Source organism: Cnephaeus nilssonii (genome assembly GCF_951640355.1).
Source record: "Cnephaeus nilssonii genome assembly, chromosome: X".
NCBI lineage: Eukaryota > Metazoa > Chordata > Mammalia > Chiroptera > Vespertilionidae > Cnephaeus > Cnephaeus nilssonii.
The window spans coordinates 25,870,911-25,942,999 of NC_137071.1; positions in this window are offsets into that span (position 1 = coordinate 25,870,911).

Consider the following 72,089-nt stretch of genomic DNA (forward strand, 5'->3'; position numbering starts at 1 on the left):
CTGGAGAGAAATAGAGGCATGGCTGCTGGCCAGGCCCGGAAAGAAAGAGAGGCAAGTGCTGATCAACAACTGCCACAGAGGCTACAGGTCAGACCCTGCTTCTCTCTTCAGGCCTCTCTCCAGGCCTGATTTGCAACCCCCTCAGCAGTCAATGCTGGGTGACCATACTTAAAGCCACAGCAATCAGTGCTGGGTCACCATGGCAAGCCAGCGCTGACTGCAGAACTGACTTCTGGTTGGTCGAGCCTCTGGTCATTGTGGATGTGACAGACCCAGGGTTTTTTTTATTAGGATAGTTACACAGGGATAGTGGATAATAACTAAGTTCAATATCTGATTGTGGTCAGTAAATTCAGTTAAAAAGGTAAATCCAATAATATTGTATAGATATAGAAGGTCTTAAGAAAATGTGGAATATAGATTATATGCCCAAATTAAGTAATTTATTTTTCCTGATCATAGGATATTGTCCAACCCCTACCTATTCCCATAAGTTTATTATAGTATATCCTGTACCCAGTATTAGGAAAGAGTATTTAAAAAAATGAACATAAAATAGGCAGTGATGGAAAGACATTAAAAGTATATGCTTTGGTATAAGATTGCCAGTATTTAAATTAAAGCTCCACTGCTTACTGACTTCTTAACTTTGAGTAAATAATAATTTCTGGACCTCATTTTCCTCATTTATAAAATGAGGTAGGAATGATCCTTATCTTGTAGCATAGTTCAGAGTACTCAATGAAATAATGAGCATAAGGCCAAGGTCAGGCAAATGTAATAACCATTACACAACATAAACCATATCCAGAGTAATCACTCAATATGTATAAACTATTATTAGTAAGTTTGTGATGGTGTGTTATATTCATTTATTTTTTTATTGAAATGGATTGCCTTTTGTTTAGTTGTCTGAGGTTTTTTTAAATGCAGATTTCTAGGTTTTACCACAATCAAACTGAATCACTGAATCAGAAACTCTTGGTGGGAGACCTGGAAATACATATTTGTTAGCAATACAATATGCCCAGGTAGTTCTGATATACAATCAAGTATGAAAGCCATTGCTTCCACCTCTTTTATTAAGATGATGCTTTTGCCAGTGAGTTCAATATACTCCAACTAATTTTACCCTATTATTTTATACAAGGGGCCCATTGCGCAAATTCGTGCACCTTGAAAGGAACTGTGGGTCATGAGGCTACAGTGGGCACAGGGGCGGATCTTGGACCATCCTCTGTGGTCCTTCCTGGCCCCTCCCACCGTGGCCCCTTGTCCCCTGTCTGCTGGCAGCTCTGATCCCTCCACCACTGTTCCCATGCACTGATGGCACAGGCCCTGCTTGCACCTGCTGACAGTGCAGAGCAATTGGGGTTGGCACCAGAAGCGGGAGCAAGCGGGGTCGGTGCCATCAATGGGTGTGAGCTATGGCTGCCACTCCAATCACCCCTCAGGAGCAGGGAGAGGTGGAAAAGCCCTGAGGGGCAATTGGGGCTAGCAGCCACTGCTTGTAGCCGCTTCTTGCACTCCCTGACAGTGCCAAGAGAGTGGGGCTGGCGCCAGGCACAGGCTGCAGGTGCAAGTGCTGGGTGGGACCATGGTGCACAGAAGCAAAGAATTTTCAGTAACCACCAGAGGCTCTCCCCGATGACAGCAACCAGCACCCCACCTTGGTCTGGCGCATCTGCTCACCTGCTCCACCATCCTGTTGCTGTCGATGCCCTCCATATTCTGTGCTCTGCTGCCTGCTGCTGATACTTGCCATCTTCTTTGTGTGCCCCATGGTGGTCAGCACACATCATAGGGACCAGTTGTTCAGTTGTTCCACCATTCAGTCTATTTGCATATTAGGGTTTTATATAGAGACATTAGATTTATACCTCTGCTTATAGGTAATCCACCTGGGGCACATGCCACTTTCCCCCTTATACTGTAGATATTTATTTCCATGCTTTATATATCCAACTTTATTTTAGTTATTTGATATTATGATTAATATCTAATCTCTCTGAATCTGTCTCACACTGCTTTACCTATATTACATTAGTTTAATATATCAGTATTATCAGTGATAACATATTATTAATCAATTTATGTACTAATGTAGGTATTTACTTTCCTATTACTCCTATAGAAATTTTCAAGAGTGCTTATAGGTATTACCAATCAACAACAAAATGATCAAAAGAACGTCATTTCAATGTAGTTAGAAAGATGAGCCTAAGTACTCAAGAACTAAATAATTATATATTATCCATAATGGTTGAGAAGAAAAAAAAATATTTAAAAACATGGGCTAAATGAAAGAATATGCCTTTACTGGGTTTCTAAGGTGCAAATCTCTAGTGTAAACTGTTTTTGACAATGATATTAATTTGTTATTCACACACACACAAAACGGGCAAGTGGCGAAAATTAGAGATCATAGAACATATTTTTCTGATTTTTGGTTCCAGGATTGTGCCCTTCAAAAAATATTTTAAAAACAAGAAAAATATGTGCTGGATTTATTTACCTGTGTTACACAGTTCTTTTTATGGACATGGAATATGGCTGGAATGTGATATAAGCTAAACACCTACCTTCAGTGAGAATTTAAAGACCCGAACAGAAATAAATGACATAGAGACAAAAAAAAAATACAAAAGATCAATAAAACCAAAGCTGGTTCTTTGAAAATATAAACAAGATTGATGAACCTCTAGCCAGACTCATCAAGAAACAAAGATAGGGGACCCAAATAAACAAAATCAGAAACAAAAGGGGTGAAGTAAAAACAAACACCACAGAAATTCAAAGGATTGTAAGCAAGTACTATGAACAACTATATGCCAACAAGCTGGACAACCTGGATGAAATGGACATATTCTTAGAAAAATACAATCTTCTAAAACTCTATCAGGAAGAATCAGAAAACTTGAATACGATGATAACAACGGATGAAATTGAAGCAGTAATAAAAAAAAACTCCTAGCAAACGAATGTCCTGGTCCGGACGGCTTCACAGGGGAGTTTTATCAAACATTCAAAGAGGAACTAACACCTATCCTCCTCTAACAATTCAAAAAATTTCAAGAGGAACACTTTAAAGCTGTTTTTATGAGGCTAGCATTACCCTAATTTCAAACAAGATAAAGAAACTACAAAGGAAGAGAATTATAGCTCAATATCCTTAATGACCATAGATGTTAAAATCCTTAACAAAATATTAGCAAATCACATCCAGCAATACATTAAAAAGATCATACACCATGATCTAGTGGGATTTATTCCAGGGATGCAAGACTTTTACAATATTCAAAAATCCATAAACTTGAAACATCACATTAACAAATTGAAAGACAAAATCACTTGATATACCAACAGACACAGGAAAAGTATTTGACAAAATCCAACACCCATTTTTGATAAAATTTCTAAGCAAAGTGGGAATAGAAGGGCCATACCTCAACATAATAAAGGCCATTTATGACAAACCTACAGCCAACATCATACTCAATAGGCAATAACTAAAACTATTTCCCCTAAGAACAGAAACAAGATAGGATTGTCCACTTTCACCATTTTTATTCAACATAGTACTGGAAAACCTAGCCACTTCAATCAGACAAAAGAAAAAAATAAAAGGCATCCAAATTGGAAAGAAGAAAGTAAAATAGTTATTATTCACAGATGACATGATATTATACATACAAATCTCTAATTAGTCTACCAAAAAATACTAGATTTAATAAATAAATTTGACAATGTAGCAGGATACAAAATTAATACCCAGAAATTCTTAGCATTTTTATATAACAACTAGAGGCACGGTGCACGAAATTCGTGCACGGGAGGGGGTGTGTGTCCCTCAGCCCAGCCTGCACCCTTTCTAATCTGGGACACTTCGATGGATGTCTGACTGCCCATTTAGACCCGATCACTCTCACAATCCAGAGCTGCTGGCTCCCAAACTCTTGCTTGCCTGCCTGATTGTCCCTAACTGCTTCTGCCTGCCAACCTGATCATGCCCTAACCACTCCCCTGCCATCCTGATCGATGCCTAACTGCTTCCCTGCTAGCCTGATTGACCCTAACTGCCCTCCCCTGGTCGCCCCTAACTGCTCTCACTGCCGGCCTGGTCACCCCCAACTTTCCTCCCCTGCAGGCCTGGTTGCCCCAACTGCCCTCCCCTGCAAGCCTGGTTTCCCCTAAATGCACTCCCCTGAAGACCTGGTTGCCCCTAACTGCCCTCCCCTGCTGGCCTGGTCACCCCCAAACTGCCCTCCATGCATGCCTGGTCCCCCAACTGCCCTCCCCTGCAGGCATGGTCCCCCCTAACTGCCCTCCCCTGCAGGCCTGGTCGCCCCTAAACTGCCCTCCCCTGCAGGCCTGGTCCCCCCAACTGTCCCCCCTGCTGGCCTGATCACCCTTAACTGCCCTCCCTTGCAGGCCTGGCTGCCCCTAATTGCCCTCCCCTGCCGGCCTGGTCACCCCTAACTGGTCTCCCCTGCTGACCTGGTTGCCCCCACTTGCCCTCACCTGCAGGCCTGGTGCCCCCTAACTGCCCTCCCCTACAGGCCTGGTTCCCCCCCAACTGCCCTCATCTGCAGGCCTGGGTTCTCTCCAACTGCCCTCGTCTGCCGGCCTGGTCACCCCAACTGTCCTCCCCTTCTGGCCATATTGTGGCGTCCATCTTGTGTCCACATGGGGGCGGCCATCTTTGACCACATGGGGCAGCCATCTTGTGTTGGAGTGATGGTCAATTTGCATATTACCTCTTTATTATATAGGATAATGAACTCTCAGAAAGAGAAATTAAAAATGCAATCCCATTTACAAAAGCAACAAAATAATTAAGATACTTAGGAATAAACTTAACCAAGGAGGTAAAATGCTACACTCATAAAACTATAGTTTGTTTAAAAAAAAAGACATGGAAGAAGACATTAACAAGTGGAGGTATGTACATGTTCATGGATTGGTAGAATCAACATCATTAAAATTTCCCTACTATCCTAAGCAATCTATAGATTCAATGTGATCCCTATTAAAATATCAATGGCATATTTCACTGTTATAAAACAAATATTCCAAAAACTTATATGGAACCATAAAAAACCTTGAATAGCTGCAGCCCACTTGAGAAAGAAGGACGAAGTTGGAGGTATTACAATACCAGATATCAAGCTATACTTCAAAGCCACTGTAATCAAAACAATCTGATACTAGCACAAAAACAGGAATATCAATCAAAGGAACAGGACAGAAAACCCAGAAATTGACCCAAGCCATTATGGTGAATTAGCACTAGGTGCACCGGTTAATAATGCATATTTTTTTCAATAGATGGAGTTACACATATGTTGATATATATGCAATTTAATATGCATGTTATTTTGTTGTATTGACAGCAAGCTTCAAAACTTCATATGTCAAATTTTCTGAAGGTGTTAACATCATAGATATTTTACACTAAAAAAATGTTGAATTTCAAGCCAAAAAAAAGAGCATTTGTGGGACGTTTTAATTCATTACTTTATTTTGAAGAAAAAGTTATTGTATACTTTGGGAAGCTTATTTTGTTTTTATTTATTTTATTTTTTTAATTTAATTTAATTTTTTAATTTAATAAATCTTTATTGTTCAGATTATTACAATTGTTTCTCCTTTTTCCCCCCCATATCTCCCCTCCACCCGGTTCCCACCCCCCCTTCTGCCCTTACCTCCCCCCCGCTGTCCTTATCCATAGGTGTATGATTTTTGTCGAGTCTCTTCCCATACCCCCCACACAGACACCCCTTTTCCCCTGAGAATTATCAATCCACTCCAATTCTATGCCCCTGATTCTAATATGTTCACCAGTTTATTCTATTCCTCAGATTTTTAATTCACTTGACTTTTAGATTCACTTGTTGATAGATATGTATTTGTTGTTCATAATTTTTATCCTTACTTTTTTCTTCTTTTTCCTCTTTTTAAAGAATACCTTTCAGCATTTCATATAATACTGGTTTGGTGGTGATGAACTCCTTTAGGTTTTTCTTATCTGTTAAGCTCTTTATCTGACCTTCAATTCTGAATGATAGCTTTGCTGGGTAGAGTAGTCTTGGTTGTAGTTTCTTGCTATTCATCACTTTGAATATTTCTTGCCACTCCTGTCTGGCCTGCATAGTTTCTGTTGAGAAATCAGCTGATAATCATATGGGTGCTCCCTTGTAGGTAACTAACTGTTTTTCTTTTGCTGCTTGTAAGATTCTCTCTTTGTCTTTTGCTCTTGGCATTTTAATTATGATGTGTCTTGGTGTGGTCCTCTTTGGATTCCTTTTGTTTGGGGTTCTGTGCGCTTCTTGGACTTGTAAGTTTATTTCTTTCACCAGGTGGGGGAAGTTTTCTGTCATTATTTCTTCAAATAGGTTTTCAATATCTTGCTCTCTCTCTTCTTCTGGCACCCCCATAATTCTGATGTTGGTATGCTTGAAGTTCTCCCAGAGGCTTCTTACACTATCTTCAACTTTCTGAATTCTCTTCTCTTCTTGCTTCTCTGGAGGAGTGTCCTTTGCTCTTTGTATTCCAAATCTTTGACTTGATTCTTGCATTCCTCTAGTCTGCTGTTGGCTCTCTGTATAATATTTTTTATTTCAGTCAGTGTATGTTTAATTTTTAGTTGGTCCTTTTTCATATTCCAGAGGGTCTCATTAAATTTATCAGCATTTTCCATGAAATTCTTGAAAAACCTTATAACCGTGGTTTTGCACTCTATGTCCATTCATTTGTTCTCCTCCATTTCTTTCATTTGTGATCTGTTTCTTTGTCTCCACATTTTGGCTGCTTCCCTGAGTTGATAGAGCGGCTTTGTGTGCTAGGTGTCTTATAGGGCCCAGTGGCTCAGCCTCCCCAGTTACCTGAGGTGGACACTCTTGGTGCACCCCTTTGTGGACTGTGTGTACAGCCTTGTTGTAGTTAAGTCTTGATTGTTTTTAGTGTCACTGGGAGGAATTGACCTCTAGGCCAATTGGCAGTGAGGACCCACTGTGTCTATAGTGGAAGAATTGCTGTGCTGGGGACACGTTTATGGGGCAGGACTTGTTCCAGTAGGGCTTTGGTGCTCACTGAGTCTGCCTCTTGAATGTGTCCCTCATGAGAGTGGTTGAAATATGGTGTTGTCTCACACAGACCACTAGATAAACTAGTGTCTGGATATCCAATGGGGTGCAGGTCAGCTACTGTCTGAAGCCACCCAGCAGGAGCTACAGCAAGAACTACAGTTTTCTCCTCTTTGCTTGGACTTTTGTGGTTTTGGAGCAGTCTGACTGGAGTTGCAGTTTATTTGGTTAAGCTTCCACATAACAGGCCATTTATATGCAAAAGCTGCTGTGTGGAGCCTGGGTGGGTTTGTAGAATGTGTGGGGCCGGGACTCAGGGTGGGGCGGGGTCTCAGGCCATCACTAGGCTAGGGCGTGGCAAACGGCGATTGCTGCCATCAGCCATCTCTGCCTTTACACATTTCCAAGTCCCTGCATCCTGCACTCCAGCGCAGTAAACAATGATTGCTGGGCGCACCTCTGCAAAAAAGTCACTCTCACTTTCCGACCCAATGGTCGAGAGTCCAGCTTCTCCCTGTAGGCGTCTGGGTCCCCTGCATGTCCCAGAAACTGGCTTTCAGAGTGATTGGGAGCTTGTCTCCCTTCGGGTTGAAAAAAAACCGCGTGCCCAGTCGCCCGCCACCAGCCCGATTCGTGTGCCTCTGTACCTCAGCTTTTCAGCATTTGTGCTCCTTTCTCTTTCCTTCTTAGTTGTAAATCATTCACTCAGCCATCTTTCCCATGGATCTGGGTGGTAGACATTTTGTCTTTTAGTTGTAGTTTTGAAATTGTGCGAGGCGGCAGTTTAGTTGTTTACCTTTGCTGCCATCTTGGTTTCTTCTGGAAGCTTATTTTGAACATGCTCCATCTCAAGATACTTGTGAACGCTGGTTCAAATGCTTTTAAAGGTGATGATTTCAATGTGAAAGACAAAGAATGTCCAGGCCAACCAAAAAAGTTTGAAGACTAACAATTACAAGCATTATTGGATGCAGATGTGTGTCAAACTCAAAAACAACTTGCAGAAAGATTAAACGTTGCTCAGCAAACATTTTCTTATCATTTACAAGCAATGGGAAAGATTTTAAAGGAAGGAAAATGGGTGCCACATTAACTGAATGAAAGACAAATGGAAAACCGAAAAGTCATAAGTAAAATGTTGCTTCATTGGCACGAAAGAAAGTCTGTTTTTGCATTGAATTGTGACTGGCGATGAAAAGTGGCTTTATTTTGAGAATCCCAAATGCACAAAATCATGGGTTGACCCAGGTCACCATATATATATATATATATATATATATATATATATATATATATTTTAAAGAAAGATATCTTACACCTTGAGACAGCATGGAGAGACCTGGAGAGTATTATGCTAAGTGAAATGAGCTAGTCAAAGAAAGACAAGTATCACATGACCTCATTTATATGTGGAATCTAATGAACACAATGAAGTGATGAACAAAATAGATCCAAATATATAGATGCATGCAACAGACTGAGTATTCTCCCAGGGAAGTTGAAGGGAGGGAAGAATTCAACCAAAGAATTCTATGCATATATACATAACACATGGACACAGACAATAGTGCTGTGAAGGCCAGGGGAGGGAGTGGGAGTGGGGAAGAGAGAAGCCCAGGGGGAAAACGGGGACATCTGTAATACTTTCAATAATAAAGTTAAAATAAAATACACACAAAAATATGCATTAAAAAATAATACAACAGGATCAAGTTGGGTTCATTCTAGGGCACAAGAATGGTTCAACATATACAAATTGATCAATGTAATACGCCACATTAACAAAAGGAAGAATAAAACAGTAAGGAAAAAATTACATTTATAATTATAATAGAAATAATGAAATACTTATGAATAAATTTAACCAAGAAAGTTAAATACCTGTACTCTGAAAATTCTAAGACATTGAAGACAAAAATTAAAGATGACACAAATAAATAGAAGGATATACTGTGCTCATTGTTTGGAAGGATTAATATTTCTAAAATGTCCACAGTACCCAAACCAATATACAGATTCAATGCAATCTATGCAAAAATTGCAATGATATTTTTCACAAAACTAGAACAAATAATCCTGAAATTTGTATGGAATCACAATAGACCCAGGATAGCCAAAGCAAACTTGAGAAAGAACAAATTTGGAAGTATAATGCTCCCTGACTTCAAAGGATACTATAATGCTATATTATTCAAAACAGTATAGTACTGTCACAAACACAGACACATAGATCAGTGTAACAGAATAGTGAAATCAGAAATAAACCCACATTTATATGGTCAATTAACCTATGATAAAGGAATAAAATGTTTACAATGTGGAAAAGACTGTGTCTTCAATAAATTTTGTTGAGAAAAGTGGATGGCTAAATAAAAAATGAAACTGGACCCCTTTTTACATCATATACAAAAATAAAACAAGTTATATTTATCCAAAGTTGTATAGAGTGGATCTGGAAAATTCCCTGAGGCATAACTGCAAAATTTTGAGACAGAGTATGGAAGACAACTCCAGAAATTAGTGATTGTGTATGTGTGTATGTCTAATGATATTCAGCCTGGAGCTCTATGATTTAAAAATATAATAATAAATAATATTTTTGTGTGGAAGGACATTGATGAAAAAAATGAAATAAACTCAAAATAAATTAAATACTTAAATGTAAGACCTTAGACTATAAACCTCCTAGAAGAAAACATAAGCAGTAAATCCTTGGCATGGGTCTTAGCAATTTATATTTGAATATTTCTTTTCCTGCAAGGGAAACAAAAGCAAAAATGAACAAATAGGGATATAACAAACTGAAAAGCTTTTGCATGATCTCATTCATATGTGGAATTTAATGAACAAAATAAACTGATGAACAAGATAGATCCAGAGACATAGAAGCATGGAAGAGACTGTGGAATCTCAGAGGGAAGGCAGGGGAGGGTGGGCAGATGGGAGGAGATCAACCAATGAACTTGTATGCATATATGCAAAATCCATGGACACAGACAATAGAGTGGTGAAGACCTGGGGAGGGGCGTGGGGGCAGGCTGGGAGAATTCAATGGGAGAAAAAGGGGACATATGTAATACTTTCAATAATAAATATTTTTTTAAAAAAAGAGACTAATCTTTCCCCCATTAAAATAATATTTCTTGCTGTATACTTGCTATTCAGTAATTCTCAATCAATTTTCTTTGTTAAATTCTCATTTTTAATGGGATAATTTCAAACTTTTTAAAATCAGGCAAATTAAAAATTTACCATAAAACAATTATCTAAAAAAATAATGTTACTCTGTAAAGCAAGACACAAATTTTATTAAAAATTTAGGTAAGTATTTAATTAAGGAGCATAAGGCTTTAGATTTAAGCTTCATTTTTACTTACAAAATAGGATCTTATAATGCAAAATAGGAAAATCCTACATGTTTATCTTGGACAAAAATTTAAGGGTGAGTATTCATCTGTAAAATCCAAATGGACCAAGGGGGACAATTTAACTGACCTTAGAAAACCATCCCTTATGTACATTTCGTGCAGTCTGCCCACTAACAGATGTATCCTATTAAGATATAAAGTAAGGAGGAGAAAAAAACTGCAGAACAGTGAGTCTATTAAACTGAAAAGGCAAAAACTTCTAGTGTTCAGGCTTAAGGAAAAACAAACATCGTGATATTTAAAGTATTTGAAAGCTCTATTGCAAAGCTATACTGCAGCAAAAGGTTTTGCACCCAAATTAGCAAAACGGATCTTAACACAATGAAGCATCTATTTCATATGGTAAATGAAATAAAAACTAACTATATCCACCTCTACTGGTGATGGTTCTGAAAAGCAGATACATGAGTGAAAGATGGGAAAGCTTTAACACATTTTTTTAAAAGAAAGGACAATTGATTTCAGAGTTAGACAAATGATTTTAGCCAATGATTTATTTTCATTTTGTGTCTTCATATACCTATACTAGAGGCCCGGATTCATGCACCAGTGGGGTTTCTATGCCTGGCCTGCAGGGTTCAAGCTGAAACTGGCTCTCTGACATGCTCTGAGGGGTCCCGGATTGTGAGAGGGTGCAGGCCAGGCCAAGGAACCCTACTAGTGCATGAATCTGTGCACTGGGCCTCTAGTATGCATATAAGATCTTTGGTTAATCTCTTCCTGCCCTCTCCCCTCCTCCATCCCCCCTTTCCTCTGAGATTCATCAGTTTGTTCCATGTTTCCATGTCTGTGGTTTCCACTACTGTGTTGAGCATCTGTCCCCCAGTGGTCAGTGTGCATGATAGCTACCTGTCAGACGGTCAAACAGTTGGCCAGTTGCTTAGGCTTTTATATATATAGATAACTTACTAATTATTTTTAAAAGTATATCTAAAATGAAAAGTCTTTGTTAAAATAAACATATTTTTTGAATCTACAGTACTAGAATAAACTAATAGAAGAGTTTGTAAAGAGCATAATTGAATTAGTGAGGAATATAGTGTGATGTTAAATATTTGTCTAGAAGCTTCTTTTGAGAAGAAAATCAATATACCACAGAACTTTTTCTTATGTAATGGAAATAAAACAGTCTCAATTTTTATAATAAGCCCACAATAATTTTACTTTTTGGTGCACTGTTATAATTGAAGAGATTTTTTTTAACATTGGAATTGCTAGGACATAATAACCCATTTTAAAATTATTTGGCAAGTTGCTCTGTATTCAACAACAACTTCTTTCTTTTAAAGCTTTTTTTGTGAAAAAACTTTAAAAAAATAATGTATTTGGGGTGACAGTGGTTTGTAAAAACTTGTAGGTTTCAAGTGTACAATTCTTTTCAAAGCTCTGTTGCACTTATTCAAATACAATATCTTATTCCAAAAAACTAGTTCAGAATACAATTAATACTACAGTGGATGAAACTGATGCAATTAAAACATAAAAGTCAACAGCATAAAATTTAAAACTGTCTATATGTTCTTAGTTTTCATATAAAACATGGAAACTATAAAAGTATAAAATATACAATGAAGTTTTATTGATGTAGCTAATGCTTCCCTTTATCCAATATTATAACTTGCTATTGAAATCACATTACATTTTGACAAAATTACATATCTTAAATTCACAAAGATATTTTTAATTATTATTACTAAATTTTTCATCTTTTAAATTATCTTGAGGCAGACATGTAATTGACCTATATACATACACATCCTTAGAAGGAAAGCAATGTGCTACAATTAAAAGAACACTTGAGCCTGGCTGGCATGGCTCAGTGTTGAGCTTCGACCTACTAGTTTGAACCATGAGGTTAAGGTTTGATTCCTGGTGGGGCACATGCCCAGGTTGTAGGCTCAATCCCCAGTGGGGGGTTTGCAGGAGGCAGCGGATCAATGATTCTCTCCCATCATTGATGTTTCTATTTCTTTCTCCCTCTCCCTTCCTCTCTGAAATCAATAAAATAAGTTAAAAAATAGAACACTTGACTAGGAAAGAGATAAAGTGCATTCTACTGCCAGAATCATCAGTTCACAGCTGTGTTAACAGACCAACTATCTTATCTTTCTGGGTATAACTTTTGTATTTTACAGAAAGAGAGTGAATTTAATAATTCATTATCATTTTCAAGAAAAAAACTATTTATGGAGTATAAAGTACATGCCAGATACTGTGCAATGTATTTCAAGTAGCCATTACATTTTCTCATTGTGACTTGTGCTTAGAAAGAAATAGATTTCACATTGAGAAACAGTACATACACATATACATAAAAATAAAACCAAAGCAAACTTCTCTATTGATGTTTTCACTTCTCTTCATTTTTATCCATTCCATTGTATTTCATTTAATTTAAGATGAGTCAAACGTAAGTTTACAGTTGTGCATACTTGAAACACAGTTTAATTTTATTATTATTTATTAATAATTATATTCTTTTCAATCAAAATAACTATGTACCTACTTTTATTCCACCCTGTATAATATTGGTTTCAACATACTAAACAGATTTCATGATAAGTGAATGGCAGAAAACTACATGTAGAAAAATCTTTAAATAAATAACTTTGACTAATATATATAGGATTAACATTTTTTTTTTAATTTATGTGCTATATACTACACAAAACTGAGCTTTAGAAAAAGAGGCTTATAAAACTGTGTGTATGGTATGTATAATTATATTTTATTAAATAGTACATAAAAAAGAACATTTGGGAATTATGCATGTCAAATTGTTAAACTTTATAGGTATTTTAAAATTTCTTCATTTTGATATTTTTGTAGTAAGTAGATATTGTTTTAATAATAAGGGAAAAAGAAAACTATGAAAAACTAATGGTTAACTATACTGGATTGTTTCTCAATGAACCACGATTTCATTTGAGAAGATATCATCACTAAATATGATTTTATTATTATTGTTGTTGACACTATTGCAGATGTCCTCATTTTCCCTCTTTGTGCACCTACACGAAACTTCCGTCCCTCTTTCCCCTGGCCTTCACCACATTGTTGTCTGTGTCCATGGGTTATGTATATATGTTCTTTGGCTAATCTCTTCACCTTATTTTATTTAGTCCCTCCCACCCTCTTACCCTCTAACATCCACCAGTTTGTTCTAAGTAACCATGCCTCTGGTTCTATTTTGTTCATCAGTTTATTTTGCTCATTAGATTCCAGATATAAATGAGATCATATGATATCTGTCTTTCTCTTCCTGGCTTATTTCACTTAGCAGAGCCATCTCCATATCCAGCCATTCTGTCAGAAAAGGAAAGATTTGTTTCTGTTTTTACGCCCACATAGTATTCAACTGAGTAAATGTACCACGGAATTTTTATCCACTCATCTACAAATGGGCACTTGGGATGTTTCCAGATCTTAGCTATTGTAATTAATGTTGCTATTAACATGGGGATGCATATATTCCTTCATATTGGTGTTTCTGATGTACCCAGAAGTGGAATTGCTGGGTCAAAAACCAGTTTCATTTTTAATTTTTTGAGGGACCTACGTACTGTTTGTCACAGTGGATGCAGCAGTCTGCATTCCCACCAACTGCGCCAAAGGGTTCTATTTTCTCCACATCCTTAGTAGCACTTGTTGTTTGTCAATTTATTGATAATAGCCATTCTGACAGGTGTAAGGTGATATCTCATTGCGGTTTAAATTTGCATCTCTCTGATGAATAATGACAAACTTTTTTTTTTCCATATGTCTATTGGCCATTTGTATGCTCTATTTGGAGTAGTGTCTATTCAGGTTTTTTGTCCAATTTTTAATTGGATTGATTTTCTTCCTGGTGTTGAGTTGTATGAGTTCTTTATACTAGTATATTTTGAATTATTAACCCTTTATCAGATGTATCATTCGTGAATATGTCCGCCCATTCAGTGGGTTCCCTTTACATTTTGTTGATTGCTTATTTTGCTGTGTGGAAGCTTTATAGTTTGACGTAGTCCCATTTGTTTTTCTTTTCCTTTGTTTCTTTTTTTTCCCCCCCTAGGAGATATATAGACAAAAACATTAGAACAAGAAATATCTGAGATTTCACTGCCTATCTTTTCTTCTAAGATTTTTATGGTTTCACAACTTACACTTAGGTCTTTTATCCATTTTCAGTTTATTTGTGTGTATGGTGTAAGTTGGTGGTGAAGTTTTATTTTTTTTTTGTATGTACCTGTCCAATTTTCCCGACACTATTTATTAAAGAGACTGTCTTTACCATCATTGTGTGCTCTTGCCTCTTTTGTCAAATATTAATTGACCATAAAGGAGTTAGTTTATTTCTGGGTCCTCTGTTCTCTTCCATTGATCTATATGCCTGTTCTTCTTCCAGTACCTGGTTGTTTTGAATATAATGGCCTTGTCGTATTGTTTGATATGAGGTATTATGATACCTCCATATTTGTTATCCTTTCTCAAGATTGTTGAGGCTATTTGGGGTCTTTTTTTTGGTTGCATATATATTGTTTTGCATATGTATTCTATATCTGTGAAATATGCCATTGGTATTTTTATAGGAATTGCATTGGATCTATAGATTGCTTTGGGTAGTATGGGCATTATAATAATGTTAATTCAGTTTGAGGAACACATGCAGGGCAATCTAAGATATCCTTGGTGACAATCTCTGGTCTGGTTGTCTAGATATCAGGGAAACCTGGGTCACTGCCAAACTCCATTCCATTGGTGCACCAATGGCTTATTAACTTTCAGAGATACATATAGGGAATAGAAAAAAAAAACCAACAACAGTAAATTAGGAATTCCAGATAAATCTAGTCTCCCCATCTTCAGAGGAAGGACATTTTTCTTTGATCAAAACAAAATATTTTTGGTGGGTTGGAGATGATGGGATAATGGTGTCCCTCACTCTTTAGTTTCTGTTCTGTAGGAGTTGGATTTTGTTTTTTAGTGTGTTTGTTTGCATTTGTCTTGTATGTCTTATATGTAATAGTTCCTTCTATGAGAAACTTAAATTCAATCTCTGAATATGGCCCATTGGGGTACATTGTCTAGAACTGAACTAAGGACTCCAAAGATAAATATTTTTTAGAGTCCTTGTAGCGCTTACATGTTTTGGACATGTTCCCTTCTGGTTGTCTTAAAGAAAAAGTCTTTGAGAGGTTCTCTTGGTAATTTTGGTGACACTTGAAGCTTCTTTTGCCTTAATTTGGAGCTGACTGCCAGATATGATTGACAAATAGACTTAATTTATTCCAACTGTTTTAAATGAATGTTGTTATTCTGTACCAGTCTCATGATTAAAGGAATTTCAAAGTGATACTTTCAGGTCTCTTGTTTTGTTTTTCTTTATATGTGTATATTTGTCTAACTTCAGAAGAAATTATTAAAATTTATTTTTATAAAAAGAGTTCTGTTTATTTAAAGAAATTAAGTGATTAAATAAATTATGAAATGTAACAAATGCTTTCAAGATCACATGGCCTAGGAATTTATTTAATATAAATACTGATTGAAGTTTTTAAAAAAATTATTTGGTTTTACATAAAATGAATTCATAATTATCTCTGTCACAAGAAGATGAAATACTAAAACATTAATTGCTAAATGAATTTGTTGGCCTATTTTGGATTTTTACTATAAAAGAACTAAAGATGTGTAGATCTCTTATTAAAAATATCTTATGATATATTACTTTTGGTTGTCACTAAAATTAAAGTTTAAAAGTAAATAGAGACTTTGAAATTAACTGAGCCTTGGGAAAAGAGGAAAAAATAGTGGCGGAATAGACAGATGTGTCCCGAACCTTGTGCCAGAGTAGATAGAAAGAACAGCTGAGGGTCGCACAGGGAGTGTTTGTTGGTGAGTTGAGGGACAGCTATACTCCATGAGATGGTGGGGGACTGCTGGACGGGGGTCCCCTGACTGGAGAGCCTGCACAGCTTCTAGGTTCACTCCCTCCTGGAGCGACCGGCTCAGATGCAGGGACTGCGACATCTTGAAGGGGAAAGTAGATGTTATTGGAAGCCTAAAAATCAACAACTATGGCACCCACCAAACAGCTGCGAACGCCAGAACACTGCTCCCCAATTGGCACAAACACGCGGATAAAGAGGAGCTCTACACTACACCATGGAAAGGAGAGAGAGAACTACATAACCAGACACAAAGTCATGGAAAGGAAGGGTCTGAATCCAAGAATACTATACCCAGCTAGGCGACCAATCAAAATTTAAGGTGAAATCAGGAGATTCACAGACAAAAAAAGGACTAAGGGAATTTATTACCACAAAACCAGCAATGCAAGAAATGCTAAAGAGTCTGCTGTAAAAAAAAGAAAAGAAATAGAAAGTGAAGAAGGAACACAGGGGTAAAGAATAAAAATGGTGACAAATAAGGACCTATCAATAATAACTTTAAATGTAAATGGATTAAATGCCCCACTCAAAAGACAAAGGGTAACGGATTGGATATGAAAACAGGACACATATATCTGCTTTCTACAAGAAACCCACCTCAGAAAAAAAGACGCACACAGACTGAGGGTGAAGGGATGGAGAAAAGTTTTTCAGGCGAAGGGAAATGAAAAAAAAGCTGGGGTAGCAATACTTATATCTGACAAATTAAATCTCAAAGTGAAGGACATATCAAGAGACAAGGAAGGCCACTTCATAATACTAAAGGGAACAATCCAACAAGAAGAAATAATTCTGGTAAACATATATACACCCAATACAGGAGCACCCAAACACCTAAAAAAAACTCCTGGAGGATAGCAAGGGAGAGATTGACAGCAATACAATCATAGTAGGAGATTTAATACCCCACTATCACCATTGGACAAATCCTCTAAACAAATAATCAGCAAAGAAACATCAATCCTAAATGACTCACTAGATCACATGGAATTAATTGACATCTTCAGAACATTACACCCCAAAGCCAAAGAATATACATTCTTCCCAAGTGCACATGGGTCATTTTCAAAGATAGACCATATGTTGGGTCATAGGCAAAGTCTCTTCAAATTCAAGAAGACAGAAATCATATCAAACATCTTCTCAGATCACAGTGGCATAAAACTGGAAATCAACTACAATAAAAACAATCAAAAAAAATCAAACACATGGAGACTAAACAGCATGCTATTAAACAATGACTGGGTTACCAGAGAGATCAAAGAAGTAATAAAAAACATCATGGCAACAAATGACAATGAAAACACAACAATCCAAAATATATGGGACACAGCGAAAGCAGTCTTGAGAGGGAAGTTCATAGCTCTACAAGGCTACTGCAAAAAAACAAGAAACAATGATAATAAATTACCTAACCGTACAACTCAAAGAGTTAGAAAGAGAGCAACAAGAAAAGCCCAGTATAAGCATAAGGAAGGAAATAATAAAGATCAGAGCGGAGATAAACGACATTGAGTCCAAAAAACCAATACAAAAGATCAACAAAACCTAGAGCTGGTTCTTTGAAAGGATAAACATGATCGATGAATCTTTAGCCAGGATCACCAAGAAGCAAAGAGAGAGGACCCAAATAAACAAAATCAGAAATGAAAGAGGAGAAATAACAACAGACCCCACCAAAATACAAACAATTGTTAAAAAATACTATGAACAACTCTATTCCAAGAAACTGGACAACCTGCGGGAAATGGACATATTCCTAGAAAAAGACAACCTTCTAAAACTCAATCAGGAAGAATATAAACATCTCAATAGGCCAATAACTATGGAACAAATTGAAGCAGTCATCAAAAAGCTTCCAGCAAACAAAAACCTGGGGCCAGATGGCTTCACAGGAGAGTTTTACCAAACATTCAAGGAAGAACTAAAACCTATCCCCCTCAGACTATTCCAAAAAATACAAGAGGAAGGAACACTTCCAAGCTCATTCAATGAAGCCAGAAACACCCTAATACCAAAATCAGATAAAGACAACACAGTGAAAGAGAATTACAGGCCAATATCCCTCATGAACATAGATGCCCAAATCCTCAACAAAATTCTAGCAAATTGGATCCAGCAGTATATCAGAAAGATCATACACCATGACCAAGTAGCATTTATCCCAGGAATGCAAGGATGGTACAATATCCGCAAATCAATAAATGTGATACATCACATAAACAAATTGAGAGATAATAATCAAAAAATTTTCAGCAAACAAAAACCCTGGTCTGGACGGCTTCACAGGGGAGTTTTACCAAACATTCAAAAAAGAACTAACACTGATCATCCTCCAATTCATCCAAAAATTCAAGAGTCAGGAACACTTCCAAGTTCATTCTATGAAGCCAGCATTAACCCTAATCCCACTACAAAGAAAGACACTATAAAGAAAGAGAATTACAGGTTAATATCCCTGATGAACATTGATGTTAAAATCCTCAATGAAATATTAGCAAATTACATACAGCAATACAATAAAAATATCATAGGCCATGACCAATTGTAATTTATTCCGGAGATGCAAGGCTGGTACAATATCCGCATATCAATAAACATACATCACATAAACAAATTGAAAGACAAAAACCACATGATTATATCAATTGATGCAGAAAAATCATGTAACAAAGTCTAATACCCCTTTTTGATAAAAGCTCTCGGCAACTTGGGAATAGAGGTATCATACCTCAACATAATAAAAGCTTTATTGGACAAACATATAGCCAATATCATACTCCATGGGCAAATACTAAAACCATTTCCCCTAAGAACAGGAATAAAACAGGAATGCCCACTTTCAACACTCCTGTTCCACATAGTATTGCAAGTGTAAGACATAATGATCAGATAAGAAGAAGAAATAAAAGGTATCCAAATTGAAAAAGAAGAAGCAAAACTCTCATTATTCGCAGATGACATGATATTGTACATTGAAAACCCTAAAGACTCCATCAAAAAAACAGTAGATTTCATAAATGAATTCAGCTATGTAGCAGGATGCAAAATTAACACCCAGAAATCTGTGGCTGTTTTATACAACAATAGTGAAATTACAGAAAGAAAAATGAAACAAAAATCCCATTTACCATTACAACAAAAAAATTTAAAATATCTAGGAATAAATGTAACTAAGGCAGTAAAGGACCTATACTCGGAAAACTACAAGACACTGAAAAGAGAGACAGAGGAAGATAACAAGTAGTAGAATACATTGTGTTCATGGATTTGTATAATCAACATCATTAAAATGTCCATACTACCCCAAAAAATCTATTAATTCAATGCAATCCCAATTAAAATACCAATAGAATACTTCAAAGACCTAGAACAAACTCTCCAAAAATTAATCTGGAATAAAAAAAAGACCCCAAATAGCTGTAGCAATCTTGAGAAAGAAGAACAAAGTTGGAGGGATCACAGTACCAGATATCAAGCTATACTACAAAGCCACTGTTCTCAAAACTTCCAGGTACTGACACAAGAACAGACATGTAGACCAATGGAACAGAACAGAGAGTCCAGAAATTGACCCAAGTCATTATACTCAATTAATATTTGACAAAGGAGGCAAGAGCATACAATGGAGTCAAGACAATCACTTCAATATATGGTGTTTGGAAAATTGGACAGATACATGCAAAAAAAATGAAAAGAGAACACCAACCTATACCATACATAACAATAAACTCAAAATGGACAAAAGACTTAAACATAAGTTTGGAAACTATAAAAATCTTTAAAGAATCTATAGGCAGCAAAATATCAGACATACCTTATAGCAATATCTTTACCAACACATCTCCTAGGACAATGGAAACTAAGCAGAAAATAAAGAAATTGAACTACATCAAAATAAAAAGCTTCTGCACAGCAAAAGAAACCATCAACAAAACAGCAAGATAGATCACTGCATGGGAGAACATATTTTCCAATGTGACATTCAATAAGGGATTAATCTCCAAAATTTATAGGGAAGTCATACAACTTAACAAAAGGAAGATAAGCAATCCAGTCAACAAATGGGCAAAGTACCTAAATAGACACTTTCTAAAGAGGACATACAGATGACCAAGAGACATATGAACAATTTCTCAAAGTCACTAATCACCTGAGAGATGCAAATAAAAACAACAATAAGCAAATGGGACTACATCAAAATAAAAAGATTTTTTACAGCAAAGGAAACTATCAACAAAACAACAAGAAATCCCACTGTATGGGAGAACATATTTGCAAATGTTATCACTGATAAAGGTGTAATCTCCAACTTCTACAGGCAGCTTATACAACTTAATAAAAAGGAAGATAAATGATCCTATAAGAAAATGGGCAATGGACCTAAATAGAATCTTTTCAAAAGAAGACAGAAGGAATGCCAAGAGACACATGAAAACATGCTCAAAGTCACAAATTATCAGAGAGATGCAAATCAAAACGACAATGCAGTATCATCTCACACCTGCCAGAATGGCTATCATCAACAAATCAACAAACGACAAGTGTTGGCGAGGATGCGGAGAAAAAGGAACACTTGTGCACTGCTGGTGGGATTGCAGACTGGTGCAGCCACTGTGGAGAACAGTATGGAGTTTCATCAAAAAACTGAAAATGGAACTCCCATTTGACCCAGTAATCCCACTCCTAGGAATATATAATAAGAAACTGGAAACACCAATCAGAAAGGACATATGCACCCCTATGTTCACAGCAGCACAATTTACAATAGCTAAGAAGTGGAAACAGCCTAGGTGCCCGTCAGCAGATGACTGGATCAGAAAACTGTGGTACATCTACACAATGGAATACTATGCTGCCATAAAAAAGAAGGAATTCTTACCATTTGCAACAACCTGGATGGAATTGGAGAACATTATCCTAAGTGAAATAAGCCAGTCAATGAAAGAAAAATACCACATGATCTCACTCATTTATGGATAATAAAGAAAATTATAAACTGTTGAACAAAAAGATAGATGCAGAGACAGTAAAGCATCAAACAGACTGTCAAATTACAGCGGGAAGATTAGGGAGAGGTGGGGGAGATAAGAGGTCAACCGAAGGACTTATATGCATGCATATAAGCATAACCAATGGACACAAAACTCTGGGGGGTGAGGGAATGTATGGGAGTGGGGTGGGGGGGCAATGGTAAGATATGTACACATATAATACCTTAATAAAAAATGGAAAGGAAAAAACAACAACAATGAGGTACACCTGTCAGAATGGCTATCGTCAACAAATCACTAAAGACAAGTGCTTGAGAGGATGTGGAGTAAAAGGAACCCAAGTGCAATTGTCCCCCATGTCCCACATGGTTCAGGGTTCAGGTTCAGGGTTCGGGCTCTGGAGGAGGCCACATGCAAATGAAAGAGACTAGACAAGAAAATATTAATTTGGGAATTGGGGGCCAGGCAGAAGCCCAAGAGAGGACTCTGCTTTGCTCTGGCCTTGCCATCCTTTTTATTCAGGTCTGGGGTACACCCATAGCCCTTAGGCAGGCAATTCCAATAATAGCTAGATGATAGCCCATCAGCAAGGATTTACATAAGACTAAAAGGTGGAAGTTGCTTCAGCTTCCATTGTCTTAACTAGACAGTGGGTGTATGGCTCTGACCCTTGCTAGAACCTCAAGATTGACCAGCCTTCCGGACTCCTTGTCCACACCTCTCTGCTAGTGAAGGCAATAGGCAGCTTCCAACATCTCCCCTGTTTCTTTTCCTTAAAAAATCTTGCATTTGCAGACTAGAAATAAACATATGAGAACAAAAATGAGACAAGCAATAGTAGTTATGCTGAGAGGCAAATGAATCAGTCTGCCGTAAGTTTCTTTCTGGGCCAACAGTTCTTTGAGTCCCAATTTCAATGTCCAATAGTTTTGAGTCCCAATTTCAATGTCCAACAGTTCCTTATGTGTACATGCCAGCAATGATATTTCAGTTCTGGATGGTGGGCAAATGGTGGCAATGCAGGTCCAATCTTCTCTGGCTTGGTCCTGGGCAACCTGCAGTGACGCACAGCTACTGACTGCTAGTATGGCAAGGCGTCTTCACCATCTTCATTTCTGGACTGTTTCTCCTCTGTTCTTGGGGGCCACTGCTTATTCTATGGCTGGAGCATTCCTGTCAATTCCTCTCTGTGATCCATTGTTGCAGGAATCCACAGGGGCTTGAAGTTTTCTGGAAATATATAAACATATTCTCGACCAAAGTTTAATAAAGAAATATTTTCTATAAATTTGACTTGGGATCCTTTTTCATTTTTGCCCAAACAATTTTCCTTTGGCTTATTTTGACACCATGTGATTTTTCATGGGTGTCTTGCTATTAGTATTAGAAATGAAATTTATTTTTCAAAGTAAAAAATTTCTTGATCTAATTTTCTTACAGGATATTATTCCACTATCTCCCCTTTTTTATTTAAATATTAAGAGGCTTTTGGAAATTTTACAGTGCAGTCTTTATAACTTTTTATTTTTAATTTTTTGCACAAAAATATGACTGCTCTGAATTCATTGCATGTTAAGCAATTTTACTATGAGATGAAACATCAATAAAAATTTTAGTTAATTCTTCAACAACAGGATTTTTTGTCCAGTACAATTAAGTTTTCATGAATATTCATTTATTTCAATTAGCCAATTTAAGTTAGTCTTAAATAAGGTTAATTTATTTATTAATTTACTTTAACTTTATTTGTCCTAAGTTATGCACAGTAAATGACATTAACCAAATTTCTGCAATTAATCTTTGAGTAACTTTTACATAAGGTTTGTCAGAGAAGCAAAAACACAAATTATTTACTACAGTTTATGAGGCCAAATATATTGACTTTTAATTACAGTTCTTCAGATGTTTGAAAAAAACCTCTCTTTATTTCCTTCCAAAATAACTTTCAGGCTTACAGAAAGTTTCACTTAAAAATATTTGTCTTTCTTTACACCAAGCAACCTACAGGGCTGCTGCTTAATACTGGCTAGTAGAGCTGAATATCTAGCTATATTACAAGTAACTTTACAATAAGGTTGACTACTATTTTAAGTGATTTAAGTAGGTATCTTTAATGAAAAAGCAAAGCAAGTAAATTTAGTAAATGTTTACATCTGATTCACAAGGCACAAATGTTGCCCCACCTCTAGCCTATTTAAAAATGCAAATGGCTATGGGCTTTATGTCATTTTAAATTTCGTCTGTTGGATTTAAAGAAATATTTAGTTCATTTTGCCCTTTTTAGAGGCCAAAACCTTTATAACACTTAAAATATGTGTATATAAGTAAAATATGTTGATTAATTTTTATTTGATACATCTTTCCATGCAATTTCAAGTATATTAGATTGATTTAATTTCAAAAATATTTCCTTTAAGAAGAGAGTACAAATTCCTTGAATTACTTGGGGCCCTTGGAGCTTTCCAAGAATCATCTCTCGGTTAAAGCCTTGAAAATTTAACTTGGAAAAAAGCCATCAAATATATATATATGATTTAAAGATTATAATACTTTTTATAATTATCTTAAGATATCAATTAAATTTGAACTGGTTTTAGCATTAAAAATTTTGGTTGGGATCACAGAATTAATCCTTCTTATTTAATTAGACCCATAAGTAACATATTTGAATTCTGAAAGATGAAACAGAGTGCCGGAGACCGTGGGATACCAGGACACAGGCTTTATTGGCAATCACCCTGCCGGCCGCCTTCCAGAGGGGAAAGAGGAGAGAGAGAGAGAGAGAGAGAGAGAGAGAGAGAGAGAGAGAGAGAGAGCGCCTTTTAAGGAGAGGAAAAGAGGGGACGGGGCTTAGAGCACTCTGCCCATGCTGATTGGTGGTTTCATGTAAGGTACATTGTTAGGGGCCTAGGGATTTAGGAATTGGGGGTTTAGGGTATATGGCAGGTGCTGATTGGTGGTTTAATGTACAGTCCATATAAGGTGTTCAGGAATGTCCGGCTACAGGTGGAGTTTACGTCATAATCCGTCCATCAGTTGGGGGAAGGGAGGATCTATCATTCCAGGCTTTTGCTAATATTAAAAAAATTGAGAGTCCGGGCAAGGTCAAGGGATGAAGGTCCGTCTTCCATAGCTACTTCCTGCTGAGAGGGGGCGTCGTTAGGGGCGTCTACCCGGGGTCTCAAGGATTCTGGTGTTAGGTTCTGAATTCAGTGCCACATAGATCTCTCCCACCTTCTGGTTGGCGAATGCCTGCATTCTGTTCTGCAAGAGACTAGAAAACAGCACATGAGAAAGGGGGCTAAAGAGCAAAATGATGGGTGGCTGGACAAGGAGTGCAGCAGCATGATTTCCCCAAGAGACTGGTTGGTGAAGTCTTGAGAGCGATCCTGTTGAGTCACTTGGGAGGTAAAAGCTGGTCCTGAGGCTGCCACAGCATCACTTGTCTGGTTTTGCTGCTTTTCTGGGCCTGGAGCTGAAAGACAACTGAGACCTAGATGTTATTTTTAGGGGGGAAAAGAGTAGGGGTTTCAGTTGCCTCACTAGTGATATGAAAGGGGAGAATAAGTTACCCTGGGGGTGAGGTTTTTGCTTTCCCAGTTTTGCCCCTTGCTGGGCATCCACTCTCAATCTGTTTCTTGTAGGTCCTGAGACAGGGTTTCAAAGTATGGGTAGAGCAGTGGTTAAGCTCCCTATGGCAGTTCCAAGCCCTGCTGTGATGCTGAGGGTTAGGGAGGAGAGGGATGATCTGGACTCCTCTTTTGTGTCAGATATGATGGGTTATGGGGACAGGTAAAGACTGATTATTGGGGGCTTCATCTACATTGGGTGAGAGATAGATGAGAGTACAGGTTCCTGTCCAGCTGATGGGGAGACAGATGTATGTGTTTTCCCAACAGAGGAAGAAAAATCCCTGATCATGGAGACAAGCTGAAAGGTGTAAGGAGAAGTTTCTAGTTCCGCACTCCAAGCTGAGAGGGTAGTCACCATGGCGCTACCAATAAGGGGTGACAAATGAGTGATTGAGATTGTATTTCAGTGAAAGTGGGAGGGAAAGGGAAGGAAAGGAGTAGTGAAAGCCAGGGACCTGGATGGTTGGATAAGAGGTTAGACATTGAATATTCTGGTTTAGCTTAAGAAGTATCCAGCAACCTTGTCCTGCCAGGCTTGGAGACTGAAGCCTCACTTTCTTGCTGAGAGTTCCTTCTTCCTTTCTTTTTTCTTTCTTTATTTCTAAAAGGCAGGGGGCGGGGGAGGGAGCAGGCTCCGCAGCCCGTTCCCAGGCTAGCCAGGCCTCTAGCTGCTTGAGTCCCAAACCGGCACATTCTTCCTACAGATAATGATCATAGAGGAGATAAGGAGGTAAGTTGTTTACAGTCCAAGGAATGGCTTGGCCTTTTGGGGTAAGAGAGTGAAACTGAGGTAGGTGACTGTGGTTTGGGACAACTGGGTTTTAAGAGGGGATGCATGGTAGCCCTGGCCGGGCACCAAGGTAGAATGAGAAAAGAGTGAAAGGGGGAATTTAGTAAGATGCAGTGTAGACATGAGGTGGCTAATGGCTGTGAGACTAATCTGTCAACCCCCATAATAAAGACTGAGGAGGGGACAAGGGTCTCAGCAAATTAGGAGGGCAGAATAAGTGGCCCCAGTGTCAATTAAGAAGGAGATCGGCTTACCTGCCACCACAGTCGTTACCCGAGGCTCTGTCCTGGTGATGTAAGTCTGTGGGTCCCTGTCAGGGCCTGGGCAGCTTCTTTGGTGGCCAGTCCCAGGAGGTCTGGAAGCTCCAAACCGGATCCAGAGGGCGGCCATACTGGACTGGCTGAGGCCAGACCCGGAGGAGCCAGACTACAGTCTGATTTCCAGTGGCCTTCCTTCCACACCTTGGGCAGGGCCCAGGCGGGGGTCTCGGGTTTGAGCAGGACTTGGCTCAGTGTCCTTCCTTGCTGCATGTGAAGCATGGGCCCGGAGGAGGCTTAGCCCCTGACTTACCCGCGGTTGGAGGACCGGCACTCCGTTTGGGGTTCATGAGAGTGGTGGCTAGGAGCTGGAAGGCCTCCTAATGGGCCTCCGCCTTGGCCTGATCTTGTCTTTGATTTTGAATTTGGGTCTCCTTGTCTCTATTATTAAAGACCTTAAAGGTTAGGTTAACGAGGTCTTTTTGAGGGGTTTGTGGACCTGCAGTTGCGGCGTATGTCGGGGAGTAAAGGTGGTCAGGTCAGTGGAAAAAGAAACCTGAGATGCCTCTCAATCTGTGAGGCTGGACATAGAGAATGGGACATGGACTCAAAGAGTGTGCCCTCAGTTCCTGCTGCCTTCCTCAGGGGTAGAGTGGACGCGAGAGTAGAAGAAGCTGTTGAGGAAGGCAGTCTTTAGGCCTGAGAATGAATGTTAGATGGAAAGGCTGTTTTAGAGCTCAGGTTCTCAGGATTTGGGCTCTCAGGGACTGGGGAGAAGGCGGCTGCTGGTTAAGAGGGTCTGAAGAGAAAGAGTCTAGACGTTTTTCAATTTGAGAAAGGTCAGAGAGTAAGAAGGGAAATGGCCAGCCACCTGTAAATTTGTTTGCTGGAGGCCACAGGATCGGAGATTAGGCGGAGAGCACAGGGGAAGGCGGGGTGGGGTGGGGGGATGGGGGGTGTTAGAATTCTCAGAGGTAGAAATGCCCCATCCTACCTCACATAATGAGGGCGGGACCAGGACGGGCTTTTCATGGAAACTCAGGAAGCGAACACCCTGAGGGAGAGGAAGGGCGGGACCAGTGAGTGTAAAGAAAAAAAAAAGTTAAACATACTCCCGGAGTCCTTCAAGGACTCCTGCACTCCGGCGTAGACCTGGGAAAAAGAGTGCTTAGTCAGAGAGGGACAGGTTTAGGATTGTAAGGAGGTGGCGAGATTGAGACACGTGGAGAGAAACCATCCACTGGGTTGAAAGAGTCAGAAGACAGAGAAAGGGGTTTGAGAGGACAAAGAGGACTTCCAGAGGAGGGTCTGATGGGTGGAACCTGAGTAAAGCAAGCGGGGAGAGCGGGAGGGTGGGTGGGGAGGAGAAAGCCTGTTCATAGGAATCTCGAATGCTTCCCAATCCGGTGGCAAAAATCATCTAGATCTTTGAGGATATTGGAATTTTCAGGCCACAGAGAGACATTGTCGAGTTTATATTGTGGCCAGGTAGAGCTTCTTTGAAGTTACGAGAGGGTTTGGATTGAGGGGTTCCCTTGACCGGAGGGAAAGGGCCACCGAGAAGTTGGGGAAGGAATAAGAAGCGTCCTTCTTTTCCCACTGCCAACCTGTAGAAAAAAGGACAGGAGAAGGTTGCAAGGTCGTCACCCTGAACCTTTCCCGTGGAGTAGAACAGAGTTTTCCCGGCCAGGTACCTGGGCTTTCGTAGAAAGTAGAACGTAGAACGTAGAACGTAGAACATGTAGCCGCGTACGGGAAACTCTGAGGCCCTTCCAGGTCAAGGGAACCAGGGGGGAGGGGGGGGAATCCCTGAAGCCTACCGGTTAGAAGGAAGCGACGAGATTCCCACGTGTCCTGGTACGGCAGGGTTTGAGAAGTGTTCTGAGCAGGCCAATCGACTCAGAACCATGCCGCTGCCAAGCAGAGCCAGATCAGGAGTCAGAAGCTCGGGGCTAGGTTCGAGGATAGTCCATGCTCACCCAGGTTCAGCACCATGGTGAAAGATGAAACAGAGTGCCGGAGACCGTGGGATACCAGGACACAGGCTTTATTGGCAATCACCCTGCAGGCCGCCTTCCAGAGGGGAAAGAGAGAGAGAGAGAGAGAGAGAGAGAGAGAGAGCGAGCCTTTTAAGGGGAGGAAAAGAGGGGACGGGGCTTAGGGCACTCTGCCCATGATGATTGGTGGTTTCATGTAAGGTACATTGTTTTTTCCTCGATTCCTTTATTCTACTCGGGATTTAATTTTTTAAATACCCCAGATTTTACAAAGCACGGCAGTAGAATAAAAAACTGGAGTTTCTTTTCATACAAACTTATTTATTTGGATTTTTTATATTTCAAATTATTGATACATTCAAAGAGTATAAAAAGAGATGCTACTGTTGCTAACCGTGTGGAGTCACACTCGACATCCGAGTGCAAAAGGTTAATACATTATTTATCTATATTTTAACAATTTCTGAGATTCAAATCCAATTCTAATTGTTTTAAAGCATTTTCTTTGGCAAATTTTTGTAACACAGACAATTTACTGATTTTCTCAGAGGCTTTAATTTTAACTTTTTAACATGGTTCATTAGCATTTCAAAAACTACTCTTTATTATGGAAATGCCAGTCTAGCTGCTGGAACCTAGCCTGAATTCTTTCCTTTTGCTCAAATCTGCCATTTTTCTTAGGAAAAAAACAATCTTGGGTTTTTCATTTCTGTAGCCCTTGTAAAGAGTCAAGTCCAGCTTAAGACTTTATTAAAATCCAAAATCGGATTGTGCGTACATTTTGTCCCAAGCTAGCTTCTCTCCTTACACGTGCATAGAAATCCCAGACACATTTCTAATTTTTTTATGGCGAGAAAGGAGACTTTAATTTAGCATACTGGGAGAGTGGGCTTCCATCTTGGGTTGCCACATGTCTCCCTTCCCCCACATCCTACTTGCTTTGGGGGAAGATTTCAGTAACAGATGTGGCCAAGTATCTTTTCATGCTTAATAGATAAAGACAGATCTTAATTTTTTTTTCCTTTTTCACTTTCCAAAGTAATTACTAGCACCTAAGCTTATGTTCTTAAGGGAAACACTTTTAGTTTTTGTCCATTGAGTATGATGTTGGTTGTTGGTTGGTTATAAGTGGCCTTTATTATGTTGAGGTATGATCACTCTATTCTGACTTTGCTCAGAGCTTTTATCAAAAAAAAGGGTGCTGGATTTTGTTGATTGTTTTCTATGTGTCTATTGATATGATCACGTGGTTTTTCTTTTATTTTGTTTATGTTATTTATCACATTTATTGATTTGAGAATGTTGTACCAGCCTTGCAACCTGAGAATAAATCCCACTTAATCATGATGTATGATCTTTTGAATATATTGCTGGATCTGATTGGCTAATATTTTGTTGAGGATTTTAGCATCTGTGTTCCTCAGGAATATTGGCCTGTAATTTTCTTTCTTTGTACTGTCTTTAAATGGTTTTGTAATTAAAATAATGCTGGTTTGATACAAAAATCTTGGAAGTTTCCTTCCTCTTAAAATTTTTGGAATACTTTGAAGAGGATATGTGTTAATTTTTCTTTGAATGTTTGGTAAAATTTTCCAGTAAATCCATCCAGGCCAGGACTTTTGTTTGCTGGGAATTTTTTAAATTATCACTTCAATTTCATCAGTTTTTATTGGCCTATTCAGGTTTTCTGATTCTGCCTGATTGAGTTTTGGAATATTGTATGTTTCTATTAATTTGTCCTTTTTTCCCACATTATCCAGTTTGTTGGCATATAATTGTTCATAGTATTTGGTTACAATACTTTCTATTTCTATGGTGACTTTTGTATTTGGTTACAATACTTTCTATTTCTATGGTGACTTCTGTTCTATCTCCTCTTTCACTTCTGATTTTATTTATTTGGGTCCTCTGTGTTTCTTGATGAGTCTGGCCAGGGATTAATCAATCTTATTTATCTTTTCAAAGAACCACCTCTTGGATTCATTGATATTTTTTATTTTTGTTTCTATGTCATTTATTTCTGCTCTGATCTTTAATATTCCCCTCCTTCTACTTCCTCTGTACTTTTCTTGCTGTTATCTTTCTAATTCATTTAGTTGTAGGGTTAGATAGTTTATTAGTGCTTTTTCTTGTTTCTTGAGGTAGGCCTGTAATGTTATGAACTTCCCTCTCAGGACTGCTTTCACCATGCCCCATAGGTTTCAGGTGGTTTTGTGTCCGTTTTCATTTGCTTTCAAGAATTTTTGATTTATTGCTTGATCTGATTGGTAAGCAATTCATTGTTTAATAACATGCTATTTAGCCTCCATGTATTTGAGGTGTTTTTTATTTATTATTATTGTAGTTGATTTCTGACTTCATGCCATTGTGTTCTGAGAAGATATTTGGTATAATATCAATCTCCTTGAATTTGTATAGACTTGTTTTGTGTCCTAACATGTGGTCTGTAGTTAGAATGTTCCATAAGTGTTTGACAAGAATTTATATTCTCCTGTTTTGGGGTGAAATGTTCTGTAATATCAGTTATATCCATCTTATCTCGTGTCATTTAAGGCTTCTTTTTCCTTGTTGATTTTTTCTCTGGACAGTGATTCATTGGGGTATTAAATTTCCCTACTATGACTGGGTTGCTGTTGATCTGTCCCTTAAAATCCATCAAGAGTGTGTGTGTTTTTTAATTAATGTATTTGGGTGCTCCTATATGGGGCACATATATGTTTACAAGGGTTATGTTTTCTTGTTCAAACATTCTGTTTAGTATTATGTAGTGGCCTTCTTTGTCTCTTATTATGACATTTGTTTTGAAGTCTATTTTTTTTTTCCTTTACATTTGCATGGATTATTTTTTCCCATACCTTCACTCTCCATCTGTATGTATCGTTTATTCTGAGGTGGGTCGCTTGTAGACAGCATATGTATGGGTCAAGTTTTCTTATCCATTCAGTTACCTTATGTCTTTTGACTTGAGCATTTAATCCATTTACATTTAAGGTTATTTTTGAAAGGTATTTTTATTGCCATTTTTTACTTTCTTTATGCCTATGATCCTCTCTCCTTTTCTTTATCTTATTGAAATATTCCCTTTAACATTTCTTACATTGCTGGTTTTGTGGTAATGTACTCCTTTAACTTTTTTTTTTTTGTCTAGAAAGATTTTTACTTCACCTTCAGTTTTAAATGATAGCCTTGCTGGATATAGTAGTCTTGGATTTAGGCCTGTGCTTTTCATTACTATGAATACTTCCTGCCACTCTCTTCTGGCCTGAAGTGCTTCTAGTGAGAAATCAGCTGACATTGTAATGGGAACTTCTTTGTAGATAATTTTCTGCCTCTCTCTCTTGCTGTCTTTAATATTCTTTCTTTGTCTTTAACATTTGCCGTGTCTTTTGGCTCATCTTGATTGGGACTCTCTGTGCCAATCACCATGTTGGGGAAGTTTTCTGTCATTATTTATTCAAACAGGTCCCCTGTTCCTTGCTCACCTTCTTCCCCTTCTTGGATTCCTGTAATGAGTATGTTGCTAAGTTTCATGTTGTCCCAGAGCTCCCTTAAGCTATCTTCCTTCTTTTTAATTCTCTTTTCCAGTTGCTGCTCTAAATTGGGTATTTATTTCTACCTTGTCTTCCAAATCACTGTTTTGATCCTCTGCTTCATTCTATCTACTTTTAATTCCTTCCAGTGTGTTCTTGATTTCAGATATGTTATTCTTCATTTCTGTCTGGTTCTGGTTCATAGTTTCTTTTTCTGTGTTCATGCTATTGTAGTTCCCACTGAGTTCATTGTAATTCGCACTAAGCTCCTTAAGCATCTTTATAATTATGACTTTGAACTCTATGTCTGATAAGTTGCTTGTATCCATTTAATTTAGTTCTTTTTGTGGAGATTCTTCATTTTCTTTCATTTAGGGGTTGTTTCTTTGTGTCCCCATTTTAGCTGACTCTTTGTATTTGTTTCAGGTAGAACTGTTATGCCTCCCAGTCTTTGTGGAATGGCCTTATGCAGAAAGTGTCTTGAGGGATCCAGTGGTGCAATCTCTTTGATCTCCTGATCTGGATACCCTAGGAATGCCCCTTATGTGTGTTATTTGCACTCTTCTGTTGTAATTGGGACTTGATGTCCTATTCATGGGTGGGATCTCTCCTCTGACTTGCTGACAGTGAGGCTCAACCCCAACCTCATCATGCCAGCTGCTATAAAGAAGATGACAGAACAGAACAAGACAAAACAGGACCAAACCAAAAACACCACAAAAATTGAGCTACGCAAAGCAACAACAACAGAAAAGAGTAAGAAGGAAAAAGAAGAAAAAGCAAAGCAAAGAAAAAAATAAAAAGATTACTAAAAGGCATGCAACCAAAGGTTTAGAGTGGATATAGAGAAAAAGGAAGAAAAAAGAAGAAAAAATAGCTATATGGAAGCAAGGAGGAAGCTAAAAGAAGTAGTATAGGAATAAAAAAGAAAAAGAAACAAAATAAATGAAACAATAACAATGGATTTAAAAATATAGTAATAATGGACATATTAAGATTTTTATAGGAAAAGTAAAACATAAAAAATAAGAAAAACAAAATAAAATATAAAAAATAATGATAAGAATAGACAAAAGTTGGATAGAATCAAAGGAAGGAGAGAAATTTGAGATATGCAAGAAAAAAGAGAATAAAGGAAAAAAAAGGGGGGGGGGAAGCAAACAAACAAAAAACAACAAAACCAAATACACACACACACCTAAAAACAAAACCACACACACACATTCATACACTCAAAAACCTCTGGGTCCACTATTTGTACAACTCACTGGATTTTGCTCTGATGTTGTTGAATCCGGTTCCTTGGTGTGTCTATTTTGGGCCTCCTGGGAACATCTCTTGTGCAGGTCAATGTGAGTCACTATCCCTTTCTGGCCCTGGGCAACCTGATTGAGGTCCCAGAGGTTGAAGCCCTTAGTAGTCCAGTAGATGGGGCCTCCTTAGCCCAGAGGCTGGGTCTTCCTGGAGTCTCAAGCCTTGATTGTCCCTTTTCTGAGCTGTTCTCCCTTCCCCCTTGGACCTAGGCTCTGTGGGGGATATCTTGGTCTTGGCCAGGGTGGTTTGATTAGACTCCTGTTGGGGGTGGTGCTAGTAGCTTGTAGGAAGGGAGGGCGGGCCCTTCCTCTCCCTCTAATGCCTCACTTCTTCCTGGTTTGCTGGGACCTGCTCTCTGCCACTTGTAGGGGCACATATTCCTTCCCTAGACTCTTCCCCCTTGCCTCAGGTGACTGCAGGTTGGGTCAGAAGCATCTGTTTTGCTAGAGGAAAAGAGGAGACCACCCCTGCATTCCAGGTGGGCAGGACTGATCCTTTTTTCTGGATCTACTGTACAGATCCCTTTTTGCTCCCCATCATGAGTTCCTCCAAGAAATAGAGGGCACCTCCACGTTCAATTTTGGGTGTACCCTCAGACCCCTCCAATGTAGGCTGGCCCTGAGCTCCACTGGGTGGCCCTTCCCACTGATCTGAGGAGCTTCCCAGGCTGCAAATAGTGGAGTGTTAATGCTACTCTATCCAGGCACTTCAACCCCAGGCTTCCACTGCTACAACCACTCCCCAGTTTCCACAGCCAGTGCTCTCTGTGTCTCCTCTCTCAGTACCAGGCCCTCCTGTCTCACCTACAGATCTGCACCCTCTTCAGTCTCCTCAGCCTCTCAGTTCTAATAGGTCCATGTCAGGAGAGGCTACATCCACCTCCTGCCCTTTAGTGCAGTTCCTGGCAGTGGAGCCAAGCAGCTGGACTCTAGGGCAGCGGTGGGACTACAATAGCGGTTGCAGTGGGTGAGTATATAGCAGGTGCAAGAATCCTACCTGGCCAGTGGTGTTTGCACGGCTGTAGTACAGAGTCCAGGCTGAGTCCCCATTGGGTGCACGGGGTCAGGGTCAGGCTGGGTGCCTGTCAGGTGTGCAGAGGTCCCCCCAGTGTCTGCTGTAGGTATACAGGGAACTACCAGTGTTGCTGCAGGCCCACAGTGTCTGGGTTGTGACCTCAGTGGACATGCAGGGTCCGAGGCTGGGTGCATGTGGATTTAGGCCCAGGTCACAGCGAGTCCGGATGCTGGCAAGGCCTGGCTCCAGTCACTGCTGCTCCCCATGGCCTCTTCCTAAGGAGGACCTTGTAAACCTTTCAAGATGGCTTATTTTCCAACATGGTGTCTTTCATTATTTTATGTGTGAAAATTTTTTCTAGGGAATTCACCTGGAAAATAAACAGCTAGACTTCATGGTATGTGCAAGTTCTAATTTACTAAATATTGCCAAGTTTCTACCCAAAGTTCACTCATAACATAATTTATAATATTGTTTTTGTTGTGTCATTGCTAATACTTGCTATTGTCAGATTATCTTTATTTTTTTCTACTTAAACCTTATATTGTGGGACATAAAGGGTTAATAGTCCTGTATTAGATTCCTTTTTTAGCAGAGAATCTAGGGAAAGCTGGGGGACTAGTGATCTCCATTAGACCTCCCTGTTAAGATGCTAGTGATATTTACTATCAGAAAGATACTGCAAAATCTCTATAAAATGTTTTAGCAAGATGAACCAGGTGTGCCTAAATTGCTTATTGCAAATAAACTGGTAATTTATGGGTTATGGAGCACCACTTGCTAGAAAATAGGGAGTGGCTGGTAGGCTGTGTAATTACTGTATAAAATGAAAATGTTTCAACACCAAAATGGCTTTCATTGATTACAGTATTTATACATGCATTGCTTAAAATTATTCTATTATTTGAAAACAAAATGGTTTTTAATGATGGAGAAAGAGACATTTGGGGGGATGGCATCTAATGGTTGCTGACTTATTTGTGAATGAATACTTTATCTATCCATGTTGTTGGCCTGTACATTTTGCATTGTTAGTAGAGTTTTTCTGTTGGTTAAGGCTATGATTCATTTGAGTTTTCTTTTACAGTTCTTAACTTTATTCATACATACCCTATTGTAAGTACCTATTTACTTTTATTGATACCTTGGTATACTTTAAGTTTCCTGAATATGGAGATTATATCACATGTATTGTTTTATCTTTTCTTATTATTTAATGCTAATCATGAATGTATGCGCAATGCATAAGCAACAATTAAATGAATAAATATCAACATAAATTTTGAAATTCATTTTTATTTTTTAATATTTTTATTGATTTCAGAGAGGAAGTGAGAGGGAGAGAGAGATAGAAACATCAGTGATAAGAGAGAATCATTGATTGGCTACCTCCTGCATGCCCCACAGTGGGGATCGAACCCCAAACCTGGGCATGTGCCCTGACTGAGAATTGAACCTTGACCTGCTGATTCATAGCTCAAAACTCAACCACTGAGCAACACCAGCTTGAGTGAAATTCATTTTTAAAAAGGTTAGTGAGGAATTGGTCAGTGTAGCTCAGTTGGTTGAGAGTCACCCGATGCACTGCAAAGTCAATTTGATTCCAGGGCAGTGTACACGCCCAGCTTGTGGGTTTGGGCCCCGTAAGGGGTGCATTCGGAGGCAACCAATACATGGTTCTCTCTCACATCAATCTCTCTCTCTCTCTCTCTCTCTCTCTCTCTCTCTCTCTCTCTCTCCCCGTCCCGCCCTCCCTCCCTCCCTCTGTTAGAAATCAATTAAAAACAAAATTCAAAGGCTAGTGAGGAAACCAAGAAAATGCACCGTTCAGATTCTCAGATTCTTGCTTTCAGGGAGCTAAATTTAATGATGACACAAGCTGCTTCACTCTGAAATTTATCATCACATTTATGCAGAGGCCATGCTGCTCATGGGCCACTTCCAGGCAATGATTGATTATGGCAGGAATACTAAGTCAGAGGGCATAACTATTGGGTAACTTAAGCTTCAGGGTTTTCCATCTACGCTGCTGAAACTTTCTTAGAACTGCATTCTAATATATGTTTTACCCAAAGTTTTTTTGTTTTGTTTTGTTTTATTTTGTTTTGTTTTGTTTTCTTGGCACCTCTATAACAGAGTTACATAACATTTGAAGGATTCACCAGCTTACTCTCTGGCTCTTTCCACATGCATAAAAGTTAATTTTATATGTGAACATGGCTAGGATATGCTGTCAATCTCTTTGGTCAAACACCAGCTTATATGTTCTTTTTGAAGGAATTTTATATAGTAATTGACATTTAAAATTAGCTGACTTTAAGGAAACCATATTGCCCTCCATAATATGGATAAACTGCATCGAAACAATAAAACCTTAAAAACAAAAATCAAGGTTGTCCAAAAAAAGAAGGAATTCGGCCTGGCCTAAAAATTTAGACTTCAATTGTGAAATTGATTTTTAAAAAAATCTCTCTCTCTCTCTCTCTCTCTCTCTCTCTCTCTCTCTCTCTGTGTGTGTGTGTGTGTGTGTGTGTCTCATAGGTAGGTAGATAGCCACATGTAATTTGATAGGCATCTTACCTATCTATCATCTGTCTATCTATCATCTATCTATGTATCTATCTATCTATATACCTATCTATAGTACCATATCTTTATTTCTATCTATCCTTCTGTCCACACACAGAGAAAGAATCTACGGGTTTTATTTTGCATAACATTAACTTATACACAAGTAGAGGTCCCGTGCATGAAATTCATGCATGGGGGGGAGGGTCCCCTCAGCCCAGGCTGCACCCTCTCCAATCCGGGACCACTGGCTCCTAACTGCTCAATCACCCCTAACTGCCTCTGCCTGCCAGCCTGATCACCCCTCACTGCTACCCCCGCCAGCCTGGTTGCCCCCAACTGCCACCCACTGCTGGCCTGGTCACCCCACGCAGCCTGCTGTTCGGTCATTTGGTCGCCCCTCACTGCCCCCCCTGCCGGCCTAGTTGCCCCACGCAGCCTGCTATTCAGTCGTTTGGTTGCCCCTCACTAACTCCCCTGCCAGCCGGTTTCCCCACGCAGCCCGTTGGGTAGTCTGTTTGGTTTCAATGGTTGCTTAGGCTTTTATATAGATAGATGATTGAATAAGTATCAAAACAGACTTTGAAATTCACTTTTTCAAAAATGTTCTAGAGGAACACAATATTTTCCTGAATTGGTTCTGAGGTTTCTGGAATTTGTTCTCTAATCTGATTTTATTTAAAGGTATGAATAATTGTATTTTCATTAGTCAAGAGAACACTGATTGTCCATGTCATGAGGTAGCAACACAGATATGCAAAATTTTACCATTGGATACTCCTGGTCAAATATTTATAAAAGGCAAGGTTATGGGTATCTATGTACTTGATACATTTTTATCAAACTAACAAGTATATATAGATGGCTGGTTACTCCTAATGGCATTGGACAAAGTGGAAAACAAAAGGATGATCTCATAGCTTCAAATTCCTGCACAAATAAGGCCACACATGACCCAGTTATCCCACTTCAGGGGATTTATCTGGATAACACTGAAAACATTTATTCACAAAGATATATGCAACATTATGTTCATTGTAGCATTATTCATGGTGGCCAAGACATAGGGACAATCAAAGTGTCCTTCAATAGAAGACTGGATAAAGACAATGTATATATACACTATGGAATACTACTCAGCCATAAGAAAAGATGAAATACTGCCACTTGTCACAACATGGATGGACCTTGAGAATAGTATGCTAAGCTAAATAAGTCATTCAGACAAAAGCTAAGAACCAGATGATTTCAATCAAATGTGGTATATAAAATATAAACTCATAGACACAGACAACAGTATGGTAGTTACCAGAGAGAAGGTGTTGGAAGGGTAGTAAAGAGTAAAGGGGACCAAATATATGGACAGAAGATGATTTGACTTTGGATGATGGGCACACAATACAATATACAGATCATATGTCATAAAAATGTACACTTGAAACCTATATGATCTTATTAACTAGTGTCACTCTAATAAATACAATAAAAAAAGAAGAAAAAGGAAAGGCCACATAAATGACTGAAAATTTTTGTTGGCCACAAAAGTAACTATTTTAGTTGAATATCTGAGATTGGTGGAAACAAAACCTAGAGTTTCATTTTGTGAGTATTTTTAGTATATTATTAATTGAATTTCCAACTTCACAGGTTGTGTGCTGTTAAATAAAGGAATTGATTAAGAAGAATTGAGTCAAACCGGTGTGGGTCAATGGTTGAGCATTGACCTATGCACCAGGTGATCACTGGTTCGATTCCTGGTCAGGGCACATGCCAGGGTTGCAGGTTCAATCCCCAGTGGGGGCTTGCAGGAAGCAGCCAATCAATGTTGATGTTTCTCTCTAATCTATGTTTCTATCTCTCTTTACCTCTCTCTAAAATCAATAAAAATATTTTTAAAAAGGATTGAGATTCTGGAAATAGGAAGTTGCGGCCATTAAAGAGCTAAATTCTTCTGAGTCTTTATTGTCAGTAGAATCAGCCCTTCCAATTTAATCTGAGGAGTTTAACCCTGTTTTACCTGAGGACTCTGTAAGGGTCTCCTCTAAGGTATCTTATTTATAAAACTAGAAGCCTGGTGCACGAAATTCGTGCACGGCGGGGGGTTGTCCCTCAGCCCAGCCTGTACCCTCTCCAATCTGGGACTCCTGGTGGGATCGGGCCTAAACGGGCAGTCGGACATCCCTCTCACAATCCAGGACTGCTGCCTCCCAACTGCTTGCCTGCCTGCCTTCCTGATTGCCCCTAACCGCTTCTGCCTGCCAGCCTGATCACCCCCTAACCACTCCGCTGCCAGCCTGGTTGATGCTTAACTGCTCCCCTGCCAGCCTGTTTGCCCCCAACTTCCCTCCTCTACCAGCCTGGTCACCCCTAACTGCCCTCCCTTGCAGGCCGGGTGCCTCCCAACTGCCCTCCCCTGCTAGCCATCTTGTGGTGGCCATCTTAGGTCCACATGGGGGAAGGATCTTTGACCACATGAGGGCAGCTATATTGTGTGTTGCAGTGATGATCAATCTGTATATTACTCTTTTATTAGATAGGATAGAGGCCTGGTGCACGGGTGGGGGCCAGCTGGTTTGCCCTGAAGGTTGTCACAGATAAGGGTGGGGGTTCCCTTGGGGTGTGGGGCGGCCTGAGTGAGGGGCCTGTGGTGGTTTGCAGGCCGGCCACGCCCCCTGGCAACCCAACCAGAGGCCCTGGTATCTGGAATTTATTTTCCTTCTACAATTGAAACTTTGTAGCCTGGAGCGGAGCCAAGCCTGGGGCTCCGGCAGCCATTTCTGTGGCAGTTAATTCACCTTCTACAATTGAAACTTTGTAGCCTTAAGCGGGTGAGCCCGGCCAGGGTGTGCAGAAAGCTTTGCTTCCCCTGTTGCCGCCGGCAACCCTGGCCTGCTCTCTCAAGCTCCATTCTGCCGCCATTTGTTTCAATTTGTTTACCTTCTATAATTGAAACTTTGTAGCTTGAGTGGAGGCTTAGGCCTGCAACGGCTATGGAAAGCTTGGCTTGCTCTGTTACCAGGGAAACCTTGCTCTCTGTGGCTGTAGCCATCTTGGATTGGGGTTAATTTGCATACTCGCCCTGATTGGCTGGTGGGCATGGCTTGGCTGGTGGGCGTGGCTTATGTAGCGGAGTGATGGTTAATTTGCATGTTACCATTTTATTAGAGAGGATACTGCCAATTCACAAGAAAACTCACCCTAATCAAAGCATTCATTTTGCTACTAGAATTATAACCAGACTCAAGTCACCTTAGTGCTCAAAAACTGATGTAAAAAGTATGTTCAGAGCCAAACCACAGAGGGGCTGCACCTGGCCTTGTGGGCTGTGAAGGAAGCCAAGGTGACTGCAGTAATTAATGATGTGGAAGAAAACCAAGGGTCTGAGAATCTCAGAAGTTGGAGGAGGCTAGCCTTTCTGCAGTTCAGGAGCCCACTAACGCTGAAGCCCCACTGTGGCTACAGCACCTGAGCCCATGGGGGCTGACACTGGGGACAAGAATGTCACCAAAGAGGCCAATGATGAACTGGAGTATGAAGACAGCTAGGGCTTTGGCATTGGGGAGCTGGTGTGGGGAAAATTGCCTAGTGCCAAGCAGACCCCCTGCAATCGATTGCAGAGAGCTGGGGGTTGCTTCGGCCAGGTGCAGGAGTGGACCCCCTGTGATCGATCGCCTGGGCAGGGAGCTGGGGTCTGCTTTCGGCCTGGGCAGGAGCGAACCCCCTGCGATTGATCACAGGGAGCTGGGGGCCCGCTCATGCCCAAGAGGCTTTCGGTCTGGGCAGGCCTGGGCAGGGGCTGAGCCAGTGATCAGAGGGAGCTGGAGGGCCCCTGCCCAGGCCTGAAGCTTCGGCCAGAGGCTTTAGGCCTGGGCAGGGCCCAGCCCTCCATTGGTGTGAACTATAGAGGAAACACCTTTTCTGACTGCACATTGGCTAAGTTTCCTGTATGCCACTGGTAATATTCTTAGTAACTTGAGTAATAAGAATCCAAAAAGGTGATCTAGAGTTTTTCCACCACACTTCTGGAGAATAAAATGAAGGTCCACTGCTGGAAGGCTAAGAAATGTCATATCCTTCCCTAGCTGGTTTGACTCAGTGGATAATGCCTCCACCTGCAGACAGCAGGGTCTGGGTTCGATTCTGATCAAGGGCATGTGCCTAGGTTGCAGGCTTCTCCCTGGCCGAGGCCCAGAGCAGGGCTCATGCAGGAGGCAACCAATCAAAATGTTCCTCTCACTTTGATGTTTCTCTCTCTTTCCCTTTCTCTTCCACATTCTCTAAAAATCAATGGAAACATATCCTCAGGTGAGGATTAGAAATAAATAAATAAATCCATATCCTATGAAAGACACATCTTAAAAATGCCTAAAGAAAGTTGTCATTTTTTCTTGGTGAAGGGACTGGAGTCTGTGTTGATGAAAACACCTTGGTGGCTGCGGTGACTGACAGTGGCTGCAGCAGCAGGGTAATGGGGCTGGTGCCTTCCCCTGACCAGCCCGGTTGCCTCCCACAAAGGGAGGCCAGACTGCGGCTTAGGCCTGTTCCCCATGGGACGCGGGCCTAAGCTGTCAGAAGGACATCCCCTGAGGGCTCCCAGTATGTGAGAGGGGGCAGGTTGGGCTGAGGGACCCCCAACCCCCAGTGCACAAATTTCGTGCACCAGGCCCCTAGTATATATATAATTATATATTTAAAAAAAAATATATATATATATATATATATATATATATATATATATATATATATATTATATATAATGAATAGCAGACATGGAGCAGCAATCAGAATTGTCTAACTCATAGACACCTAAGGTGTGGGCTAGTTGATCATAGTATTTCCAAAAATTAAATAGATTGGCATTCCACTAAATTATCAATTCATTTGTGTAAGTGGAAGAGTACTATGAACAAACAGCAATTCCAGGAGACCTAAAATATTAATGTGGTCCACTAGTCAGAATAGGGGCTTATGGAGTTCAGGTGATCAACAGATAATTATTATGAGTCCCTCTCTCAGTAGGTTCAGTGAGTTACTAAAATTATCCTATGCTGATTTCCCCTGTTCCAGATTACATAATTCAAATAAGCACACTCAGCACTGACATAATCCCCACATGGTTCCCTGACCTATAAAGTAAGAGCTATTATGGTAAGAAATGCCAAGTGAAATACAGTATAACTATCCCTACATAGGAAAATAATAAATCCAAAGCATTGTTGCACTTCTGGGAGGACTGCAGAGATTACTGCCAGTACCAAGGACTTGAAGGATGGAAGGGTGATCAATCCCACTACAAGCCTATTTGCTTATTTCGCTTGCACAAAAATTACAAATGGATCTTGGAAAATGACAGTGGATTGTTGAAAACTTAAACAGTTGGTAACTCCAAACACAGATGCTGTTCTAGATGTTGTTAAGTTGCTTCAGCAAATTAACACATGCATTAATAACTGATATGCTGTTATGGATCTGGCAAATTCTTATTATTAATACACTAGAGGCCCAGTGTATGAAATTCGTGCATGGAGGGGGGACCCTCAGCCAGGTCTGCACCCTCTCCAATCTGGGATCCCTCTTACAATCCAGGACCGCTGGCTCTTAACCGTTCACCTGCCTGCCTGCCTGATTGCCCCTAACTGCCTCTGCTTGCCTGCCAGCCTGATTGCCCCTAACTGTCCCCCTGCCAGCCTGATAACCCCTACCTTGCCCCCCTGCCAGCCTGATCACCTCTAACTGACTCTGCTTCAACCCCCAGCCTAAGCCACAGTCTGGTCTCCCTCTGCCAGAGGCGACCTGACCAATCAGGGGAAGGCACCGCCCCCATCACCCCACTGCTGCTGCCACTGGTGACCACCATGGTTGCCTGAGCCTCAGGCCTCGCAGCAGGGTTCAACTGCCTGAGCCTCCAGCCAGACCTTGCAGTGGCAGCTGCCATCTGCAGCTTGCCTGAGCCTCAGGCAGCTGCTGCAGCTTTGTCCAGAAGGGCGTCAGGATAGTCGTCCAGAAGATGTCTGCCCTAATTAGGATATTACCCTTTTTTAAATTTTATTTTATTGTTTAAAGTAATACACATAGTAGTTCATATAGCTCCCTTTATTCCCCCATTGACCTTCCCCTAGGCTCATCCCACCTCCCCCAGTGTCTTATGTCCAGTGGTTGTACTTATATGCATGCATACAAGTCCTTCGGTTGATCTCTTTCACCCTCTCCCCAACACTCCACAGCCTCCCACTGTAATTTGACAGTCTGTTCGATGCTTTACTGTCTCTATATCTATCTTTTTAATCATCAGGTTATAATGATCTTTATTTTCCATAAATGAGTGAGACCATGTGGTATTTTTCTTTCATTGCCTGGATTATTTCACTTAGCATAATCCTCTCCAGTTCCATCCATGTTGCTGCAGATGGTAAGAATTCCTTCTTTTTTATAGCAGCGTAGTATTCCATTGTATAGATGTACCATGTTTTTCTAGTCTACTCATCTGCTGATGGGCATATAGGCTGTTTCCAAATCATAGCTATGGTGAATTGTGCTGCTATGAACATAGGGGTGTACATATCCTTTCTGATTGGTGTTTCTGGTTTCTTGGAATATAGTCCTAGAAGTGGGATTACTGGGTCAAATGGCAGTTGCATTTTTAGTTTTGTGAGGAAACTCCATACTGTTCTCCACAGTGGCTGCACCAGTCTGCATTCCCACCAGCAGTGCACGAGGGTTCTTTTTCTCCACATCCTCGCCAGCACTTGTCATTTGTTCATTTGTTGATGGTTGCCATTCTGACAGGTGTCAGATGGTACTGCATTGTAGTTTTGTTTTGCATCTCTCGGATAATTAGTGACTCTGAGCATATTTTTCATATGTCTCTTGGCCTTCCTTCTGTATTCTTTTGAAAAGTTTCTATTTAGGTACATTGCCCACTTTTTATTGGATCATTTATCTTTTATTAAGTTGTATGAGTTCCCTGTAAATGTTAGAGATTAAACCTTTATCAGTGATAACATTTGCAAATATGTTCTCCCATACAGTCAACTTTCTTGTTATTTGTTGATGGTTTCCTTTGCTGTGAAAAAGCTTTTTATTTTAATGTAGTCCCATTTGTTTATTTTCTCTTTAGTTTCCATTACCCTAGGAGCAGTATTGGCGAAGAAATTGCTTCGGCATATGTCTGAGATTTCGCTGCCTGTGGATTTCTCTAGTATTTCTATGGTTTCCTGTCTTATGTTTAAGTCCTTTATCCATTTTGAGTTTATTTTTGTGTATGGTGTAAGTTGGTGGATATAGTTTCATCTTTTTGCATGTGTCTGTACAATTTTCCCAATACCATTTATTGAAGAGAATGTCTTGACTCTATTGTATGTTCATGCCTCCTTTGTCAAATATTAATTGAGAATAGTGGTTTGGGTTGATATTTGGGTTCTCTATTCTATTCCAATGGTCTATATGTCTGTTCCGGTGCCAGTACCAGGCTGTTTTGAGAACAGTGGGTTTGAAATACATACTGAAATCCTGTATTGAGATCCCACCTACTTTGTTCTCCTTTCTCAGGATTGCTGTGGCTATCCGGGGTCTTTTTTTTATTACAGATGAATTTTTGGAGAGTTCTTTCTAGGTCTGTGAAATATGCCATTGGTATTTTACGGGAAGTGCATTGAATCTATAGATTGCTATGAGTAGTAAGGGCATTTTAATTATGTTGATTATACCAATCCATGAACCTGGTATGTTCTTCCATCTGTTTATGTCTTCCTTTGTTTCTTTTTTTAAGTGTCCTATAGTTTTCCCCATATAGGTCTTTTACTTCCTTAGTTAAGTTTATTCCTAGGTATCTTAATTTTTTTTTGGTTTGATGGTAAATGGGATTGCTTTTTCAGTCTCTCTTTCTGTAAGTTCACTATTGGTGTATAGAAATGCCATAGATTTCTTGGCATTATTTGTATCCTGCTACATTGCCAAATTCAGTTATTAAGTTTAATTGTTTTTTGATGGAGTCTTTAGAGTTTTTTATGTACAATATCATGTCATCTGTGAATAAGGACAGTTTTACTTCTACTTTTCCAATTTAGATGCCTTTTATTTCTTCTTCTTGTCTAATTGCAATGGCTAATACTTCCAATACTATGTTGAACAGGAGTAGTGAGAGTGGGCATCCCTGTCTTGTTTCTGTTCTTAGGGGAAATGGTTTTAGTTTTTGACCATTGAGTATGATGTTGGCTGTGGGTTTGTCATATATGGTTTTTATTATGTTGAGGTATGATCCTTCTATTCCCACCTTGCTGAGAGTTTTTATCAAAAATGGGTGTTGGATTTTGTCAAATGCTTTTTCAGCATCAATTGATATGACTATCTGGTTTTTATCTCTCAATTTGTTTATGTGATATATCACATTTATTGATTTGCAAATATTGTACCATCCTTACATCCCTGGGATAAATCCTACTTGGTCATGTTTTATGATCTTTCTGGTGTACTGCTGGATCTGATTTGCTAGAATTTTGTTGAGGATTTTGGCTTCTATGTTCATGAGAGATATTGGCCTGTAATTCCTTTCATTGTGTTGTCTTTATCTGGTTTTGGTATTAGGTTGATGCTGGCTTCATAGAATGAGCTTGGAAGTGCTCCTTCCTCTTGAATTTTTTGGAATAGTCTGAGGAGGATAGGTTTTACTTCTTCCTTGAATGTTTGGTAAAACTGCCCTGTGAAGCAGTCTTGCCCCAGGCTTTTGTTTGCTGGAAGCTTTTTGATGACTTTTAATTTCTTCCATAGTTATTGGCCTATTGAGATTATTAGATTTTTCCTGATTGAGTATTGGACGGTTGTATTTTTCTAGGAATACGTCTATTTCCTCCAGGTTGTCCAGTTTGTTGGAATAGAGTTGTTCATAAGTATTTTTAAACAATCCTTTGTATTTTGGTGGGGTCTGTTGTTAATTCTCCTCTTTCATTTCTGATTTTGTTTATTTCGGTCCTCTCTCTTTGCTTCTTGGTTAGCCTGGCTAGAGGTTCATCAATCTTGTTTATCCTTTCAAAGAACCAGATCTTGGTTTTGTTGATCTTTTGTATTGTTTTATTGGTCTCTATGTCGTTTATCTCTGCTCTGAACTTTATATTTTCCTACTTTCTGTTTACACTGGGCTTTTCTTGTTGTTCTCTGTCTAACTCTTTGAGTTGTAGGGTTCAGTAATCTTCTGCAAAAAACAAGAAACAATGGTAGGCTTGTAGAGCTATGAACTTCCCTCTCAAGATTGCTTTCGCTGTGTGCCATAGATTTTGGATTGTTGTATTTTCATTGTTGTTTGTTGTCATTATGTTTTTTATTTCTTCTTTGATCTCTCTGGTAACCCAGTCATTGTTTAATAGTAAGCTATTTAGTCTCCATGTGTTTGATTTTTTTGGATTGTACTTATTGTAGTTGATTTCCAGTTTTATGCCATTGTGATCTGAGAAGATTCTTGATATGATTTCTATCTTCTTGAATTTGAAGAGACTTTGCCTATGACCCAATATGTGATCTATCTTTGAAAATGACCCATGTGCACTTGAGAAGAATGTATATTCTGTGTCTTTGGGTGAAATGTTCTGAAGATGTCAATTAATTCCATGTGATCTAGTGAGTCATTTAGGATTGATGTTTCTTTGCTGATTTTTTGTTTAGAGGATTTGTCCAATGGTGATAGTGAGGTATTAAAGTCCCCTGCTATGATTGTATTACTGTCAATCTCTCCCTTGACATCCTCCAGAAGTTTTTTATGTATTTGGGTGCTCCTGTATTGGGTGTGTATATATTTACCGGAGTTATTTTTTCTTGTTGGATTGCTCCCTTTAGTATTATGAAGTGGCCTTCATTATCTCTTGTTATGTCCTTCACTTTGAGATTTAAGTTTTCAGATATAAGTATTGCTATCCCAGCTTTTTTTTTCATTTCCATTCACCTGAAAAACCTTTTTGCATCCCTTCACCATCAGTCTGTGTGTGTTTTTTTTTCTGAGGTTGGTTTCCTGTAGACAGTAGATATATGGGTCATGTTTTCTTATTCACTCAGTTACCCTATGTCTTTTGATTGGGGCATTTAATCCATTTACATTTAAAGTTATTATTGATAGGTCCTTTTTTGTTGCCATTTTTATTCTTTACCATTGTGTTCCTTTTTCACTTCCTATTTCTTCTTTTTACAGAAGACCCTTTAGCATTTCTTGCATTGCTTGTTTGGTTGTAATAAACTCCCTTAGTCCCTTTTTGTCTGTGAAGCTCCTGATTTCACCTTTAATTTTGATTGATAACCTTGCTGGGTACAGTATTCTTTGATTCAGACCCTTCCTTTGCATGACTTTGTATATTTCATTCCATCCCCTTCTGGCCTGATGCGTTTCTGTTGAGCAATCAGTCGCTAGTCTGATGGGGAATCCTTTGTAGGTAACTTTCTGTCTCTCTCTGGCCGCTTTTAAGATTCTTACTTTGTTGTTGGTGTTTGCCAATTTAATTATAATGTGCCTTGGCATCGGTCTTTTGTGGTTCATTTTGTTTGGGACTCTGTGAGCTTCTTGGATTTGTGTGGGTTTTTTCTTTCCTATATCAGGTAAGTTTTCTGTCATTATTTCTTCAAACGGGTTTTCTATTCCTTGCTCAGTTTCCTCTCCTTCTGGCGCTCCTATTATGAGGATGTTGTTTGTTTTGTGTTGTCCCAAGGTTCTCTTAGGCTCTCCTCCTGCTTTTTAATTTTATTTTCTAGAAGCTGCTCTGCTATGGTATTATTTCCTACCTTGTCTTCTAGCTCATTGATGCAGTCCTCTGCTTCTTTTAGTCTACTGTTGATGCTTTCTATTGAGTTATTTACAGCAGCAATGTCATTTTTCATTTCTCTTTGGTTCTTCTTTATTTCCTCTTGGTTCTTAAACATATTTTTGAATTTGTCTTCTATTCTTTTCATCCACCTTATGATCATTTCTCTGAATTCTTTCTCTGTCAGGTTGATTGCCTACATTTCGTTTACTTCCTTTTCTGGTGATGGCTGCTTTTCTTTCATAGGCAGGCTGTTTCTTTGTCTCCCCATGATCTCTCTTCTCTGGGTGTCTGGTAATGTAGTTCTCTCTCTCCTGCGTTGATTTAAAGGTACAAAATACAACAAAACAAGGCACCATGCAAAAGGCACTGAACACAAATGTATTCAGGATTCTAGTAACCCCAAATAAAGGTGTCCACCAGAGAAAACAGAAGTAGGGGATAAGAAAGAAAGAAGAAGTGAAAAAAAGGGGAAAAAGAGTGCAAAACTGAAATTGGGAAAAGGAAAAAAAAAGTAAGAGAGAAAAGAAAGAGAATAAAAGAAGATGCGACCGGACTATTTATATGGTGAGAAAACTCCAATAGAACAGCCACTAATCCCAACAAATGCTAGCAACAAATACCTAGAAATGAATGCAAACTACAAACAACAACTAATATCAAGAGGGGCAAAGGGAAACAGAAGCAAGAAACAATCAAAAACAAAAAGAAAAAAAGACAAAAAGAAAAAGTGAAACAATCTCACAAACAAGCATAAAAAAACAATATAATCAGCAATCAAGCAAACAACAACAAAAGGACAGAGAGAAAAAAAGTTGGATAGTGAAGAAAGAGAAGAGAGAGGTGTGTATGGACTAAGTGCAGGGGATTAAAAATTAGATATATAAGTAGGGTGAAATTGTAACAGGGGGTAAAAAGAAGGAATAGGGAAAATCTAAAGCAGGAATAGGTAAGATAAACAGGACAACAAAAGGGTAAAAGTGAGGAATAGAGTGTTGGTATAAAGGTAAAGTTGAGATAGAGTAAAGTGATGCTAAAGAAAAGATGAAAATAGAATGTAGAACACTAATCTCAAAATAAAATAAAGAGAAAATAATATGACACTTTAAAAAAGATAGAATAGTAGTAGTAATAATACTGATTAAAAATAAAAATGTAATAATTAAAAAGGTAGAATCAGATGAGAAAAAAATACTTTCTTAAGTAAAAGATGAGAAAGCAATAAAAATGTGCAGTAGTGAAGGTCATTCACTTCCTCTACTTTTCTGTTTGGCTCGCCTGTTTCCTAGTCAGGACAGTATTGAAGTTCCCTGCGTTCCACTGCTCCTCAGTGTCTTAGGCCACAGCCTTGATTTTCAGGCAGTAGGTACTTTGTTTCTTATATTCTTTTGTTTGTGTTTACACAAGAGTCAATTTGAGCTTCAACCGCTGGGTGGCAGTGTTTCTGGATTGACCTCCGTGTCTATAGGTCCTCTCTAGATAGCATTTAGATTTTGTTTTTCCTGTGGCGCTTAATACTGGTTTGGGGGAATGGGCTGCCCCAGAGCTGGTTCTCTGATCGTTATTCCCTGCTCTGAACCCCATGTTCCACGAAAACAACTTTCCCCTGCAGTCTCTTAGAGTGTCCCCATTTGGGTGTTCCTGTGTATTGGGCTTAGTAATCAAAAACAAGGATTTAAAGAGGGGAAAAAAAAGAGCCAGAGTAAGTGTATGAACTCTGGTACTGTGTGCAAGTCTGTGCAGCCTTTTTTCCCCTTGGGTCTAAGCAGCCAGCACACTGTTAAAATTTTTAAGCTGGCCTTTTGCACCCAGTTCAGCTATGGGTTGCTTTTTAGAGTTCCCTTCTGTTAGCAGCCCTGTGTATCCCCTTCCACATTGGCGGATCATGCCAGCCCCAACAGCCTTGGACTTTACTAGGTGGAAACTTCCCTGGATCCTCTGGCTGCCGCGTGCGTGTTTCCCTCTCCTGCCTGGACCACAGACCTCACCTTATCCCAAGCGAAATCTGACCTTTCTGTGCAGGGGTGTAGACTTCCTCCGAATCTGTGTGTTCACGGCACTTAGGACCAGTGTTCCCGGGTTCGCAGCTGTTCGCCGGGTGCAGTTGTATATTCCCTGGAATTTCAGGCTTTTGATAACATCCACTCTCCCCTTCAAGATGGGGCGGTCTCCTTGTCAGAGCTGGTTGCTCTGGGAGGGAACCCAGCAGCAGAGGAGGCTGCCAGGTCAGGGGATCCCCATCCAGCGGTCCCCCACAGTCCCCTGGAGTATAGTTGTCCCTCAACTCACAAACAAACACTCCCAGTGGGTCCACTCCCCTTCGTTCTCTCACTCACACACTATCTTGCAGTCTGCCTTCCCATCAGCAGCCATCTTCCTTCTCCCATTACCCTTTTATTAGTATAGATATGAATAAAAACTACCAGGCATAGTTTGCTTTCAGGTGCTAAATTCAGGAGTACATCTTTACCATCCTTTCTGAGGAATACATTAACTTTTAAGCTATGTGTCATAATTTTTTAACAAAGACCCTGATTGCCTTTCCCTTCCACAAGGCATCACAGTAGTCCATTACCTTAATGATATTATGCTTATTGGACCTAGTGAACAAGAAGTGGCAACTAATATAGACTTACTGGTAAGACATTTGTGTGTCAGAGGGAGAAGGTAAAAAATGAATTCAACAACCAAGGAGTTTTGCTCAGTGGTTTAATGTCAACTTATCAACCAGAAGGTCACGGTTTGATTCCCAGTCAGGATACATGCCCGGGTTGTGGGCTTGATCCCCAGTGTGGGGCATGCAGGAGACAGCCAGTTAAGAATTCTCTCTCATTGTTGAGGTTTCTACTCTCCCTTCCTCTTCCTTACTCTCTGAAATCATTAAAAATATATTAAAAATGAATTTAAGAAAAGTTCAGGGACTTTTTACTTCAGGGATATTTCTAAGGGTCCAGTGGTAAAGAGCATGTTCAAATATTGCTTCTAAGGTAACATACATTGTTTTGGCTCTTTCCTGCTACAACCAAAAGAGGTACAGTGCCTCAAAGGACTTTTTGGATTTTGGAGATAATGCATTATTCATTTACCTTTAGTACTATGTCCCATTTACCAAGTAAACAACAACAACAACAACAAAAAGCTATTAATTTCCAGAGTGCTTAACAGGAGGAGATGGTTCTGCAAAGTGTCCTGGCTACTTGAAAGCTGCTCTAGCACTTGGGGTATATGATGTAGAAGTACCAATGGTTCTAGAGCACCAGTGGCAGATAGAGATTCTGTTTTGAAACTTTGGCAGGACCCTATGAGTGAATCATAGCACAGAACTTTAGGATATTGGAAGAAAGCCCTGCCATCCACTGCTGTTAACTACTGTCCTTTTAAGAAACAGATTTTGGCTTGATATTGTTCCTTTGTAGAAATGGAATATTTAACTGTGGGACACCAAGTTACCATGTGACCTGATCTGTCCATCATAAACTTAGTGTTTCCTTACCCAACAAACAATTAAGTTTGCCATGCACAGTAGCATTCCATCATCAAATGGAAAATATATATATGATGGGGCTTGATTAGGCCCTAAGGGCACAGGTAAGTTAGGATGATGAAGGAGTCCACATGTCCATGGCCCTCATAATTTTCTTGCTCCCAGCTCAAACTTACTAAGGAAGAGAAAACACAAGCCTGGTTTACAGATGGTTATGTCTGATATTCAAATAGCACCCAAAAGTGGATTATCTGAGACATTCCTGAGGTAGTGAATAAAGTAAGATCAACCCAGTGGCAATGTACTCTGCACCTCATTGCTTAATTTGTTTGTAAGGATAAGAAATTATGAGACATGTGATTATATATTGATTTGGGATCTTCGATCAATAGTTTGGCAGAATGATCAGGGAAAATAGGTGACAATAAGTTCCAAAGATGAGGTATGTGAATAGATCTCTCTGAATGGACAAAAAATGTGAAAATATTTGTGTCTCATGTGAATGCTCAGCAAAGAGTAACATCAGCATATGTTTTAATAATCAAACAGACAGTATAACACATTTTTTGGATACTAGTCAGCCCCTTTTGTCAAACATTTGTCTTATTACCTAAGGGCTTCGTAAACAAAGCATACATATTGGAAAATATGAAGATTATGTTTAGGTCTAGTAACATTGTTTCTAACTCGCCAAGGCTGACATTATTGTGGCTATTTCTGAGTGCCCAATCTGCCAGCAGCAAAAACCAACAATGAGCCCCAATATGGCATCATTCCTTGTGATGATCAGTCAGCTACCTAGTGACAGGATGCTTGCATTAGACTAGTTTCATCATAGAGGGTTCAGCATTTAATTCTTATGGAATAGATACTCTTATATGGATCTGACCTTCCCAAATGAAATATTTCTGTCAAAACTACCATTTTTGGACTTATAGAATGGCATTCCACACAGCTTTGCTTCTTATCAAGAAATTCACTTAACAGCAAATGAAGTGTAGCAATGGGCCTATGATAACATAATTCAATGATCTTTTATATCCTCCTTCATCCTGAAGCAGCTAGTTTTATAAAATAGAGGAATGGACTTATGAAAGCCCAGTAGTACTACTAGCAATATTGTAGTACCTTGTGCATTCTACTGTTAAGAAACACTTTACTCAAGGAGAGTAGATTACACAAGAGATCACTGGGGATCCATTTTAGAGAATGTATATCACAATGATGGTGTTACAAATTCTAAATATATTATGGGAAATATTCTTTGAAAGCACACTGGTGATGAAGAATGGTTGTATATTATGACTAAGGTATTTAAAATATAATGAAAACAATGTATACAAAGATAGAAGAATTTACTCGCTATTGCTAAGTTATGCAGATGTTCTTCAGATGAAAAATGAGAAACTGGCAGCTACTAACATGAAGTTAAATACTAAGTGTGAGACAACCAGAGGCTTCTTTGGTAGTTTATAAAAAAGGCTTTTATCACCTACAGTGAAAGAGCAGACATAGTCAAACCAGCAAATGAAGATCTAATAGAGGCGCAAAGCTCCAAAACCATTTAAAGCTTAGGTAAGTAAAGCCTTTATCCTATAGTATGATATCTTTGGGGGAAAATATGGGACCCTAAAACAGAATGGGGAACAACAAGATGAGAACATGACAGAACTCCCTGACACATTATAGTTTGTAAATGTGGTACAGTATTTCATAGTAACAACTTATACATTCTCTATGCTGGAACACTCTTTAGAGATCCAAATCTTGCAAGGTAAGAAGTGTCCTCCATCAAGAACTTCCGCATCTCCTTTGTTGACTAATGAACTGATAATTAGTATTATATCACAAAATTAAACAAGTAGGGAAATGCTGGTCTTGTGAGAGGATGGAAAAGATTGTACACTAATAACGCTTTAAGAACTAGCATATTATCAGCAAGAAGAAAGAGAATACCACTAAAATTAAAATTTGAGGTTGATTAATTAAGGGTACTTGAATTTAAAACTGAAGATAGGGGATTCCAAGATGGCGGCTGGGAGGATGGCAGTGAGGAAGAGAGTGTGAGAGAGAAGGTAAAAGGGGAGTGTGTGGATGTGTGATGTATGTGTGTGTCTGAGGGAGGGACAGCTAGATCTCGCATGACCTTTGGGTTCTGGTGGACTTGGCTTGCATAACCAGGCAGCCTCTGCTACCACAGTAATCTCTGCTGGAGTGCCAGCTCTGCCACAGAGGCAATACCATCTTGAAGGGGAGAGCTGCGGTGACTGGAAACCCATCCTCACCTCCACTCACAGGCCCTCAGAAACCACCCAGGAACCTATAGCCACACTGGCCAGGGAACTGCTGCATCGGCTGAGAACCCATGAACACCCAGACTCTAGCCTCCCTGGCTGAGGGCTACTGTGAGTTCTGAAGGGTGCTCCTCTCCCACCAGCCAGAGGCTTTAGCCCCAGGCACCATGACCACGAGAAGCTGCTGCCCAGGACTGCATGGGAAGCCATTAGACACCGCCCAGGACCAGGCCAGGAGCGAGCAGCCACCGCCTGCACCCACGTGCACAAGGGTAGCCAGCAGCTGCCACCCGCTACCATAGCCATGACTGTGCGTGGAGCTGGCAGCCACCGCCCATAACCAAATGGGGAGCAGCCACCACCCATAACCATGTAGGGAGCTAGCAGCTGCCCCTGGAACTCAAGAGAGCAGCCGACAACCATGTAGAGAGCAGCTGCCACCCGTGACTGCCCAAGGAGCAGCCACTGCTTGCAAGCCCCTGAGGAGTGGCCACTAACACCGACCACCTGAGGAGCGGCTGCCACCCTGTGAACACAAGAGGAACAGCCATCCCCCACCACCACATGAGCCGCCACCAGGCCCTCCTCTATAGCCACAGACCCTGCATGATTCAACACTTAAAACCTTCAGTGAGAGCAAAAATGGGGAGACAGAAGAACAACCCCCAAAGGAAAGAAAATGAGGAATCGCCAGAAAAGGAACTAAATGAAAAAGGGCATGCAATATGTCAGAAAAAGAAGAATTCAGAATAAGCGTCATACAGTTCATTAACAGGATGGACGAGAAAATCAACAACCTATGTAAGAATCAAGAAGAAATAAAGAGTGATATAGCTACAATAAATAAATAAAATAAAAAAAAACTATGGAAAATTTCAACAGAGACTAGGAGAAGAAGAGGACCAAATTAGCGAATTAGAAGATAGGGAAGCAAAAAGCACACAATCTGAACTGCAACTGTAGAAAAAAAAAGACAGGAGGAGAGGCTGAGGGAGCTTTGAGATAACATGAAAGAAAGCAACATACATATAATAGGGGTACCAGAATGACAAGAAGACAAGCAAGGGCTAGAAAACCTATTCGAAGAAATAATGTCAGAAAAACTCCCTGATTTGTGAAAGAAAAAAGTCACACAAGCACATAGAGTCCCAAATAAGATAAACCCAAAAGACCCAACCCAAGACACGTCCTAATTACAATGGCAAACATTAATGACAAAGAGAGATTCTTAAAGGCTGCAAGAGGGAGACAGAAAGTTACCTACAGAAGATCTACCATTAGATTATCAAATGATTTCTCAACAGATACACATCAAGCAAGAAAGGAATGGAAGGAAGTATACAAAGTGATGCAAAGCAAGGTACTGAATCCAAGAATACTCCATCCAGCAAGGCTATCATTCAAAATTGAAGGGGAAATTGGGAGCTTCACAGACAAAGAAAGGCTAGGGGAATTTATCACTACCAAGCCAGCAATGCAAGAAATGCTAAAGGGACTGTTTTAAAAAGAAAAAAAAGAGGGGGGTGAACACAGGCAAAAAATAAAAATAGCTACAAACAAGTACCTATCAATAATAACTTTAAACATAAATGGACTAAATGCTCCAATTAAAAGACAGAGCGCAGCTGATTGGATAAAAAACATGATCCATATATTTGATGTCTACAATAGCTCCACCTCAGAACAAGAGATCCACACAGATTGAAAGTGAAGGTATGGAAAAATATCTTTCAGGCAAAAGGAAATGAAAAAAAAAAAGCTGGGGTAGCAATACTTATATCTGATGAAATACACCTCAAAATGAAGGCCATAACAAGAGATAAGGAAGGCCACTTCATAATACTAAAGGATTTCATACAACAGGAAGATATAACTCTGGTAAACATATATGCACCCAATGCAGGAGCACCCAAATACATAGAAAACCTTCTGGAAGATATCAAGGGAGAGCTAGATAGCAATATGATCATAGTAGGATATTTTAATACGCCATTGACATCACTGGATAAATCCTCTAGACAAAATATCAGCAAAGAAACAGCAAATCTATATGACTCACTAGATCAGATGGATTTAATTGACATATTCAGAACATTTCACCCCAAAGCTACAGAATATACATTCTTCTCAAGTACACAAGGGACATTTTCAAAGATAGACCACATATTGAGTAACAGGCAAAGTCTCTCCAAATTCAAGAAGATCAAAATCATATCAAGCATCTTCTCAGACCACAATGGCATAACATTAGAAATCAACTACATTAAAAAATTAAAAAAACTCAAACACTTTAAGGCTGAATAGCATGCTGTTAAACAATGATTGGGTTACTAAAGTGATCAAAGAAAAAATTAAAAAACATCCTAGAAACTAATGACAACGATAACACAACAATCCAAAACCTATGAGACACAGTGAAAGTAGTATTGAGAGGAAGTTCATAGTATTACAGGCCTACCTCACAAAACAAGAAAAAATGCTAATAAATTATCTAAGTCTACAACTTAAAGAACTAGAAAGTGAACAAGAAGAAAAGCCTAGATTGAGCAGAAGGAAGGAGATAATAAAGATCAGAGCACAAATAAATGACATAGAGACAAAAAAACAAAACAAAACAAAACAAAACAAAAGATCAATGAAACCAAGAGATGGTATTTTGAAAGCATAGACAAGATTGATGAACTTCTAGCCAGGCTTACCAAGAAGCAAAGAGAGGGGACTCAAATAAACAAAATCAGAAATAAAAGAGATGAAATAAAAACAGACCCTACAGAAATGCAAAGGATTGTAAAAAAAAAATACTGTAAACAACTCTGTTACAATAAACTTAACCACCTATACAAAATGGACATATTCCTAGAAAAATACGACCTTCCAAGCCTCAATCAAGAAGAATCAAAAAAGCTCAACTTGCCCCTAACTAGAGAGAAAATTGAAACAGTCATCAAAAAAACGTCCAGCACACAAAAACCCAGGACCAGATGGCTTAACAGAGGATTTTATCAAACATTCAAAGAAGACCTAAAACCTATCCTTCTCAGACTATTCCAAAAATTTCAAGAGGAAGGCATACTTCCTAGCTCTTTCTATGAAGCCAGCATTACTCTAATCCCAAAACCAGATAAAGACACTACAAAGAAAGAGAATTATAGGCCAATATCCCTGATCAACCTAGATGCTAAAATCCTCAACAAAATACTAGCAAATCAGATCCAGCATTACATTAGAAATATCACACACCATGACCAAGTGGGATTTATCCCAGGAATGAAAGGCTGATACAATATCTGCAAATCAATAAATGTGATACTTCATATAAACAAATTGAGAGAAAAAAATCACATAATTATATCAATTGATGTAGAAAAGGCATTTGACAAAATCCAACACCCTTTCCTGATAAAAACTCTCAGCAAGGTGGGAATAGAAGGATCATACCTCAACATAATAAAAGCCATATATGACAAACCCACAGCCAACATCATACACAATGGGCAAAAACTAAAACCATTTCCCCTAAGGACAGGAACAAGACAGGGATGCCCACTCTCACCAATCCTGTTCAACATAGTACTGGAAGTGCTAGCCATAGTGATAAGACAACAAGAAGAAATAAAAGGCATCCAAACTGGGAAAGAAGCAAAATTGTCTTTATTCACAGATGACATGATATTGTACTTAGAAAACCCTAAAGACTCCATCAAAATACTACTAGACTTAATAAATGAATTTTACAATGTAGCAGGATACAAAATTGACACCCAGAAATCAATGGCTTTTTTATATACCAATAATGAACTCACAGAAAGAGACTAATAAAATTACCCCATTTTCTATTGCAACACAAAAGGTAAGGTACCTAGGAATAAATTTAACCAAGAAGGTAAAGTACCTGTACTCACAAAATTACAGGACGCTGAAAAAAGAGATAGTGGAAGATGTAAACAAATAGAAGAATATACACTGTTCATGGATTGGTAGAATCAACATCATTAAAATGTCTATACTACCCAAAGCAATCTGTAGATTCAATGCAATCCCCCTTAAAATACCAACAGCATACTTCAAATATCTAGAACAAACTCTCCAAAAATTCATCTGGAATAAAAAATGACCCAGAATAGCTGCAGAAATCATGAGAAGAACAAAGTTGGAGGGATCACAATACCAGATATCAAGCTATATTACAAAGCCATTGTTCTCAAAACTGCCTGGTACTGGCACAAGAAGAATCATATAGACAAATAGAACAGAACAGAGAACCCAGAAATCAACCCAAGTCATTATGCTCAATTAATATTTGACAAAGGCAGCAAGAACATACAATGGAGTCAAGACAGTCGCTTCAATAAATGGTGTTAGGAAAATTGGACTGATACATGCAAAAAAATTAAACTAGACCAACAGCTTTCACCATATACAAAAACTCAAGATGGATAAAGGACTTAAACGTAAGGTAGAACATCATAAAAATCTTAGAAGCCATTGGCAGCAAACTAGGAGACATTTGTCCTAACAATATCTTTACTGACACAACTTCTAGGGCAATGGAAACTATAGAGAAAACAATTAAACAGGACTACATCAAAATAAAAAGCTTTTGCACAGCAAAAGAAACCATCAAAAACAACAAGACAGCCCACTGCATGGGAGAACATATTTGCCAATGTTATCTCCGATAAGGGTTTAATCTCCAAAATTTATAGGGAACTCATACAATTTAACGAAGGAAGATAAACAATCGAATCAAAAAATGGGAAATGACCAAAATATACACCTTTCAAAAGAGGACATACAGAAGACCAAGAGACATATGAAAAAAATCCTGAGAGATGCAAATCAAAATGCAATGAGGTACCATCTCACACCTGTCAGAATGGCTATCATCAACAAATCAACAAAGGACAAGTGCTGGCGAGGATGTAGAGAAAAAGGAACACTCTTGCACTGCTGATGGGAATGCAGACTGGTGCAGCCATTGTGGAAAACAGTATGGAGTTTCCTCAAAAAATTAAAAATGGAAATTTCATTTAACCCAGTAATTCCACTTCTAGGAATATACCCCAAGAAAACAGAAACACCAATCAGAAAGGATATATGCACCCCTATGTTCATAGCAGCACAATTTATAATTGCTAAGATTTGGAAACAGCTTAAATGCCCATCAGTGGTTGAGTTAATTAAAAAATGGTGGTACATCTATACAATGGAATACTACGCTGCTGGAACAAAGAAGGAATTCTTACCATTTGCAACAGCATGGATGGAACTGGAGAGTATTATGCTAAGGGAAATAAGCCAGTCAGAGAAAGATAAATTCCACATGATTTCACTCATTTGTGGAATATAATGAACAACATAAATTGATGAAAAAAAAATAAAAAACAGAACCAGAGTCATAGAAGCATTGAATAGGCTGTCCAACCTATCAGGGAAGGTGGGGGGGGGTGTGAGGGGGTAAGAAATAAACCAAAGGACTTGTATGCATGCATATGAGCATAAACAATAGACACTGATGGGGGGTGAGGGCATGTGTTGGGGGTTGGGGGCTGCCTGGGAGTGGTCAATGGGGGAAAAAGTGACTTATGTAATACATTAAACAATAAAGAACTTAAAATGAATAAATAAATAAAACTGAATATAGTGTTAATTTATTCAATGGAAGACATTTTCTTAGAATATATAATTTAACGTCTTGAAAAAGATCCTAGGTGATGAAGAAAATTCTCATCTTAGGTGATTCTTAGAGGCCTGTGAAAACAATAGTAAAATCTGAGTAATATAGTAAACAACCAAGCTGCTGTAACAAACAACAGAAGAAAAAATAAATATGCTTATGGAAATAAGCATGTTGGAATGGATACATAATGCAATATCAGAAGACTCAAAAGAGAATAATCTTCCATAGAAGGCCCCAGGGGACCCAGCATTTATGAAGGCTATCAGGAATGTGTCCCTGTGCGGGTCATAATTATGACTAAAAGATTGATTATAGTAAGTGAAATAAACAATACACAAAGTATACATAGTTTATTAATCTATGTATATGATGTACCTAGAATTGTCAAATTAATAGAAACATAAAGCTGGCATGAAATTTATAGGGGCTTAAAGAAGGAAGTAATAGGAAGTTCTCTTTTATAGAATTTTAGTTTACGATAATGAAATAATTCTGGAGATAGTGCTGATGGTTTCACAATAGTGTGACCATATTTAAAGCCACTGAATGGTGCATTTAATTGAAAAAAACAGAGGTACATTTTATGTCATGTATGTTTTACAACCTTAAAAAAATCTAAAAGCATGCAATAGTGTGGTCCCTGTCATACCTCCATTTAATTTGCCAGTTGAGTCCCTGCATAAATGTGTGGCTCCTGGGAAATGATTGAAGATTACTACAAATTTAACCAAAAAGTATTCACAATTGCAACTGGTGTGCTAAACATAGTATCATTGCTACAGCAGATTAGTAAGTACAAAGGTAGCAGGGGTCCTCAAACTTTTTAAACAGGGGGTCAGTTCACTGTCCCTCAGACCATTGGAGGGCCGGACTATAGTTTAAAAAAACTATGAACAAATTCCTATGCACACTGCACATATCTTATTTTGAAATAAAAAAACAAAACGGCAAAAATACTCGCATGTGGCCTTCGGGCCGTAGATTGAGGACGCCTGGTATAGTATGCAGGCATTGATATGGTAAATCCATTATTTTCAATAACAACAAGAAATAATCAGAAATAAATTACATTCAAATCTATAATAATAAAAGTATAACATGCTAATTAGACCGGATGTCCTTCTGGATGACCTTCAGGATGAAGCCGGGGCTGCGAAGAAAGCCCCGGGTCCTAGGTGCTGGCAGCTGGGGGAAGGAAGGCCTACTCTTGCAGAAATTTTATGCATTGGGCCTCTAGTATATGTATAATAATATTTCTTTACATATCTTCCTCTGGACTGTGTTAAGTCTCCCATCTTCTGTAATAATGCACTCAAATAGATAGAAAGAACCCAGACATCCCACAAATCACCATACTGATAACTTACATTAATGGCTAAATTAGTATGATGAGCAAGAAATAACAAGTCCACTAGAAGCCTTTGTAAGACTCATGTGTTTTACAGAATGAAATTTAAAATCTATGTAGGTTCAGGAACTTGCAACTTTGTTGAAATTTTTAGGAATCTAAAAATCAGAAACATGGATATCTCCTCCAAAGTAAAATGCAAATAACTGCATCTTGCATTTCCTACTACAAAAAAAGGAAGCACAGAACCTAGTAGGTTCTTTGAGTTTTTAATGCTATATTTTTCACCTAGAAGTACTGTAGCCCATTAACTAGGTGATACTAAAGGCTGTCATCTTTGAGTAGAGCTCATAGCAAAAATGGTCCCTGAACAATATCTGGGCTGTAGTTCAAGGATCTTTGTTACTTAGGAGATATGATTTCTTAGACACTACAATGTTGGTGAGATACCATGATTTTTTTGGCAAGCCCCAGTGTGAGGATCACAACACTGAAGCTGTTACAGAAAACCAGAGAAGAACCAAGCAATACTTAGAGATGGAGTTACATTTATTACACACAGGTCCAGAGGAAAATTTCTCTCAAATTCTGGGCCCCAACATGCAAGAATTTCCCCTATTTATATGTTTTTACCTTCTTTGTCTCCCAAATATGGGGTGTTTCCAGCCCCTTTTGTGAGTTCTTAAAGAGCCCGTATGTGCTGGTGCCTTGAGACCTCAACCAGAGGCCTGGCCTGGTGCCAGCACTGATAAACTTGTCTGGGGAAGGTTTAATGGCCTCTCTGAAGTGGGAGTAGTCTTAGTAAGCAAGAATTTACAGAAGCCAAATAGCAGGGTTAAAATTTCAAACAGCAGTTTTTATATAAGATGGATGCTTCATAGCAAGGCTATGCCAACTACAGCAAATAGTTATGTATCATTTGAAAGACAGTTATTGGCATGATAGTGGACCCTAATAAACAGAATCTTTGATCATGGAGCGGCAAGTGATTATGTTTTTAGATTTCCCATCATTAGTTCTGTTCTGTTGAACACAACAAATCAGAAAGTTCATAGACCCCAGAGCAGTTAGTCTTAAGACAGACGTTACACCCAGCATCAAGCCAGGGAAGAATCAGAGGACATAGGGGGTCTGGCTTTTAATCATCTTGAAACAAGGTGCTATGTAAGCTATCTCTCCTAGTTCTTGGCACAACCACAAAAATGGGGAGCAATTAAGAATAAATCAGGCCGCTTAGAGAATCATAAAGATTCAAGAGAAAACCAAGAGCTAGGGCACATTTGAACAATAAGGTCCATCACTTATACAGGCCACTTTTTTCAAGATGGAAAAAAGTAGCTGTTTTAACTAATACATAGAAACAAAAACAGAGAGTAAAAAAATATGAAAAAATAAGTTTCAAACAAAGGACCAAAAAATCTTCAGAAAATGTACCTTAATGTTGTAGAGATAAGTAATATTCTGATAAAGAATTAAAAGAAATGGTCATAAAGATGCTCACTAAACTTGAAAAGAATAGGTGAAAACAGTGAGGCCTTCAACAAAAACATAAAAAATATAATATAGTACCACACAGAAGTTACAAAGCTGAAGAATGCAATAATTGAAATGAAAAAAAAATGCATTAGAGGTTTTCAACAGCAATGTGGATGAAGCAGAATACTGCCCAGCAAAGTTATCATTCAAAATTGAAGGAGATATAAAGTTTTTTCCAGACAGGCAAAAGCTAAAGGAATTTATCAGCATTAAACCTGCTTTGTAAGAAATATTAAAAAGTCTTTTTTTAAGCTGAGGAAACTTGGATTAATTAATAACAAGAAAACATACAAAAGTAAAAATCTCAATTGTAAAAGTGAATATATATTCAAAATAGTGGATTAGACACTGTAAAGTAAGTATGAAGGTTAAAGACAAAAACAATAAAATTAACTAAACCTACAATAATTAGTAAGGGGATGCATAAAATAAAAAAGAGATGTGAATTGTGACATCCAAAACATACTATATGATGGGACAGTTAAAATGTAAAGTTTTGGAATGTGGTTAAATTTAAGTTGCTTTCAACTTAAAATAGACTCATATACATAGGATGTTACATGTGAACCTCACAGAAAATACAAAGCCAAACTTATAGTAGATACCCAAAAGAAAATGAGAAAAAAAATCTAAACATAACATAAGCCTTGAAAGAAAGAAGAGAGAAAGAAAATAAGAACAGAAAGAAAAACCTAAAAAATCAGCCAGGAAACAATTAACAAAATGAAAATAAGTACCTGTGTGTGTTACATGCCATTGAGTTGATACTGACTTATAGCAACCCTATGAATAAGTGATACCCACAGTGTCCTGTCCTCAACAACCCTGCTCAGCTCCTGTAGACTCACGATTATGGCTTCTTCCATGGAGTCAATCCATCTCATATTTGGTACTCCTCTGTTCTTGCTGCCCTATATCGTTCCCAGCACAATTGTCTTTTCCAAAGAGCCCTGCCTTCTCATAAATGTGCCCAAAGTAGTACAACTTCAGTTTTCTTATTTTTTGTTGCCAGTAATGTTTCAGACTTAATAGCCTCCAGGACGCACTTGCGCTTCTTTATAGTGGCCCAGGGTATCTGAAGAGCTCTCTTCCAACACCATATTTCAAATGAATCAATTTTCATTTTATCAGCCTTCTTCACTCTTCAACTTTTACATCTTTACATGGCAATTGGGAATATGAGGGTATAGATGATTTTAGCCTTGGTCTCTAATAATAGATTTTTGCTCTGATGATATTTCCTAATTCTTCCATTGCTGCCCTTCTGAGACTCAGCCTTATCTTGATTTCCTAGCTACAGCCTTCATTTGAATTGATGCCTAAAACAAGGTAATCAAAATCTTTAGCAATTTTGATGTCTTTATTGTCCATGTTAAAATTTTGTATTTCTTCACTAGTCATGATTTTTTTCCTCCTCATATTCAAATGCAGTTCTGCTTTGGTGCTGTCTTCTGTCATTTTCACTAGAAATCATTTAAAATCTTGCTATTCTCTGCTAGTAAGATAGTGTCCTCTGTGTGTCTTAAATTATTGATATTTCTTCCACCAATTTTCACTCCCTTTTCCTCTGAATGTAACCCAGAGTTTCTTTGTATATGTTCTGCCTAGAGATTAAACAAATAAGGAGGTAAAATACACCCTTGTCTGACACCTTTGCCTATAGGAAATAATTCTGTCTCCATATTCTGTACTGTCAAGCTTCATGTTCACATATATGTTACAATAAGGACAATCAATTTCTAAGGTACATTCATTTACTTCATAGCAACCAATAGTTTTTAATGATCCATGTAGTTAAAAGCTTTACTGTAGTCTACTAGTATACAAATATACTAAATTTTTGTAAATAAACGAAGTTATTCAATCAAAAGACTTAGGCTGATTGAAACAACAAAAGACTCATCTATTTGCTGCCACATTCTGCATTTTGACCTTTTCAGAGGAAAAAGCATAGGCCAAGCCTATGGGTTTGAACAGACTCAGAGAGTGTGAGTAATTGGATAGTGTGACAGGCCTTCTGCCCCACCCCACTGTCCTGGAAACCTGACTGGTATACTTCCTCGAGTGGGAGAGCTGATAGAAACTCCAGGTTACCAGCTGATCCCAGTGGATTGCATACAAGGATCTCTGCCCAAGCAAGAGCAGAGTAATATTTTGGGCTATTCATGGAGGAGTAGCTCTGGGACAGGGAAAGACACCAACCACATTCCCTGAAATCTAAATAGCACCTCTCCTGCCTAAAGCCCTTTCAGAAACAGGCTTGTGCGTGATTAATATCAACAGCTAACTAGCAGGCAAAGGTGTGCAGAGGTGGAGCCCAAGGAACCAGGGGAAGTTTTCTGACCCAGCCCTGGGCCCCATGCTGCTAATAAACCTGCTTTGGAGGGCATATTGGCCCCTCCTGCTTGCTGTCAAGTCCTGTGGAGACAGACACAAACTGTGGATCACTTGGAGCTTCAAGCAGGTTTCTGAAAGTCAAAGGAGGACAGTTCCTCACAGTGGTTAGAACCTAAGTACCTTATGGGAAGCCCAGAATTGGCAGACAGAACAGAAGAGTAAGAGTCAAAGGGAGATCCCCTGAGACACTAAAAGCTGCTGAAAGCAATGCCACTTCACTTTTTTCCTTCTCTTTTCCCCTCTGTTATCTTTGGAAATTTATGTTTAAGTTCCATATGTTTTGGGCATCTCTAAGTTGTCAAGAGAAATGTCTTGCTCAACTACTTAATGAAGCTTTACCTTGGTTTACTTTTTTTATATATATATTTAAAAATACAGACCTCTATAACTATTGCCTGTGGGGATTTTTCAAAGGAGTCATGTTTTTATGGAAGAGCAACAAAAAGAGTAAAATTTGGCATCATATTAAAAGAACATAAATCACTTTTTTTCCACTAAATTATCTTCAAAGTTTCACTAACAACTGATTTGTTATCAGCAAAGTCAACTTGAGAATTGGAAACCTGACAAGTTTCTCCCTTGTCAAAAGAAAAAAACATTTTTTTCTCTGTTTATACTTTTAATTTTTGGTCCATTGAGAAACTAAAGAATATAAATATGATTTTTGTAGAACACATTTCTTAAATTTGAATATGCTGACAATTTAAAACCAACACCTGAATCTGTGCTAAACTTTAAAGGAGATCTATATTTTAAGTAATTTTGAAGTGTATTTTTTTCACTTTTCAAAGTAAGTGTATAAAATGATGTATTAGGATGAATAAAAACAGTACTGTGAGTTGTTCATATTCAGAAGTGTTTTATCTCATACTAGAGGCCCAGTGCACAAAACTCATGCATGGGGGGGAGGCCCTCAGCCCAGCCTGCACCCTCTCCAATCTGGGACCCCTCGGACATCCCTCTCACAATCCTGGACTGCTGGCTCCTAATGGCTCACCTGCCTGCCTGCCTGATTACCCTTAACCCCTCTGCCTGCCAGCCTGATCGTCCCTAACTGCCCTCCCCTGCTGGCCTGATCACCCCCAACCACCCTCCCCTGCCAGCCTGATCACCCCTAACTGCCTCTGCCTCGGCCCCCACCACCATGGCTTTGCCTGGAAGGAGGACCGGACAACCAGAAGATGTCAGGTCTACTCGTTCTAATTAGCTTATTACCTTTTTATTAGTATAGATTAGATCACTTATAATCATTTAAAAATCATTAGCCAATTCTAACTAGTAACTATGAGTTAGTTTATTAATGATTCTTCCACAAGATTAAAGTAGAAAATCATAGTCAAAGCAACATTTATTGTCACTATTATGTTCAACATACTAAAAATGTTACTTAAAGTTTCTTTAGTTTTAGATCTACCAAAACAACCAATCAGGAAATTTAATTTAGATAATAGCACTGAGATACATTATGGTTAATTCAGATGTAGAGGTTACCCTATCTAATAAAGAGGGAATATGCAAATTGACCATCACACCATAACAAGATGGCTATGCCCACAGCGGAGGCAGAGATTCCATAACACAAGACGGCTATGCTCATAGCAGAGGCTGGATCCCATAACACAAGATGGCTGAGCCCACAGCAGAGGCTGAGTTCCTTTAATGAGCCTTAACGAGCAATCAGCAGGGACCTGAGGCTGCATAGTGCTGGGCCAAGGTAGGGGACCTGAGGCTGCATCCCCAGCCCAGTGGGGCTTGACAGGGGACCTCAGGCCATGTCCCCCTGCCCCAGCGCTGGGCCAGGGAACATTAGGCCATGCTCCCAACCCCAGCACCAGCCTGGGGGACCTCAGGCCACACCCCCCTCCCTGGTGCCAGGCTGGAGGACCTGAGGCCATGCTCCATGCAACAGAGCCAGGCCAAGGGACCTGAGGCTATGTCTCCTGCCATGCAAGCTTGACAGGGGACCTCAGGCTGCACCCTCCATTCATGTGGCTTGACAGGGGACTTTAAGGTGTGCCCCCTGCCCTGGCCTGGGCCAGGGGACCTCAGGCCATGCTCCCCACCCCAGTGCTGGTCCAGGGAACCTGAGGCTTCACCCCCTGCCTGGTGGGGCTTGATGGGGACCTCAAGCCATGCACCCCACCTTGGTGCCAGGCTGAGGGACTTGACACTGTGCCCCTCACCTGGCGAGGCTTGATGGGGGACATCAGGCCTCACCCCTGGCCTGGGCCAGGGTACCTCATGGTGCACCCCCTGACCCGGACTGGGGGACCTCAGGCCATGCCCCCACCCCAGTGCAGGACCAGGTGACCTGAGGCCATGCCCCCAACCTGACGGGGGTGGGACTGGCCGGGTCTGGATCTAGCCCAATGGGTGTGGGGCCGGCTGGGTCTGGGTCTTGCGTAATTTTGAGGTGCACATGGGTGGGTAGGGACTTGGCCCTGGTTCCCATGGCATCCCCCAGACTCTGACAAGAGGAAGATTTTCATATACATTTTACTAATTTTCTTTCATCTCTGACACTTCTATTATAAAGGGCAAATAGCACTATTAAAATATTTCCTCTAATTAATTCCCTTTTAATGTGCACAAATTTCTTGCACCGGGTCCCTAGTCTATATATATAAAAGCCTAAATGACCAGCCGACTGGCCAACTGTTTGACCATCTTACCGGAAGCTATGACACACTGACCACCAGGGAGCAGACGCTCAACACAGGAGCTTCCAATCTTGGGTGACTTGGCAGCTGCAGTTCTCAGGTGACCCACCCAGAACCAGAGAGAAGGGAACCCGAATCCATAATGTGTCACCTGAGAACCGCCCTCTTGCAATCCAGGGCCCTTGGGGAATGTCAGAGAGTCTGTTTTGACCTGATCCCCGAAGGCCAGGCTGAGGGATCCCACCTGTGCATCAATCTAGTACATTTATAAAGATGAATGGACTTTTTTCTATAATTATAAATTAATTTTTATATTATAGTATTCATTATAAAGTTAATAATATTTTATTCTCATCAAAGTTCTTAAACTTTTAGTTCTACTTTTTCTTAGATACAATTGCAGTACTAGAGAACATCTCCACTTTGACTTTTATTAGTTAAAAAGCAACCATTTACTCAGAGATGATACCCAATTATATTTTTGTCACCTTGAAATTTGAGGACTGTTTACAACTATGTGTAGTATATTTCAGTTCTAGTTTGAGCAGGCTAAGGAACAATTTCAGCAAGAGGTGTGAACTGTCTGGCTAGAGACACTAAGGGGAGAAAAAAAACCTAAATCATAAAGTAAACAAAAAGCAAATAAATGCCAGAATAATTATGCATAGCACCATGGAAGTATTGATTCTCATTATATAAAACTAGAGGCCCAGTGCATGATTGAATCATGCACGTGTAGGGTCCCCTACAAGCATTTGCTTTCGATCGCGGGGGAGCTGGGTGCCTGTCCTCGGAGGCTTCTGAAAGGCCTGGTGCCGGAGCAGACAGGCACCCAGCTCCACCACTTTTGATGGTCCGCGGCGGGACATGAGCTTGCTGCCCCAGAGGCCCCTTCTGTTCTGCAGCACAGCCATGGCGCTGCTGGCGATGCGAGCTCAGCGTCCCACTGGCCCAATCAGCTACCCTGGCCACCCCAAGTCCCACCCCCTGCGCCTCCTGCTGGCTCAATCGTGGACGTAGCAGAGTGATGGTAATTTACATATTACCATTTTATTAGGTAGGATGCTTTCTTCTTATTCTATTTATTCTTCAAAATCCCACTCAAGTGTTGAAACTTCTACACAGCCTACCTGACATCACATCTTCTCTTTCATTTTCTCCTTGTATAGCACTTTTTGTACAAACTAGAATTAATTATATGTTAATACAGGTAGCATTTTAAGAGCATAGACTTTGGAGTGACATTTTAATTCACATCCATAACCTTGAGTATATTATTTAACCTTCTGAATGTTAATTACCTCTTGTGAAAAATTGACAGTGATAAGTTTTTTTGGGGGTACTAGTGTCTCGCTATACAAAACGCCCTCAGAGGTGTTAGCATAAAAGAATCAATAAGTGTATGTTTTTATTAATTTTTATTATTATTATTATTATTATTTAGTAGTGTTAAACAGAATAGACCTTCTGTGCATTTTTGCTTCTTTAATAATATTTGATGGCAGATTAGTGAGGAACTCAGGTTGAAATTTGTTTCTCCATCAAAAGGATATCTGTAGAATTGCATTAAGTTCTACACTCAAAAATTTAATGTAGACATTGCTATTTTAGAGAAAATCCAGAAAAGAACAATTAAAATGCTGAGGGGTCTGGAAACAATGCTATATAGGAACAATGAAATAAACTGGGGTAATTTTCTCAGAGGAGACATAAAACTCCTTACAATTACCTGGTTAGGTATCATTTTGATGAGAGACAAAATATATTTCCTACAAGTAAAACCAGGAAAATAATTTTCCTCACTTTGATATAAAACCTTCTAGCCCCCCAAAACAAATGGATGATTAGCTTTTGTAGATAAAGATGTTTAAGTAGAGACTGACTAATGACTATTTGTCAATATCAGACAATAAATTGGAATCATAACCATAATTTTCCTAAAGTCTAATTTTATTTTAATTAATTATAAAATATTACCTAAACATTATAAACAGAGTAAGTTTCAGATGTCAAGTTACTACCCCATGCATACAAGAAGCTGCACACTCCCTGGGTTCTGGTGGGGGAAAAAAGGGGACAAGGACTTCCCCTAATTTACTAGTAAACATTGCCTAGACCTAATCTTGCAAAGTGGATCACACAATTCTAAGACTTTATATTATTTGATATAATAAAGTATTCTTAATCCATAATTTAATATGCAGCATTGTTCCATTGGTGACAATGAAAAAAACACACACAATAAATGGCATTATTACAAGAGATCAACTAATATTTTTAAATTAATAAAATATATATTCATAAGTTGAGTGATTCCTATCCTGTCATTGCATGAGTAGATACTACTTCAGATAGGTGAAATTTTAATACAATTAGAGTTAAATTTAAAATATTTCTATTTTAGAAATATTATAGTGTGTATGAGTTCAAAAAGTAAAGGCAATACAATTATATGAAATCATGATTAAACATGTTTATAGTTTAAAAAATTGATGCTGTTCACTAGATTGAGCATAGTTTATTCCTAGAAATAATATATTTATTTAAATGCAACTGCCATTTGAAAAATTTGTACTACAGAAATGAGCCCTTTTTATGACAGGTACATCAATTTCCTATCAATAAGCTGTTTCACCTATAATTTAATTTAAACTTTTTAGTGTGTGTTTATATTTTCCTTCCATATATTTAATGCCTTTGTCATCATAGTCTATTGTGTTACTGTATAACTATGGAGGTACTTTTCTTGCTTTAATCTTTTCAGAAACATTTTATACTTTTTAAAAAGAGCTACACTATAGAAGAGGAAGAGGAAGGTCCTATGAATCTTGTGAATTGGTACTGTACCCACATAAACTAAAAACTATTCAGGGTCTCAAAGAATATCTTTACCCTAAATTATCCATATTAACACTGTTTTTTTGCCAATTGAATTAGGTAAATACATTAATTTTTTTGCTTCGAAATAAGAATTAGTTTAGTAGTTTTAAAGAGAAATTTAGCAAAAAAGCTTGAAAATTCTGTTTTTCTCCAAAAAAGGCAAAGTCTCAAATAAATAAAATATATTGACATTTATAAGAATGGGCATTTTCACACCTATAGGCTTCTTTATATGTAAATATATTTTCCCTGCTACCCACATTACATGTGTGTGCTCATGAACACACGCATATGCACACACACACACACACACACACACACACACACACACCCTCAACACACTATCATATAAAAGGAAAAGCACATTTACTGTAAAACCATTAATGTCATATTACTGCCTCTATCTGTCCATTTACAGCTCTGGATAAATTTCCTGCTCCACCTTTCTGTAATATTTCTGGAAATAAACAGAAGATGTTTCATTGTCAGCCATAGTCACCATAAGATATCTCTGTCATTCGTCCCTGCCTTTGTTTTCCAGTCACTATGAAAAATGCAATAAGTTTAAAGATATACAGTTAATTTCTATGAATGCATTTATTTCATTAAATATTATAATTAAGTCCACTTTTAAATAAGTAATTTAATGGTACTTCCCACCTGAACTAAGTACTTGTATATTTTATATTAAAAAGAATAATATTTCCCTTGACCTTAAGTTAAGAAACATTCTTTTCACTGTAAAATTATTTGAAAAAGTACAAAAATTCATGAAGAAATGCAATTGAAGAATTGAAGTTTGAATTCAGAAAAAGATTACTATAGGATTATAGAATTATTATTCACTTAACAATTTATATTATCCTATCTACCATATTTTCCGGCGTATAAGACTACTGGGTGTATAAGATTTTCCTGGGTTAAAAAGTCCTTTTATACGCCAGAATTTACAGTAGCCCAATATATCTAATCCATTATATCTAATCTCATCAATATAGTCCAATATACCGTATTTTCCAGCGTATAAGACGACTTTTTAACCCGGAAAATCTTATAAACCCAGTCGTCTTATACACCAGAAAATACAGTAATAAAAGAGTAATATGCAAATTGACTGTCACTCCAACACACAAGATGGCTGCCCCCATGTAGTCAAAGATGGCTGGCCCCATGTGGACACAAGATAGATGCCACAAGATGGCCAGCAGGAGAGGGCAGTTGGGAGGCCTGCAAGGGAGGGCAGTTGGGGGTGATCAAGCCTGCAGGGGAGAGTAGGTAGGGGTGACCAGGTCGGCAGAGGAGGGAAGTTGGGGGGGAACAGACCATCAGGGGAGAGCAGTTAGGGGCAATGAGGCTGGCAGGAGAGGGCAGTTAGGGGTGACCGGGTTGGCAGAGGAGGGCAGTTGGGGGCGACCAGGCCTGCAGGGGAGGGCAGTTAGGGGTGACCAGGCTGGCAGGGGCGGGCAGTTAGGGGCAAACAGGCTGGCAGGGGAGCAGTTAGGCATCAATCAGGCTGGCAGGGAGGTGGTTAGGGGGTGATCAGGCTGGCAGGCAGAAGTGGTTAGGGGCAATCAGGAAGGCAGGCAGGTGAGCATTTGGGAGCCAGCAGTCCTGGATTGAGGGGTTCCAGATTGGAGAGGGTGCAGGCTGGGCTGAGGGACACTCCCCTCCCCCCGTGCACAAATATTGTGCACAGGGCCTCTAGTTAGTTAATAATATGCTCATATGCATGCATAAAAGTCTTTTGGTTTTTCTCTTACACCCTCACTCCCCCACCATCCCTTATAGGTTGGACATTCTAGTCCATGCTTCTATGACTCTGGTTCTGTTTTCATCAGATTATCTTGTTCATTATATTCCACAAATGAGTGAGATCATGTGATATTTATCTTTATCTGATTGGCTTCTTTAGCTTAGCATAATGCTGTCCAGTTCCATTCATGCTGTTGAAAATAGTAAGAATCTCTTCTTTTTTACAGCAGCATACTGTCCCATAGTGTACAAGTACCACAGTTTTTAATGCACTCATCTGCTGATGGGCACTTATGCTGCTTCCAAATCTTAGCTATTGTAAATTGTGCTGCAATTAACATAGGGGTGCATATATCCTTTCTGATTGGTGTTTCTGTTTTCTTGGGATATATTCCTAGAAGTGGGATTACTGGGTCAAATGGAAGTTCCATTTTTAATTTTTTGAGGAAATGCCATACTGTTTTTCACAATTGCTGCACCAGTCTGCATTCCCATGAGCAGTGAAAGAGGGTCACTTTTTCTCCACATCCTCTCCAGCATTTGTCTTTTCTTGATTTGTTGATGATAAGTTGATGATAGCCATTCTGAAAGGTGTGATATGGTACCTCATTGTTGTTTTGATTTGCATCTCTCAGTAGATTAGTGACTTTGAGCATGTTTTCATATGTCTTCTGGCTTTCTGTATTTCATCTTTCCAAAGGTGTATATTTAGGTCCTTTGCCCATTTTTTGATTGGATATT